Here is a 72,089-nt window from a genome sequence, read left to right as displayed (position 1 = left end):
AGATTTGTGGCTGCCCCCTCATACATGCCTGTCTAGACCCGGCCCTGGGGCCGCTGGAGGTAGTATCTGGGTGAGGCTGGGCCGCATCAGGTATTCCACAAAAAAAACTTTGCTAAAAAAATCCAAACTTCTCAAATGTCATTACTAACACTTATTTAACTTCAATGGGTTCTTCTGAACATGAATAGAATATTGAAGAACATGAACGGTTCTTCTGAACATGGCTTCTCTTGCCTACTTCTTGCTGCCAGAGACCTGGCAGCGCTTCCTCTCACATAGCTGAGCCACATTTGGCTTGAGGGAGGAAGCAGTTGAGACCCTCAGTATGGCTTGAAGATGAACATCAGTAAGTCTGGACCTGTACTTGGACTTATTGAAGTTCAAGGTGGAGAAGAGCTTTTCACACAAATATGTGCTCCCAAAAAGGCACATGTTCCGCTTGAACATTCTGGAAAGCTCAGGGAAGCTGGGGTTCAACTCTCGCAAAAATTGCCCAAGCTTGTCTTCTTTTCCACTCACCTCCCTGAACTTGGATTTGAGGTCAGAGTTGCACTGCAGGTCAATGAGCTCCATTTGAAGCACAGGAGGGGCATCTTGCACATCAAAGGAGAAGGGATCCGCAAGAATTTGAAAAGTGGCTTGAAGTCTGCAAATCTGTGATCAAATTCCTCCTGTAGCCTCAAAATGGCATCAACATACTTCTCACCACTGAATGGTGTGCCTGCATTCAGGAGTGCCTTGCATGCTGGGAAATGGCAAAGGTATGTCTGAGAGAGCTGGGCTTTCCATAACACAAGTTTTGTGGTGAATGCTCTCACATTGTCATAGGCAGCACTGACAAGCTGCCCCTGACCTTGTAACTTCTTATTCAGTACATTCAGCTCATGCGTGATGTCAACAAGAAAAGCTAAGTCCATGAGCCATTTGGGATCACTTAGCACAGGAACAGCCACCCCATCCTCCTCCATGAAGGCTTTCACTTCTGCTCTCAACTCAAAAAATCTCTTCAAGACGTTTCCCCTGCTGAGCCAACGTACCGCGGTGAAGTAGAGCACATCCTCATATTCTGACTCCATTTCCTCTAAAAAAGTACGGAACATCCGGTGATTTAAGCTCCTGGATCTGATTTGGTTGATGCATTTCACAACAACAGACATCACATTGTCAAACTTCAGGCATTTGCTGCAAAGGGCCTGCTGATGGATGATGCAGTGCAGAGCAATGGCCTCCTCCACACCCTCCTCTTCTAGTTTTCTTTGAACAAGTGCCACCAGTCCATTTTTCCCCTGTCATTGATGGCGCTCCGTCGGTTGTTATTCTAACAAACTTCTTCCATGGCAAACCGGCATTCACAATGGCATCACACAGCTGGCAAAATATCTCCTGAGCGGTGGTGTGGCATTGCATTGGAATTAGTGTGAGCAACTCCTCCATCACTTCAAAATTGTCATCAACACCACGGACATATATTGCGAGCTGGGCAGTGTCAGTGATGTCTGTACTCTCGTCAAGAGCGACTGAGTATGCATTGAAAAATGTGGCTTTCTTGCGCAGTTGATCATAAATGTCACTTGACAGGTCAGAAATGCGCTCTGCCACGGTGTTAGCAGAAAGGCTGATGTTGCTAAACTGACCTTTCTTTTCCGGACAGACTATACTTGCAGCCTGTAAGATGCACTTTTTGATAAACTCGCCTTCTGTGAATAGCATTCCTGCCTTAGCAATCATCTCACTAACCACGTAGCTTACTTCAACTGCTGCATTATTCTCTTTGGTTGCTTTCTTGAAGACATTTTGTTGCCTCAGTAGACATGTTTTAAGATTGGCAACCCGGTTGGCTCTCTCATCTCCCTGGTATTTTGCATATTCCTCAGCATGTCTAGTTGAGTAATGACGTTTGAGGTTGTATTCCTTGTGCACCGCAATTTTTTCTGTACAAATAAGACACGTCGGGGTGCTCATGTGCTCAACAAAGATATATTGCATCTCCCACTTTTCCTGAAATTGTCTGTGCTCGTCACCAACCTTTCTCTTCACTGCAGGCTTTGAAAAAGACATGATTGGGGCTGTGTGACAAGTGTATATTCATTCCACTTGCTGTCGCTCAGGCAATAAAGTTTCAGTCAAGTGTTTAGCCAACCAGCCAGGCACGGAGACCTAATTTCCGCAAATGCACGTCATTTCCACTTTTTCCGGTAACAACAGGTGGGGGGGGGGGGTAATGTGTTCCCATCAGATTTCGTCCCCACACCCCAGTCACAGGCAGACACAGCTGTAGCGGCTGCTACTATACACGCTTCTCTGTTCAAAGCACGGGGATCTGAGCCGGGGTGAGCTGTGGATCTGCGCTTTGACGCGCTGCGGTGCACGCACAGTGGAGAGCCGAAAGAGGGAGAGGAGAGGACTATATGAGGCAGCGTCATTGGTGACCAGGGGGTTCAAATGCTGCTGGCCACTGTCGGGGCTTTTGCTGCCTTCAGTCACATCATCACATTTTTCTATACATTTTTGTGCTTACTTTGTGCCGGCGTGTTGGCTTGCCTGCGTTCGGGGACTTATTTGAGCAGATCCGGTACCTCTCGTATCGAAAAAAATATGAATATTAAAATAAGTTTTTTAAGAAATGATTAAAATAAAATATAACAACACAATGTAATCACTACAAAATTACGGAGCTAAAGAAGCTCCCAAACCTCACAGCGCAGCGTGTGCGTAAAGGAGCTGTGGTGTGCGTGTGTGCGGTTGTGTGTGTGTGTTCCGTGCGTTTTCTCCGCTGGACACAGAAGACGCCTTTGCTCAAGATGCCACTTTATTAATCACTGACAGAAAGATTGATAGTCTTGCAGTATAGCCTAAATAAGTCCCACTGCATTGTAAGTGGCATGTGTGTGCTGTTTTAAGCGTCGTTTTATGTGCGTTCCGGGACGTGTGCTCGTCGTATGTACTTAGTACATATCACATTGTGATTTACAAATTAAGCACTGGATACATCATGACCTGCGCGAAAGAGGGCGGAAAACTAGGAATTTCACCCTACTGCTCACCGCACATCCAAAGCCACTCTTTTTTCTCCCGGCTCTCTCTCTCACCCGTACACAATCACACACACACGACCCCGCCCCCCATGTCACTCACATTCATGCCGCATTCACTGGACAGGCACACAGTAGGAAACCGGAGCATCATAACATTGCCGCACACAGCAGCTAACAGCGGGGTTGCTACAACATAAAACTCGCGGGCCGCACTACATTAAACTTTCATATTAAGGTGGGGGCCACAAAATATTGTCTGCCGCGAGTTTGAGACCCCTGCTTTATACCATTTATTTCTTTATTTTGTCTTATAGCTGCTGCCAAGGTTTCAATAGTTCTTACATTATTAGCACCCTGTCTGCTGGGAATGAATCCTGTTTGATCCGGGTTAATCAGCGTTGTAATATGTTTTTGGATTCTCTGTGCTAAAATACTTGTCAATAATTTCTGGTTACATTACATATCAGGCTAATGGGTCTATATCCTTCGCAGTGTGTTGGATCCTTTCCTTCTTTATAAATCACAGATATGATGGCCCGGGACCATGTCTCAGGGGGGTCATTTTTGGAAAGAGCATATCTAAACACCCTGGTTAAAATCGGCGCCAACTCATTTATGAAGCATTTATAGAATTCTCCAGAGAATCCATCGACTCCTGGGGATTTATTATTTTTCAATCTTTTTATTGCATCCCTTATTTCTATTTCTGATATTGGTGTTACCATATTTAATGATACATCTTCTGGCAATTCGGGGAGGTTTAACTTAGCTAGGAAGGTTTTAGAATTATCTGTTGTTGTTTGTGATTTAGGTTCTTTGTACAGATTTTTGTAAAATGATGCAAACGCATCTGCCACCTCTTTGGGAAGAGATACTGTTCTTGCCATTGTTGGATGGACTACCTTAGAGACAGTTTGGTTAGCCTGAGCTTTGCGAAGTTGGAAAGCTAGGAGGCGGCTGGCTCTGTTGCCCATCTCATAATATTTCTGTCTGGAGAATCGTAGAGCTTAATTTCCCTTCGGGGATGAATAAAGTACTCTATCTATCTATATCTTTCCCTCCGCTTAGTATGATAAAAGCTTATCCAGTGATTTGCTTGCCTCCTTGAGTTCTGTGGCATTAATACTTGATCTATTATTCTGGTTGTATTTCTAGGAGTTTTATCTTGTTTTCTAGGGTCAACTGTTCCTCTAGTCGCTTTCTCTTCAGTTGTGATGATATCTGTATGATTTTCCCTCTAATGACTGCTTTTGCTCCCTCCCATAAAATTGACGGGTTAACTTCTCCATTATCATTTGTCTCAAAGTATTCTTTTAATTGTTGTCTCAAATCCTCCACTATTTCTGTGTTGCTCAGAAGAGATACATTCAACCTCCAGTATCTGAAGAAAGAGTACATGCCCAGGTCTATTTTCAGTATAATTGGGGCATGATCACTCAGAGTTATAGGTTCAATGTAACATTCTATTACTTTGTACATGTATTGTTGAGGAAGACAGAAGAAGTCAATTCTTGAATAACTGTTGTGTACATTAGAAAAAAAGCTGAAATCTCTCACTTTAGGGTTTTTAGTTATCCATGGGTCCACAAGTCCCAGTTCAGAAATGAAATTATTCAGTGTAAGTGTTTTTGGACTTTTGGGTCCTTTTTCTATTGGGTTCCTGTCCTTTTTCCCATCTTGCACCGCGTTGAAGTCCCCTCCAATTACTAGCATACCCTTTGAATTGTCTGAAATGGTGTTCGCAATTTCTTTGAAGAAACCTGGGTCGTGTTCGTTTGGAGCATATACATTCAAAATGGAGATCTCATTTCCTCCGACACTTCCAACCACCATGACATATCTTCCTGATTTATCCTGCACCACCTTCTCTACACTGAAGGCCAGAGTTTTACTAATTAGAATCGCCACCCCTCTTTTTTTCCCATTTGAGGCACTATACACTAAATTTACCCAATCCCTCTTTAATTTTTTGTGTTCTTCCTCGGATAAGTGAGTTTCTTGTAGCATTGCAACTGAGCATTGCATTTTCTTTAACTGATTGAATATTTTTTTCCTTTTTATAGGATGGTTTAGTCCATGGACATTGTAACTCACTATGGTCAATTTATCCATGTGGATAACAGTACCTCTTCATTCTGTCTTTGAAAATTATCAAATATTTTCCAGAAACGTACCCGTATTAAAAAAAAAAAAAAAACCTATGTGACTGCACATTTATGAAATTCACATGTAATATCCACCATTGTGGAAAACAACAACACAAAATCAAAACAAGGAAGAAGTAGACTTCCACAAACCCGACTGATCTAACAAACATAAAATCAGTCTCAACACGGACAGAGAGTTGTGACATGTCTCTCCGGGGGTGTGCACACAGTGCAGCTAGGTTACACGCAGGTCCGAGACCTTTGCTATAGCCCGTAGTGCTCGCTAACATGGAGCGTAAAGAAACAAAAAAAAGAAAAAGCTCCTCGATGGAGGAGCTTTTTTTTTTTTATTTATTTTTTTTAAATAATGTTAATGAGCTTTCTGTGATAAAGCTAGCCAGAACATATTATTCCTACTAAGTAAGCTGGGTCTTCGTTACCCTCAAAGTCTACTCACAGCCCTGCGTGTTTCCACTTGTTCGCTCTGTTTGATGTTGAAGTCCGTAGAAGTTCCGCCCGGAGCGTCTCCCGTTCATCCAGGTGGACATGGATACCGATCCCAGCAAGTGTTTGTGCCGCATCTGAAAGTGTCATGAAGGTCTTGGTTCAGGATCTCAGGTGAATTTTCTGCTTGGCAGGGAACGGTGATTGAGCTTTAATGTTCTTTTCTTTGAGCTGCTTTATCACCTCCCTTACTTGTTTACGTTTCTTCTGGATGTCAGACGTGTAGTCTTGGTCAAAAAAGATCTTCAGCCCATTATATTTCACTCCTCCTCAATGTTTCCATGCTTCCTGAATGACCAATTCCTTAGTTCTGTAGTCGAGGAATCTGACGATCACTGACCTCGGGGGGCTCCCCGGGTCTATCGGTTTCATGGTCAGAGATCGGTGTGCTCTCACTATGTATAAATTCAGGTCCTCTGGTAATGTCAGTTTTTGTTCCTCTTTCCTGTTTCTCGTCGAACGCTGGTCATCACAGATTGTTGTTGTGATTAGTTTTAGGTGGAAAACAAAGTTGTAGTTATGTTTTCTGGCTAGTTTTTTTAAAAGTTCTCCGGGAGCTTTCTGTATCAGGCTGTTGCCTCGATCATGACGTCACCGGAAGTCATGTGTGTGACTTTTAACCTGTGGATATATACATTACTGTTGTAGTGAACGTCCCCATTCACGTGAGTTCACGTGACTTTCACGCTCATTTTTTAAAACATCATCGTATCAGGCCATCATGAAGTACCAGGAGCGGGCGAGTGTGTGTGTGTTTGTGTGCTCCCAGTGCGCTCCCGCTCACTAGCTCATAGAGACACACTTCTTAACAGTGGAAACAGTGAAAACACTGAGTTTCTCTGATCACAGCTGCTCAGAGATCAGTGTCGCCTCCAGTCTGACATGCTCTCACTTTTTGTTTTCACATTTCGCCAACTAAAATATATATTTTTAAGCTATTAGGCTGCAGCTATATGTTTTTATTTATTTCAAAATAGGATACTTCTTATTTCATACATTTCCCACAAATATGGGGAGGACTCAAATAGCCCTACATAGTTCTGTGTTTAATTTATTTCAAAGTAGGCCTACACTTGCCTGTGTATTTTCTTCTCCTCTTCATAAGAGTTTGGTGTTTTCCTTTGTTGTAATAGGTAAAAATAGCAATAAAAAATCAACAGTTTTGTTCATTGTTATTCTATAGTTTCATAAATGCAACAAAGTATAGTTTAGTATAGTATAACTTAATATAAACCTTTATTAGCTTTGTTATCAAATATGTGTTGCGGCTCCAGACAAATTTTATTTGGGGGAAGAGGGGGCAAAATGGCCCTTTCGATAGTAAAGGTTGCCTACCCCTGGGTTAGACGCACCCTAGCTCTCGTGAGGCAACGCTTCTGGTGGGCCTGCCAGATTTGTTCCCAGCACAAGAGTGCCCGACACGCTCCTTCCTGTCTGCTCCAGCCACTGCCCCTTCCTCATCGTCAATGGCCTCACATCACTATTCTCACCAATATTGTGCATAGATTCTCAGAACATGACCACTTCATTCCTTTGCCTAAATTATGATCAGCCAAGGAGACGGCTGAACTTCTGCTGCACCACATTTTCCGTCTGCATGGCCTCCCCTGTGACATTGTCCCTAACCGGGGGCCACAATTCACCTCCCGGTTTTGGACAGAGGCACAACCATCACGTGGTCAACAGCTGCGACGCTGAAGCAACTGGTAGCAATACTGCAAAAGCTGTGCGAACAAAGGGGATGTTGGGAAATTTCTCTCTGTTTAAATAGACCACATGATAAGGTGGGTGTGTATTATAGATGGTTGTGAAGAGTGAGGTATGTCACATGATGTATGTCACATGATTGGTGCAGCACAGCACAGCTCGAGTTGGCTGCCTGAACTAGCTCGCCGGCGTCGGTCCGTCAATGGATGAATCCCCACCAGCGCATAGTCTAAAGCTCTTTCAGACACTTGTGGTTAATCAGCTTAGTTGATGCCTGCCGTGTTTTACATCCTAATGTAGTCAACACTGCATAAAACAAGCACCAGAATCGACTTCGTTTTGACCACTAAAATCTATTTTTCCATATAAAGTGCTGTAATATTGGGGATATTATCATATTGGATCATGCCCCAATCTTTTTTCACCTTAGCAATTTTGAAAGATTTATAAAATAAATACTTGATCCCTTTCTTGTAGAGAATAGGATGCCTGGGGTATATCCCAGTTTGTTATGAGACAGTGCAAAGGCTTACACCCGGGATCTTATTACATCATATATAGCTGGGCTTTATAAGAACAGTAAAAATGATTATAAAGGAAACTGGAGTTTGAACTCCACAGATCAGATATAATTCCATCCCCTCCAACAAACTCAGAACCGATTTTCAGTCAATTAAAACTGCCTTAGAGACCTTACTAACAAAAAACCTGAAGAACCTTTGTTCTGTATGAGGCAAAGGATGTATAAAAATGATAATGTACCTAATCACAATCTGGTCAATCTCCTGCGAAACAAGGTTATTACCCAGAAAATTTTGTGTATTAAAGGCCCAAGAGCACTTAAATTATAATTATAAAGAAATCAATGACACTTTTTAAATATGGCACCAGGCCAGATGGTCTTAGTTCAGAATTTCCCCAAAAATGATATACCATTTGAATTAACCCGTTATTTGAAAGGTGTCAATCTTAATTTGAGGCCGTAGCCCTTTCCTCCATTGTTAATGGGAGGCAAACATCTCCCTGGTACTTAAAAAGAATGAACCGCCAAAGGAATGTTCCTCATACAGACAGATTTCAGTTTTGAATCTTGACCTGAAACTCCTATCAAAAATCCTGGAATTACAGTTAGAAAAAAGTCTCCCCTTCTGTCATTTCTGATAATCCGACTGGTATCCTAAGACAAAAAAGCCTGTACAAAGAACTTTAACATTATTTGTTTAGATAATAATAGATCGGTCAGGAAGACATTTGTGATGATACTGTGTTTGGTTGTATTTTGTTTCTCTCTCTCCCCCTCCCCTTTCTGTTCTTCCCCTGCAGGTCGAGTGTGTGGCAGGGGGTGTGGCTGGCTTCTTCGCTGCAGCTGACAAGGCACACCTGCTCTCCCTCATTTCATCAGCCTCTCAATAAAAGCCTGGTCTTGACTCCACTATCGGATAATTCAGTCTTGTTAGGTAGTGCTTTTGTTGAAAGATACAAATCTGTGTTTTTCCCTCTGTGTCACCCAGACCTCCCGTGTGCCTTGCTGCTCGCCGGCGTTTGGTTTTTCCGTGCCATGTCTTTCCCGTTCCTGTTGTTCAGTGTCCGTGTCATCCTGTGAAGAATTCCAGCCAGCCAGCACCCAGCCTACACAGCCTGCTTTTCTCTGCCTCTACTCTGATCTGGTTCTCCAGTCTCTGCGTTAGGGTCCAACTAGAAACAAACCTTAAAAACTATTTTTTGCAAAAACGATGTCGGACACTGTAGTTTTCTCTGGACCTCTTCCTAACACGAAAGGTGATGACATTTAATGGAATTCCCTTAGTCTTTATCAAACCTAGTCCTAAAAACAGATAGTTATTATTGTCTGTGAAATTAATATTCATGTTGACAATAATAATGATAGTCTTAGCGTAACATTTATTTCAGTACAGTATTTCAATTGGTTTCAGTCAGTGTGTACACCAACCTACTCATTGTTGTAACAACACACTTGACCTTGTACTATCATACGGTGTTAAAATTGAACATTTAATATTACTTCACATAATATCATTCTATCAGGCCATAATTTAACAACCTTAGATTTTTTACTATCAGAATACATGCTACTTATAAAAAACTCCTTTTCTACATGTCTACCTGATAGGGCTGTAAATTCTTTGAAAATCCTAGCTCCACTGATATTGACCATCTTGTGGATAGTTCTGTAAAGACATTACGATTAACATTAGACTCATTAGCACCTCTAAAAAACAAACGTTTAAAACATAGTAAATTAGCTCTGTGGTATCATTCCAGGACACATGAATTAAAACAAGCGTCAAGAAAACTAGAAAGGAAGTTTCTTTTCAGTACTGTAGCCAGGCTGACAGTCACACCCCAGTATTCCCCGAACCCCGAATAGCAATGTCTTTATGAATAAAATGATAGAATTCAAACTATTACAATTAAAATAAACCATCTCCTGCCCCCAGTTGGCACTAAAACCCTATCAAGAATACAAATCTCAGAAACAGCTGAGAAACAATTATTTAGAGAGCTTCTCTCTGGTCACCCTTGATCAGCTGACCAAAATAATTGTCACAAATTCACCCTCTTATTAATATTGTTATTTCTCTTATCATAGTTTTCTCTTATCATAGTGGTAAGTCAAGTTTAGTATTTTATTAAGATGTGTTAGTAGTGATTCGCAGGTATTGGTGAGCCTAGCTCCGCTAGCCCACAGGCAAGATCCCAGCAGTAATGGCAATGCACACGGGAGCGTACGATGTATAGGTTAACCTACACACCGACATGCGCCGATCCACCCAGCAGAGAGAATCGTTAGAGTTTGGTTATGAATCTTTTAAACTGAGACAGGAGAGTGTGTGTGTCCAGAGAATTAGCTCCACCACGTAAGATATCTAATGTTATGTAAAGTTGTTTAACTCGCCCACCCATTTGACTTGACAATGTTACACTGATTCTTATTCTGCAGAAACAGATTTACTGTGATCAACTGAAAACTGAGTATTTAAAGTCATATCTGAATTGTAAGAGCAGCTGTTTAAAGTAGCATTACGTCTCCTCTTTATTCAGAGTACTGTTGTTGTGTTGTAACCTGTTACAGGGAAAACTAAATTTGTCTGCTACCTTCAGTTTTTACATTGTTAATCTTAGGCAGACTTCACTGAATTATTGTGTTAATTATAAATAAATTATTGGAAGTGTAACTTTACTAGAATAGACAGTCACATAGAGAACCTGAGGCTGATGTCCACCACCTATTTCCTAAGCTGAAATGACTATGATCTGATGAACTTTTAAGTAATACACTTTTATTTTTACCATGTAAAAGTCTGTTAAGGAGTTAACCTGGCACATGTATGACTTTACATATCTGTGTATTTGTGTTGAATGTTCCTCTAAGATGTCCAACATGAGACACAACTGGAACCCAACCAGACTGAACTCTGAGTCATCACTTCAACACTGACTCAAGGTACAGACCTGTTTTCATTACTTACAAACAATCAAAGCAAAGTATTGCACATAATGCATAGTGTATTAAACAATACATGCAATACTTTTAATGTGAAAGAACTCCATGCTGTACATTCATTGTCTTGGTAGTGCACAGTTTAATCCAAAAGCATATTCAAATATCCACAGAAAATAAGCACACAAACTTTGTTCATAAGTAACACTTCCTCAACATAATGACATACTTTTATGTTTCCTATCATTTTATTAGGGACGGACGAGCCTGAAGGACACAGCTGCGCTGACCGTGTTCTGTCTCTTATGGCAAAGAAGACAGATAAAACACTGGGTTCTTATCTAAAGTTCTAATAAGTGTTCATTTTTTTAATCAACCATAATGAATATAGAAATTGACTCCATTATCCATGACACTTAGGAATGAGCCTACTCTAAACAGTTGCAGGCCATCTTTAGATAAGGGAGGAAAACATGAAGCTGGTGCAGGTCGTCCTCATGCTTGACGGTGCCGATCTCCACCATGTTGCTGCTGAAGACTGATCAGGTGCTGCAGTGCTTCATCTAATGAAAAGAAGAAACTCACTATTAAAGAATGTTTTGTGTTGTGTATGTTCTAGCAAAGACTGGTTCATACAGTTTATTCTGTGTTCAGCAGGTGGAAGCACCACAGATTTCAGACAGAAACAATGTACTGGGCTCTGGGTTTGTACCCTGATGGTTAAATGCACATATTGTAAGTCGCTTTGGATAAAAGTACTGAAAGAAATAAAACATTTTACTAACAGATAAAATGTCTTTCTACCTCATCTGTAATATTCAAGGTGATAATCTCCCACAGAGCTGTTGAAAACAGTCCACATCAAGTCTCTTGACACTTCCCTCAGTGTGAAAACATTTACAACACTGGTGTGTGGAGATTATAATCATATCTAAACTGTCTAATTCACTCTAAAATTCCATAACAGGCTAAATAAACGAGGTGGCAATAGTAATGGTGGATATTCCAGCCTGTATCAGAATATTTGTGGAACATAGTTACTATCACATGCAATTTACACATGTATTGTGTTGATATTAACTTAAATAAAATCAAGTCACAACCAAACACACGACTGAAGTTAACTTGCTTCAATCTGTTCATTAGACGTGTTAAATAAATGGTAACTTTTATAAAAAATAACATATTAAAAACACTTGAGGCATGTAAGCATATAATTATGATGATATATAAAGAAATAGGTTTTGTTGTTGTACAGTTTCAAGGTTACTTAACTCCAGTTCATGGTAAAGTTTGCTACCATCCGGTATCAGCTCCAGCACAGCACTAGCCGTTAGCACCGCCAGTGAGCATGTCGCGGGTAAATGGTAAATGGATTTGTATTTATATAGCGCTTTTCTAGTCTGATGAAGACCACTCAAAGCGCTTTACAGTACAGTTTCACATTCACCCATTCACTCACACATTCATACAGTGCATCTACTTGCAGCACTTTGTTATTCTATGGGGGGCTATTGAGGGTTCAGCATCTTGCCCAAGGCAAGGCAAGACACAATGCAAGGCAAGACACTTCGGCATGCAGATGGTTCAGACTGGGGATCGAACCGCCGACCTTGAGGTTGGAGGACGACCACTCTACCCCTCAGCCACAGCCGCCCGTAGCCGGTTAGCTGTAGCTAACCAGGCAACTAGAGCTCTGCTGGCTACGCTCAGCTGTGAGTCGGCACTCGCGCTGCTCGTCCTTGCCCATTGATTGGTTAGCCAGGAACGAGGAGGAGTAGGCATCGGCACAATGGCGCCGGGGGAACGCCTCCTACTTGCCTCACGCCGGGTTTACATCGGACGCTGAAGCGACGTGTAAGCGCAGCGCGCTTGACGCGAGCGTTTCGCTCCAGGAAACACAGTGAAAAATTATATTTTAAACGATATTGATGACATATTTTATATGATATAAATGATCAAATATGCATCCCATAGTTTGTATTCCCCTTCTGTTGTCCTGGAGATTTAATTTTTCCAATTTTACCGATCACATTATTAAATGTCCCCCTGTGCCCCCACTACAGCCACACAAGCAGTCATAAAGATAAAAAGAGAGAGGGGGGGGGGGGGTGTCTACGTACTCTCCCCATAGGCTTGAGTGGAGAATACGTAATTTACCCTCGACACTCGACATTGAACGGGGCAAACGGCGGAGAAGTTCTTGAAGATGGATGACATTAAATTATTAATTAAAGTGGAGAAGTAGTACAGTGAGCTCTATGATCCTCGGCACATGTTATATAAAGACAACATAAAAAAGGACAAATGCTACAGTATACATCTGGCCAATTGTTGAATTTCCTCAAAGAAAGGGCCGCCTCTGTGTTGCACCCTGTGTCTTGATAAATACTGTGGACTTTGGATGAGTGTGCACGCTTCTTCTGGATATGATCCAGAGAACCTGGTGACGTGTCGGTCAGAACCCCAGAGACTCTCTGTAAGTATTGTTCTTATACAATTAACGTATTACTGTGAAACTTTTGAACATGGAACTTGTCTAAATTATTAACCTTTCCCACTTGAACCTCTAATCTACGAACACGCTGTCTGGTCCGGATGGGACCGGGCTTAACACATGCAATAGCTAATCGTTATGCTGTCTCCCATTCCCTTTAAAACCCAGGTGTGCTTACTGTTGTGATTATTACACCTAAAGTTTGACACCATAAAATGGTGTGCCTTTGGGCATTCAATAAATGTGGTTGTCTTAAATATTGAATATTAAAACATATTAATATAAAATCAAAAAACTTTAATTGATTTAAGTTACCACATATGTAGTTAGCAAAGTTGAAGGATATGGAGTTCTTGACAGTGTATCAGTTGGCAAAATTCATACTTATGCAACATTAATAAGGAAAACGTGTGTGTTAAAGAAAATCATTTATTATATAAAAATAAAATAAACACAAACTTACTTAAAGTGTACTTACATGGGGAGATGTGTCTAAGGTGTTTGTTCCAAGTTAGAGAAAGTAGTTAGTTGCATGCAAAGAAGGAAATCAAACTTATAAACATTACATGAATATTATTGAACAGTCTTTGCTTAGCCTAGTGTAACTATTAAACCGCTTTGTGTTACCAGTCCATGAAAAGGGGAAAAGGGTTGTGCTATCATGCTGAAGTTTTTATGCAGGCTCTCAGGTCGGTGCCTTTTGGAAGGTTTTAGCAGTCTGCTCCAGTCAGGCCTGCTTGGAGGTTGGAAGAGTTTGGATAGGGAGTTTCCTCCCTGGCTGGGTGAGCAGGAGAGCTACTTTTCTTAGAGACAGGGTACGGCATTATATTTTCCCTCAAAATTCTACACACAATGACAAGTGAAAATAGTTGTTTACATTTTTTGCATATCTATAGAAAATAAAGAACGCAAAAATATGTACATAAGTATTCACAGCCTTTGCTCAATACTATATGCGTGCAGGTGTGGGAGGATCTCTTTGCGAGACCTCTCCCCAGCGATGGCTGGCCCCCGCCGGGCGCATTTCCTCCTTGGCGGTGTGCCGCGACCGGCTTGGAAAGGCTTGGGGCGGGAGGAACGAAGACCACACCGAGAAAGGTTTCACAAAAGCGTCTGCATTTTGGGGGGACGAAGGCGGGCCGAAGCCTGCCTGCGACAGCCCCAGCTGCGAAGACATGGGGGTCTCCGAGTTATGGAAAAGCGACTCTCTGTCTTCAATTGGCTCAGGCACAGAAGTCAGAGTCACGAGTCAGATAGGGGTGGGCAAACTTTTTGACTCGCGGGCCATAATGGGTTCCAAAATTTAACAGAGGGGCAGGGCAAGGAACAGATGGATGGAGTGTTTTTGTGAACTAATATAAATGACATGGAAAAATCATTACATGAAAGGATTTGGCCTTTACCAAGTAGCAAAGCACTTATTTGCAAGGCTATTTAACAAAAACCCGCCTTCTGAAAAAGGCTTGCTAGCCTTTGCTATTTCAAATGCCCCCCAAAAAATATGCCTTGGTAGATGACTCTTTAATGGCAGTTTGTCTATGAAAAAAATGTTGCTGAGTCTGTAAATTAGTCGCCAACCAGGGGTTAATTTGTGCCGGATCATGCCGGAAAAGGATCCGGCACCTCTTGGTTTTGGCCTGCCCGTGTTCCGGGACTTATTTGGGCTGATCCGGTACCTCTCGTATAGAAAAAAATATTAATAACAGAGCTGCCAACTCTCACGCTTTCGGCGTGTGACACACATCCAATTTGTGACGCCAAAAAAAAATGTGATTTCTTACAAGTGGCCAATATGTCAATCGCGAAGGCAGTGTGGGGGTTCGCTACGTCGTCCAGGGCGGGGGTGCGGCGGCGGCTAAAGACACACCGCCGCTGATGCGACGTTTTGTAATAAAAACAAGACAATTTGTAGGGAAATCAGGGTACTTGAGGCCATGTCGGATCGGCCAGGGCGCTACACTGAACTGAGCCAGAGGGGAATTGAGGAAAACTCTCTCCATGGTGTCACATTGAATGGAGGAATATCAAGTGACAAAAAACACGACCCGAAGCAGTTTTTTCTAACTGTGGCTAAGAACTTAGAGGAACGTATGTATCTCAAGGAGGCCGGCTGCCTGATAAAACTGGATATAACAAGTTAATTGAGGAGCTGAAGGTGCTTAACGCACAGTACTGGCCCGAGGACGCAGGTGCGCTGTATGGAGAGACTGAGGTTGAGTCGCTGTGCCAGCGCTTTAACATTACCAACCCGCGTGCAGTCATACGGGCCTACAGAAAACACAGAGACTCGGATGGAAAAGACATCCCCGATGAACTGATGGAGTGACTTGTCGCTGTCAACAGCATTCCTATTGCGAGTGCTGAATGTGAGCGCGGATTTTCGCAAATGAACTTAATTTGGACTCACAACCGTACCTCTCTGCTCACATCCACCATATCATCTTTACTCTTCCTAAATCTTGTTGGACCCCCCCTGGCTAAATTCAATCCAGTCCCGTACGTGAGGTCGTGGGTGGCCAAAGGACACAGAACTGCCACAGACACACGCAGTAAAACCCGAAACAGGGAGGAGGAGGAGAATCCGGACATGGTCGTGATGTGGGGTGTTTTGGACTAAATATGATGAGCATACTGTCTATTAATAGGCCGCCGTGCCAATCTTTAAATAATAATAATGGAAGATTTATGTGATTTATTGTAAGCTTTGAACTTTTATTTTTTATGTTTTACAAGTTAGATCTATGTTGAGAAATTAATTTCTTAATATAAGTCCCACCTGTGTTGATGTGGGCATTTGCCTGTGCTGTGCAGTATAGCCTAAAATAATTGTTAATTATTGTCATAAAATTTATACCATGGATATTATTTGAAATTAAGGCTTGTAAGTCCCACAGCATTGTCAGTGGGCATTTGCATGTTTTTTTCAGCACCGTTTTCTGTATGCGTTCCGGGACCTGTGCCCGTCTCGTCATCCCTGCGCTGTAATATGTACTTTGCGTTCCGGCACCTTGTGATTTACAAATTAAGCACTGTCGCCAACCTCTGAGCTGCAGCCACCCGTTCTTGCGTTGACTGCTTACTAGCGTAGTTAGCATGCTTCGTAGCAAAGTGACGGCTGATGTTGTACTCCATGAAAACTGTGACAGTTTCTTGGCATATCAGGCATACGGCCTTCGATTGGACATCAGTGAAAAAGTATTTTGTTGTCGACTCCGTGTTAAACACTCGGCACTCATTGTCCACTTTTCTTTTCCTTGATCCTCTCATTTTACAGAAGGGCTCACAGGGCAAAGGGAAAAAGTGAAGGGAGATCATGTGCCCTTTCGAGCCCTATACACCAACCTCCCGGGCAAATTTAATTTAGCTGACGCTTTTATCCAAAGCGACTTACAATAAGTGCATTCAACCCTGAGGGTTCAAACCCAGAACAACAAGAATCATAAAAGTACGATTTCTTCAAAAATAAGGCAAAACTACAAAGTTCTATAAGTACGCGCCATTAAAGTGCTACGAAATTGTTAGTTTCAAAAAAAAAAAAAAAAAAATTTAATTTAATTTTTTTTCATTTTTATTTGGACAAGTTCGGCGGGCCGGATTAAAAAGCCCACTTTGCCCATGTCTGAGTCAGAGCGTGTGTGTTTTGTATTTATTTTTATTTATTTAAGTTTAGTGTAAACTTTTGTTAACAGTTCATATATTATACATAGTTTTAAGTTAAAAAGTGTTTTGTATTTATTTATATTTATAATCTACACAGTTCATACGTTTGGTAATAAAAAAAGCCTTTCTTAAATGTCGTCAAGCGTCGTTTTGTGCACTTTTTTTTTCAAGCACCCTTTGGGCACCGGTATCGTTTTAAAAGTATCCGTTAAGCACCGGTATCGAAAAAAAAAAAAGATACCCATACCTAGCATTACAGCCTCAAGTATGATGCTACAAGGTTGGCACACCTATCAATCTCCATTAGGTTAGATGGGGAGCATCGGTGCACAGCCATTTTCAGATCTCTCCAGAGATGTTTAATCGGGTTCAAGTCTGGGCTCTGGCTGGGCCACTCAAGGACATTCACAGAGTTGTCCCGAAGCCACTCCTTTGTTATCTTGGCTCTGTGCTTAGGGTCATTGTCCTGTTGGAAGATGAACCTTTGCCCCAGCTGAGGTCCAGAGCACTCTGGAGCAGGTTTTCATCAAGGATGTCTCTGTACATTGCTGCATTCATCTTTCCCTCGATCCTGACTAGTCTCCCACTTCCTGTCACTGAAAAACATCCCCACAGCATGATGCTGCCACCACCATGCTTCACTGATATATCCAATTCCATAGAAGCGAAAACTGCAAACCATGTAAGAGAATACGACACATTTATGTACAGTACATCACCATCTAGTGTCCCAAGTATGCTGTACCCAAGTGTTTCATTATTTGCTTTTTGAACATACATTTACGTGTCACGTTTATAATTTCTGTTGGTATTAGGTTCCATGACTTTATGGCTCTGTATCCCACAGTGGGTTTAAGAAAATTGGTATAAGCTCTGGGGAGTGAAAACCTACCTTCTATTGCTTGTCTAGTGGCATAGTCTGAGGCTACATTTTTATTTAGTTGCCTATACTGATCTGCTGGTGTTTTAGACTGCAAGAGGCGCTATGTTGATAAAAGAAGTGCAGCAGCCATCCTGTCTTCAACTTTTAGCCAGTGGAGACTGGCATGCATACTCTGTATGCTGGTTCTGTAAGGACACTGTAGAGAAAAGCATGCAGCCTTGTTCCGTACTAGCTGTAATCTATTCAGGTTTTTCTTGGTGGCATTTGCCCATACTATCTGGCAATACTCCAGCTGTGACAGAACAAGAGAGCTAACTACCAGTATTCTTAGATCAGGTGTAAGATGATTTCTGCATCGTCTGACTACAGCTAGTGCTTTGGCCATTTTATTGACAATAGTGTCAATATGCTTTGACCAGGACAGTTTATCATCTTGGGTGACTCCCAATGGCTTGTTTACCTTTACTTGTTTGATGGATGTTCCATCTATGCACAACCTAAGCTCTGGCTCTGCTCTAAGAGAATGATTAGACCCAAAGATGATGCTTTTTGTTTTAGCTAAGTTGAGAACCATCTTGTTTTCAAGGACCCACTTTCCAATGGAACTTAGCTCCCTGTTTAGGATGACTGTAAGTTCTTCTGCTGTTTTTGCTGATGCATATACAGTATACGGTATTGGCCAGGTGATGAGCGGTGCCTGGTTTCCTCCAGACATGACGCTTTGCATTCAGGCCAAAGAGTTCACTCTTTCTTTCATCAGACCAGAGAATTTTGTTTCTCATGGTCTGAGAGTCCTTCAGGTTCCTTTTGGCAAACTCCAGGCGAGCTGTCATGTGCCTTTTACTGAGGAGTGGCTTCAGTCTGGCCACTCTACCATACAGGCCTGATTGGTGGAGTGCTGCAGAGATTGTTGTCATTCTGGAAGGTTCTCCTCTCTTCAGAATGACCATCAGGTTCTTGGCCACCTCCCTGACAAAGGCCCTTCTCCCTCGATCGCTCAGTTTGGCCGTGCGACCTAGTGGTTCCAAACTTCTTCCATTTATGGATGATGAAGGCCACTGCGCTCATTGGAACCTTTGATGCTGCAGAAATTGTTCTGTACCCTTCCCCAGATCTGTACCTCCATACAATCCTTTTTCATTTTTAATAAATTTGCACAAAAAATGTATCATGGGATATTGTGTGTAGAATTTTAAGAAAAAAAATTAATTTAATTCATTTTGGAATAAGGCTGTAACATAATAAAATGTTGAAAAAGTGCTGTATATACTTTCTGGATGCACTGTAGGTCTACACTGCTAGGGGAGCTACCATCATGCACTGAGCACTTTTACCCTTATGTCAGTCTCTCTGTCCCAAAATTCATTTATTTGACTAAATGTCACTAACAATGTACAAATTTTCAATACGGGTCTTCCTATTAATTTAGTTTCGCCTCGAGTAATGAAAATTGGCACACATTCTGCCTTACAAAAAGATCATCTTGACACAAGAGACTTGACAAGAGAGCTTAAAGGAGTTCCTGATGCCATAGATTTAAAATTGTGGGTTTTCATAAGGGGGCGTATTATTGGCCGCATTGTAAGATGCTTGCAAGTCTATTTATTATGATTATTATTATCATTATCATTATTATGTACTTAATATCATGAATTGTTGCTGCTATCATAAATAACATCTTTACACTCTTATTGTTCACATTAACTAGTCAGAGCTGAAACCTGATGGTGCACAAGTGTTCCTGGTCTGTCTCTTCTCACTTCCCCCTCTCCTGTTGTGACATGTAAGCCTTTACATCGAACCGCAACAGCGTGCATTTCAATGGAACGCCAACAAACAGGAAGTGGCTGTAACGTCACTAGTCATGCTCCAACTCAACTGACTGCTAAACAGCGCTGGTTGTCTGTTAATTCATAATTGTATAAATATTGAACCTATTGCATGTTCAAATTACACCAAAGTCGCAACTGCAGCCCCCTGGGATATTAACAATATGTATGTCCAGTATGAAGTTGAATAGATAAATGGTTCGCACAATAACTGGTCTTTATTTATATAGTGCTTTTCTAGTCTTGATTTCAAATCCAATCACTTAACAGTACAGTTTTTTAGGCATTTGCCCATTCACACACACATTCATATACAGTGCATCTTTGTGCAGCACTTTTTTTCATGAGAACATGGACAATTTGGGGTTTAGTATCTTGCCCAAGCACACAAGTAATAGTGGGGAGGACTGGGATCAAACCGCCAACCTTCTGGTCAGAGGTTCTACCCCCTGAGCCGCAGCAGCCCAGATATCTGATCCAGACAGACGTTTGTGGATTTAGTAGGGAGATTAAGCAACAATTATGAAGTTCATATTCTAAAGCTCGGGGAAAATAGAAAATGTTATTCAGCACTTATCTGTGTGGCAGGTTATAAATTACATTTCACAGCCACGAAAGAGCTGAGCAGAAAAATGAAGAATCAGATCTCCCATCCTTAAAATCTGATGAGGATGAGTTTAGCCAGTTATGGTTGAGTTTAGATCCCCATTATCAAAACCAATCCATTTTAACAGTCAAACTAAGTAGTGGTGAGGACTACACTGCAATTTTTTATATAATAAAGGGGGAAAAGGTTCTCAAACTCAGACACACACAACCTCCGACACATTGCAAGGCCCATACCTAGCCACTAACACTCAAAAACATACACTAAATTATCTGCAAATATTAAACAGCTGTTACGCAGTTCAACAAACAGCAGCCAGAAGGATGGCTTATTTCAACAATTGGCAAGTGAATATTTGAGTTAGCTTGAGTTAGCTCATCAATTAAATTGGCAAGGGTTGTCCTCTCAGTGCAAGAGGTTTCCTAAATTAACTTCTTTCATTAGATTCAACCACCTAACAGATCCCAATCATGGCCTTTCATTCAGCACCAATCTTTGCAATGTCTTTCTGTCCGAGCAGCAATAGCAAACTCTTTTCATTGACTGGCATAATAGTTATTCTGAAATCTATTAATTACTGTGATGATAAGATATGGATAGGACACTATTGTTATTGAAGAGATGTGTGTAACCATCCCTGCCATTATTAATCCACATAAATTCCTTTCATTTAAAATTGATTGGAATAAAATGCTTGCTACATTAACCACATAATGAAAGGCAATGATCTCCAAAAAAAGGACAAGACCAAGACCTTCATTGCAGGTTTTAATTAATTAAATCCAATTTAGCCATATTTCATTAAAATGATCTCAGGCAGTATCAGGCCCTTCGTCATTCAAGAGGCACTGATGAGAAAATAAAGGTGAACTGTTGAGGGAACCCAACAATCAGCAAATTTAGTTCCAAATTAATTATTTCAGCCTCGTAACCCTTTTGATCTTTTTTGACTCACTTTATGGAAAGAGCCAATTAATTATGTCAAACATGCGCTCTCCTATTGCTCCCCAGAGTGGGCAGGCAGGCTGATGGGGATGTTTACTATAAGAGATGATGTTGGGGTGGTGGATGATGGGTGAATGTGTGTGTGTGGGTGACGGGATGTTAGGGAAGAGCCCAACCCTAATCTTGACACACCTGTCAGGCATACAGCTCGTTATCTAGGCACTGAGGGCCCTGGCAGGGCCATAGCAACGATGCAGAGGAACGTACTGAAGCAGCATAGCATGCGCACACAAACATCTCTCTCTAAAACACATACACAAACTGTCCACTGTTAGACAATTCACTCAATTAGACCATTGCACTCAGTCACAGCCGTAATGAGCTAGGTAGTGGAGAAGAAGTCCAGGGTCAAAGGTTATTGTGTCATCAGTGTTTTATTGATGTCCATGCAACGTGAATGTCAAGTTTTGGTAAATTTCAAGGTGGGTACAGGAGAAATCCATTCCTGCAAAACAACCTGGCAATAAGCTGATGTAGCATTACTCATTGAGGGAGCATACAGAGTGAAATGCCTTTTAATGAATACCTCTGACCAAGAACCAGAAATCATCTTAAATCTAGTGTTGTCCAAACATGCCTACAAATAAGACACAATATTTCTCATTGTAGTTCTGACTTGACCCACTTTGCCAACACAGAGGAGAGTCAAATGAAAGTTGAAAAGGATTATATGAAGAAAAGACTGATTGTACAATATCAAAATCCACAAAGAAGGTGAGGCTCCAACTGATCCTTTCTTTTGTCCTCCACTGTCACAGGGGCTGATGTAAAAGCAAAAATAGATACTTGAATTAGTAACAAAAATGGGTGAGCAGTATGAAGACACTAGTGATTTAGGCGTGTGTGAGGGACCGAGCAGGCAGAAAAGAGGATTCACAGGTATTTTCAAAAAATAAAAGGGTTTATTTACCCAAAAATGAAAAAGTTCTGGGCCCATAAAAGAGGTCTACTGAACTTAACATGCTTACGCTAAAATTTAACCAAATACCCGCTGAGAAGCAAACTCTGGTGATTGGCGACTCGGTTCTGAGAAACGTGAGGTTAGCGACACCAGCGACCATAGTCAATTGCATCCCAGGGGCCACAGCCATCGAATCCAAACTGAAGCTGCTGGCTAAAACTAAACGTAAATACAGTAAAATCGTAATTCACGTCGGCAGCAACGACTCCCGGCTACGTATGTCAAAGGTCACTAAAGTTAATGTTGAGTTAGTGTGTGCTTTTGCCAAAAACGGTGTCGGACACAGTACTTTTCTCTGGCCCTCTCCCTAACACAACAGGTGATGACATGTTTAGTAGCATGTTGTCTTTTAATGGCCGGCCGTTCGAGGTGGTGTCCTGTAAATGGTGTGGGCTTTGTAGATAATTGGCTTTTTTGAGGAAACCTGGTCTTGTTAGGCGCTCATCCCACTTGGGATGGGGCAGCTTTCTTATCTAGGAATATTACTAAGTCTATTACATGACAAGCCAGAGTTGGGACCAGGAAGCAGAGCTGCAGTGCTAAACACTTCTCTGCGCTCCCTCTGGATCAGTCACACAACCCCATAGAGATTGTGTCTGTCCACCGTCCTAGATTATTTAAATTAAACAATAACAGAGTGAGAACTCCACACAATAAGACAAATTAACACAACCTCTGAAGCAACGCAGGAAACTTAGACTTTTAAATGTGGTCTTTTAAACATAACATCAGAGGTCTTCAACAGGGGGTCCGCGACCCCTAGGGGGTCCGTGGAGGTACTGCAGGGGGGGTCGCAAAATTTTGTTGAGACAATTTTTAATTTTTTTAAATAATTTTTTTACTTATTTTCCAACCAATTTTTTCCCCACAAATTTAAATGTCTTAAAATACACATTAACATGCATCCAACATATTGTGAGGCTGATATGGCCCTCTGCCTGACAACTACCATCCGTCCAAGGTTAGATAAGTTGTATGCTACCCATCAAGGTCCAACATCTCACTAATGTGGGAGTATTTGTGCCATCCAGATGGCTTGAAGATTCACTGTCTCTTCTACATATATGTTTAATAAAAAACATGAATCTGTGAATTATTCTAGTAGCTTAGTGTTGTATGCAAGATGTATGTTTATAAAAGGCAGTGGCATGGCCACTAGTGATGTGTCGGTCGTGAACGATTCGTTCACTATGAACGAATCCTTACAAGGACTCGGGAGTAATGAGTCCTCTCAATGAGAGATTCGTTCATTTTCTTGTGGCCGCGCATCGGGACTGTTCCATAGGCTCAGTCAAGGAAGCAGAAAGATTTGTTCACTTCCCTACTGGGTCTTCGGGTACGAGTCTTTGGATCATTTATCACGTGACCTGCATTGGCTCAGTAGAGGAGCGCTGGAGCTGGAGCGAGGGGCGTTCACTGTCTTCCGGAGAAATGAACACTCTGTGTTTTTAGTATAGAAAAACGTGAATTATATTCGTTCACAAGTCATACAGACTGGTTTTGTTATTTTCACTTTATATTAACACTTACAGTTTAGTGCAGTGTAATTGTTTGCCGTGATAATTAAATGCCAGTATGATAATAAATGACAATTTCAAACCATACAAACTGTAATGTTGTACTGTATTTAATAGGTTTACTTTGAAAAATATGATCTGCAGTAAACTGTAAGTGTGAATAACAAAACCAGTCATTATGACTTGTGAACGAATATAATTCACGTTTTTCTATACTAAAAACACAGAGTGTTCATTTCTCCGGAAGACAGTGAATGCCCCTCGCTCCAGCGCTCCTCTACTGAGCCAATGCAGGTCACGTGATAAATGATCCAAAGACTCGTACCCGAAGACCCAGTAGGGAAGTGAACGAATCATTTCTGCTTCCTTGACTGAGCCTATGGAACAGTCCCGTTGCGCAGCCCCCCCCCCCCGTTGAAATGAACGAGTGACTCGAAAAAAGATTTGTTCCTTTTACTGAACGAGATTCAAAGAACCGGGTCGGTAAAAAGATCCGAACTTCCCATCACTAATGGCCACCCTGTACCTTGCACATGTTTAAATTAAAAACATGGATCCTGACAATGGCCGCTGAGTGAACGCTGGCGCGATTAGCTGCCGCTGCTCGCCGGTTGTTTTTGATGATTTTATGATTATCTGCACAGTTTGCAGCAGACCATCTACTCTCTGCGAACGTGGTTTTATTTGATTTTATCCTGATCCTACTGTCAATACGATCGGGTTGACAGTATCCTGTTCTAGTCTGTTCAAACGTACCTGTAGCATGCTGGCTTCTTCTAACCTGGCCACTGCTCCTGCTGTTCGGTGAACGTAACATCTGCCCATTCATCGTGTGGATCTTCAGACTCGCTGTGAGCTTTGTGCTCTTCTGGACTGTCCTGTCCTTCCTAATGAAACCAGCGTCAACCATGATCCAATACATGAAAGCGGAGCTCCTCCAATTTCGGTTCCTCCGGTCCGCTCCCCCACCGGTGCTACACCACTTCCCGGACATCGCTCGCCTTCCCTGTCGGAGGTACTCCCACCGTGGATCCGGGCGAAGCTACCACATCGATGATTCCACTGCTATTGCCTCCTTCTGGTCCTCATCCCGCTGCCGACCTCCGAGAAATTCCCACAGGAAGGTGGTCCACAGCGCGTTAGGTAGCCTAGCCAGGTCGGCTAACGCTAGCTTCTCCAACGAACACAGTGACATCAATCTTGGATTATTTAACATCCGCTCCCTCACTGGCAAGGGACAACTACTTCAGGACTACCTCCTCGACCGCAAGTATGACTTTCTTTGTCTAACGGAGACATGGCAACAACCCAATGACTTTTCTCAACTGAATGAGTCTACTCCATCTGGGTTTGTTTACACTTCTCAACCCCGTCTCACCGGCAGAGGAGGTGGTCTCGCAATAATTCACCGCGAGACCTGGAAGGTTTCACCCGTCACTGTGCCAGTGTTGCAATCATTTGAATCTGTCGCTCTACAATTGAATGGACCCACTCCTACTGTCTTAGTCAACATTTACCGTCCACCTAAAGCTAATAAGGATTTTATTGATGAACTCACCACATTTCTCACCCACATCTGCTCACTCTCATCCAATATAATTGTTCTGGGTGATCTCAAATTCACATGGACAACATTAATATGGCTCTCACTAAGGAGTTCACTTCTTGCCTGGACAGTTTTGGCCTCCAACAATATATTGATTTCCCTACCCACTCTAAAGGTCATATTTTGGACTTGGTCTGTTGCTCAGGTATCACTCCTTTTAACTGTTCTGCTGTCGATCTCCCCATCTCTGATCACATGCTTGTCTCGTTTAAACTATCTTTAACTCTATCCAAAACCAAACAGTAACATGTTATGTCTTTTCGTAACATAAAACACATTAATTTAGCTGTTTTCAGAGCAGGCATTGACAATTTCGCCACCATCACTTACCCATGCACCCCGGATCACTTGGTTTCTCTCTATAATAATGGTCTCCAAACTCTGCTGAACTCACTTGCTCCCCTCAAAACTCGGACTGTCTCATTCACCCACCCTGCCCCTTGGTTCTCCTCTCACCTACGTCAGCTGAAAGCCAAAGGACGTCAGCTGGAGCGGCTTTCAAGAAGATCTGGACTCACTATCCACAAACAAATGTATCATGCCCACATCATCAAATACAAGGACGCCCTCTCCTTAGCCAAAACCCAACACTTTACAGACAAAATCACTGCTGGTGCTGGGAACACTAGGGCCCTGTTCTCAGTGGTCAACAACACACTCCGCCCCCCAGATTCCCTTCCCCTACACTTCTACTCCACTGACCACTGTAACGCCCTGATGTCATTTTTTAACACAAAAATAGCTACCATCCACCAGCAACTAACCCCTCACATGTCTAGTTGTCCACCCCCCCTAGTTCTCCACTCCCCCCTTTCTGTACCACTCTCATGCTTCCAACTCCCCTCTACCGCCGAGCTATCATATGCCATCCGGAAATCCAAATCATCCACCTGCCAACTTGACCCCCTGCCATCCTCCTTGGTTATAGCCTCCCTCCCCTCTCTACTGCCCCTGATAACTGCCATTATCCATTCTTCCATGACCTCTGGTTCTGTCCCATCTTCTCTCAAATCTGCTGCAGTGACACCGACGCTGAAAAAACCTGGTTCAGACCCCAACAACTTCAATAACCTTCGTCCTATCTCCAAGCTGCCATTTCTCTCAAAAATCCTGGAAAAGGAAGTGGCATCACAGGTCCATGCTCATCTCTCCAACAATAACCTCTACGAACAGTTCCAATCCGGTTTTCGCCCCCGCCACAGCACAGAAACAGCCCTCCTCAACATAGCAAATGACCTCCTGATGGCAGCTGACTCCGGACTACTATCCATCCTCATCGACCTGAGCGCGGCTTTCGACACCATATCCCACTCCATCCTCCTTGACAGACTAGCCTCCATTGGTATAACTGACACACCCATAGACTGGTTCCGCTCATATCTCCATGGCCGTACTCAGTTCATCCAGTTAAAATCATTCACATCCGACCCATCCCCCCTCTCCTCTGGTGTTCCCCAGGGCTCTGTCCTTGGCCCTATCCTATTCATCATCTACCTCCTCCCACTTGCTCTGATCCTCCGTAAATTCAACATCAACTTCCACTGTTATGCAGACGACACCCAGCTCTACGTTTCCTCCAAACCCTCTTCCACCTTCCCACCCTCCTCCCTCTGTGCCTGTTTACAGGAAATCAAATCCTGGTTCTCCTCCAATTTCCTCAAACTGAACAGTAAAAAAACTGAGGCAGTCATCATTGGCTCTAAGCACACTCTCACCAAACAGCCCAGTTTCACCCTCACCATAGACAACTCCTCGGTTTCCCCCTCCCCTCAGGTTAAGAGTCTGGGTGTCGTCCTCGACAGCACCCTATCATTTCATACCCACATCAACAACACCATCCGGTCCGCCTACTTCCACATCCGCAATATCAACCGCCTCCGGCCCTCACTCACTCCCAACACCGCCGCAATCCTGGTTCACTCCCTTGTCACTTCCCGCCTGGATTACTGCAATTCCCTTCTTTTTGGTCTCCCACACAAACTCCTCCATAAACTTCAACTGGTACAGAATGCTGCTGCCCGGATCGTCACGAGAACACCATCCATCAGTCACATCACCCCCATTCTACATCAATTCCACTGGCTTCCTATTAAACACCGCATTAACTATAAAATCCTCCTCAATACATTTAAGGCCATCCACAACCTCGCTCCTCCATACCTCTCTGACCTCCTCCACATCAATGTCCCTACCCGGTCTCTCAGGTCTGCCTCCTCCATCAGCCTGACCGTCCCCCGAGCCCATCTGTCCACCATGGGATTTAGAGCCTTCTGCCACTCTGCCCCTCAACTCTGGAACTCCCTCCCTCTGGACATCAGGAACATTGAGCCAACTTCAATCAATCTTTTTAAATCTACCATCAAAACCCACCTATTTAAGCAGGCATATAACTTTTAATGTTACTGTGTGCTGACGTTGATGTTCTGCTGCTGCTCTGCTTTGTGCATTTTAAAACTTTTTATCTAACTGTATTGCTGACTGTTGTACGGCGACCTTGAGTGCCCTGAAAGGCGCCTTATAAATAAAAAAAATGTGTATTATTATGAATATATGAAACTGTGTAATATTTTAATAGTTTAGTATTGAATGCACAATAACAGGGTAGCTATGTTTATACATGGCACAAGGCCCAATTCAATATAAAACACAATTTTATACACTATATATACTATATAGCAGGGACCCCATACTATATATTATATATGTCGGTCTAAATGAATCTACTCCCCCCAGTCATATAAATTCACACGTTCCCACAGAATTCGGGCGAGGAGGTGGAGTTGCTGCAATTTTTAACTCCAGTCTATCAATTAATCCTAAACCTAAACTCAGCTACAACTCATCTGAAGTTCTTGTTCCTTGTCTTCCACGTCAATCCAGCAAACACCAACAGCCAATCATATTTGCTGTAGTTTACCTTGCTCCAGGGGCTTACACTGAATTTTTAACGGAATTCCCTGAGTTCTTATCAAATCTAGTCCTAAAGACCGATCAAATTATTATTGTTGGTGACTTTAATATTCATGTTGACAATAATACAGATAGCCTTAGCGTAGCATTTATTTCGATACTAGACTCAATTGGTTTCAGTCAGTGTGTACACCAACCTACTCATTGTGGTAACCACAGACTTGACCTTGTATTATCGAACGGTGTCGGAATTGAACATTTAACAGTACTTCCGCGCAATCCAATTCTATCAGACCATAATTTAATAACCTTCAGTTTTTCATTATCTGAATATATGCCACTAACAAAAAACAAATTTTCTAGATGTCTACCTGATAGTGCTGTAGCTACATTTAAATAAATAATTCCGATTACATTTAAACCCGTATTAACTGTCGATGTAAACAACAAATTCTTTAAAAACCCGAGCTCCATTGAGATCGACTACTTCGTCAATAGCTCTGCAGACTCATTATGATTAACATTAGACTCAATAGCGCCTCTTAAAAAGAAACATGTCAAACGTAGTAAATTAGCTCTGTGGTATAATTCCAACACACATGAATTAAAACAAGTATCAAGAAAACTAGACAGGAAGTGGCGCTCCAGCAACGGTGTTGAAAATCTCAGAGACTGGAAGAGTAGTGTTAAAGAATATAAAAAGGCTCTTCACAAAGCAAGAGCTGCCTACTATTCAAAAATAATAGAAGAGAATAAAAACAACCCCAGGTTTCTCTTCAGCACTGTAGCCAGGCTGACAGAGTCACACCTCCACCGAACCCAGTATTCCTCGATCCCTAAATAGCTCATATTGAGTCATATGTGGGCACCAAAGTTAACCATGGTGTTCCACAAGGCTCTGCGCTCGGCCCAATTTTATTCTCATTATATATGCTTCCACTAGAAAACATTATCAGGACACACTCGGTAAATTTCCACTGCTATGCGGATGACACCCAGTTATACTTGTCAATAAAACCTGAACAAGGTAATCAATTAACTAAACTTCGAGTATGTCTCAAGGACATTAAAACCTGGATGACCCGAAATTTTCTCGTATTAAACTCAGATAAAACAGGTTATAATACTTGGCCCTAAACACCTTAGAGATACATTATCTAATGATATAGCTGCGCTAGACCACATTGCCCTTGCTTCCTTTTTCCACTTGCGTAATATCTCAAAAATCAGACATCTCCTTTCGCAAAAAGATGCAGAAAAACTAGTCCACGCCTTTGTTACATCCAGACTGGACTATTGTAATTCATTATTATCAGGCTCCAGCAGTAAGTTGTTAAAGACTCTGCAGCTTGTCCAAAATGCCGCACCAGAATAGAATTTAAAATTCTCCTCCTCACCTTCAAAGCCCTTAATAATATGGCGCCATTTTACCTTAAAGAGCTGTTAGTACCCTATCCAGCGCCGCCGCTCCCATAACGCGCACTACACGCTGTGCGTAGGGCACCAGGTCCTGAGGGGGCCCCAAAAAATAGGCAACTGAAAAATCATCATAGTTATAATAATTATGTAGCCGAGCGTTTGGTTGTATCATAGGTCCGGCCTCAGCCCACAAAGGACACGAGAGCAGGTCATGCGCTCGGGACAGCACACCCGTTGATTCTCTGCTCACTTTGCATCTTCACTCATCACAGAACCCACTTCCTTTAAAACCCCCTTTCAAAATAAGAGTCACTACCAACAACCCGCTTAGAACAGGAAATACAAATCAACCCTCAACAATAACGTCATTAAATAAAATAGCTTACAATTATAATGCCGATATTTTTTCAGTATAGAAATATTAGGCACCTTTTAGGCATGTATATCACAAAACAGGCAGAACAAGAGATATATTTAATGGCTCAAAAAAAAAGTTAAGATGGTGCTCTGAAAGCACAAGTCCTGTCATTGAGAGTCCATCAGCAGGTGACAATGTAGAGACCTGTGTGCCCCCTCCAACTGATCCTGCTCTTTGGCCACCACAAGTTTTAAACACGGATCGTGTTGAAATAGTACGAAGAGGTCCATTTAAGATCCCATCAGATTTTAATTTTCAAGGGGACTAGATGGCAGGGCGTTTCATAGTAGCCTACAATTCAAAACACTCTCAAATGGAGAGAAAATCACGAGAAGTTGGCTTGTTTACTCGCAACAAAGCAAAGCTGTGAAGATTTTCTCAATACTTGAATGTGTGTGTTTTAGCTGTTCTACATAGTGTGTTTACAAAGTAAAGTAAAATTGTGTGAATTATCTGTTTCTAAATCTTTGCTTTATTGAAGAAGATTGCTAACTTGTATACTTTGTATTTATGGATGACTATTTAATTTCCACGAAGATTTTGCACATTCCAATACTTGTGTGTATGTATGTTTTGGCTGTTCTGTATACTGTGTTTACGAAGTAGATTTTCTTTTTTCATTTTAATAAAATGTTAAACTGGCAGAAACAAACGTTTTTTTTCTTGGGGGGGGGCATCATAAAGGAGTTATGCTTAGGGCACCAACATGGCTAGCAGTGGCACTGACCCTATCAACCAACTAGAGCACTCCGCTCCCAAAATTCAGGCTTACTTGTCATCCCTAAAGTCTCTAAAAGTAGAGTAGGAGCCAGAGCTTTCAGCCATCAAACCCCTCTCCTGTGGAATAATCTCTCGCTTTCAGTTCGGGAAGCAGACACCATTTGTACGTTTAAAAGTAGGCTTGGTGTGGTGGATTCTATGTCGTGCCGGCTGATCTTTGTGGGAATGGCGGATCCTTTGTGGCATTGGCGTCAGATATACAGGCACGTGGGGGCCATACACACTACTGAGTCACATTATGAGTTGCTGTTATGAAATTAATGCAAGTTGGATCAACCTGTGATTTAAATTTTTTATTTAGATTTTGGGTGTTTCAGTTTTAAATCAAGCACTCAATGGGTTGATTGTGTTTGTGAATGTACATCAGTTAAGATTTTCAACTTGAATAATTTGTTCATCAAGATCTGATATGCGATGTCAGTATTCCCTTAATTTCTTTGAGCAGGGTGCATCTCAATAAATTAGAATGTCATGGAAAAGTTTCAGTAGACTCATTACACACAGAGTGAAATATTTCAAGCGTTATTTCTTTTAATTTTGATGATTATGGCTTACAGCTAATGAAAACCCAAAATTTTTTATCTCAGAAAAGTAGAATATTACATAAGACCAATAAAACAAAGGATTTTTTAATACAGAAATGTCAGCCTACTGAAAAGTATGTTCATATATACACTACCGTTCAAAAGTTTTGGGTCACCCAGACAATTTTGGGTCTTTCATGAAAACTCACACTTTTATTTATCAAATGAGTTGCAAAATGATTAGAAAATATAGTCAAGACATTGACAATGTTAGAAACAAAGATTTTTATTTGAAATATTAATTATTTTTTTAACAAACTTTGCTTTCGTCAAAGAATGCTCCATTTTCAGCAATTACAGCATTGCATACCTTTGGCATTCTAGCTGTTAATTTGTTGAGGTAATCTGTAGAAATTTCACCCCACGCTTCCCAAAGCACCTCCCACAAGTTGGATTGGCTTGATGGGCACTTCTTGGGTACCATACCGTCAAGCTGCTCCCACAACAGCTCAATGGGGTTGAAATCTGGTGACTGCGCTGGCCGCTCCATTACAGACAGCATACCAGCTGCCTGCTTCTTCCCTAAATAGTTCTTGCATAATTTGGAGGTGTGCTTTGGGTCATTGTCCTGTTGTAGGAGGAAATTGACTCCAATCAAGCGCTGTCCACAGGGTATGGCATGGCCAGTGTTGGGGAGTAACGGAATACATGTAACGGCGTTACGTATTTAGAATACAAATTATGAGTAACTGTATTCCGTTACAGTTACAAATTAAATAGATGGTATTCAGAATACAGTTACATTGTTGAAATCAGTGGATTACATGACGGTACTTCTCTGTTTCACGAGTTTAATCACTCTCTCGTAAATCCACTGGCGGCAAAGCCCCCAGGAAGCAGCCGGAGACCAGGGCTGCCGTAAGAGCACCCCGGCCCCCGGCGGCGTGAAGAAGCCTCACCGCTACCGGCCCGGGACCGTTACAGGCCCGGGACCGTGGGTCTGAGAGAGTTCCGTCACTACCAGAAATCTACGGAGCTGCTGATCCGCAAGCTGCCCTTCCAGCGCCTGGTGTGCCGGGCAGCCCTAATAATATCACCCGTTGACCCAGTAGTATAAAAGCATATGGTCACTTGTTGCTCCAACATTAACTGCAACAGCGTCCCAATTTAATGTCATCCATCTTCAAGAACTTCTCCGCTGTTTGCTCCGTTCAATGTCGGGTGTCGAGGGTAAATTAAAACTCCAGGACAACAGAAGGGGAATACAAACTATGGGATGCATACTTTATCATTTATATCATATAAAATATGTCATCAATACTGCTCTGTGTGTCCTTCACCAGATGGGATAAAAGCAGAGGACACATTTCCCTCAATTGCATGAGTGTGTCTGTGCATGTTTGTGCATGTGTGTGGGATAAATTAAAAAAAAAGTATCTTAAAATCATTTTTCAGTGTGTTTCCTGGCGTGATACGCTCGCGTCAAGCGCAAACAAAAAGGTGGGAGTGGATGGGAGCCGGACATCCAGCTGGCCCGCCGCATCTTGCGGAGAGAGAGTTTAAACTGCTGCTGCTCCACTGACTATAACAACGCCACAATCATACACTTAAAAATGCAATACAAACCGGAAGTATTCCAAGTTCTCAGAATACGTTACTCAGATTAGTTAATGTAATGGAATACGTTACAGATTACATTTTTAGGCATGTATTCTGTATTCTGTAACGGAATACGTTTTGAAAGTATCCTTCCCAACACTGGGCATGGCGTTGCAAAATGGAGTGATAGCCTTCCTTATTTAAAATCCCTTTTACCTTGTAGAAATCTCCCACTTTACCAGCACCAAACCAGCCCCAGAGCATCACATTACCTCCACCATGCTTGACAGATGGCGTCAGGACTCTTCCAGCATCTTTTCATGTTCTGTGTCTCACAAATGTTCTTCTGTTTGATCCAAACACCTCAAACTTTGATTCGTCTGTCCATAACACTTTTTTCCAATCTTCCTCTGTCCAATGTCTGTGTTCTTTTACCCATATCAATCTTTTCTTTTTATTGGCCAGTCTCAGATATGGCTTTTTCTTTGCCACTCTGCCTAGAGGACCAGCATACCGGTTCCTGACTGATACTTTTAAAACGATACTGGTGCCTAAACGGTGCCTGAACCGATATTTTTTTTTTTAAAAGTGCACAAAACGACGCTTGAGGACATTTAAGAAAGGCTTTTTTTATTGCCAAATATATGAACTGTTTAAAGTAGATTATAAACTTAAATAAATACAAAACACTTTTTAACTTAAAACTATGAATAATATATGAACTGTTAACAAAAGTTTACACTATACTTAAATAAATAAAAATAAATACAAAAAACACACTCGGCTCGTGACTCTGACTTTGGTGCCTGAGCCAATTGAAGACTGGAGAAACTCACACAGCTGATTGTCTGCAACTTTTTCTAAGATTTTAGACAGGAAGGGGAGATTAGATATTGGTCTGTAGTTAGGTAAAACCTCTGGGTCTAGGATGGGGTTTGCGTACCGCTATTTTAAATGACTGTGGTACATATCCTGATGATAATGACATTTTGATTGTGTTCAGTAACGAACTATCGATTAGGGGCAGAGTTTCAAAAAGTAATTTTGTAGGAATGGTATCTTAGATACAAGTTGTTGGTTTAGAACCTGAGATTATTTTGGTAAACTGATCACAGGTGATCAGAAAGAAGCTGTCTAAAAAATGGGTTGGATTCTCAGCCGTTTCTGAAATTTCTGTTCTTGGAAGGGTATTAGTGCCAATTGAGGACAGGAGATGGTTGATTTTATTGCTAATAGTTTGAATTTTATCATTAAAAAAGGTCATAAAGATATTGCTATTTAGGGATCGAGGAATACTGGGTTCGGTGGAGGTGTGACTCTCTGTCAGCCTGGCTACTGTGCTGAAGAGAAACCTGGGGCTCTTCTATTAGTTTTGAATAGTAGGCAGATCTTGCTTTGGGGAGTGCCTTTTTATATGCTTTAACGCTACTCTTCCAGTCTATGAGATTTTCAACACTGTTGCTGTAGCGCCACTTCCTTTCTAGTTTTCTGGATACTTGTTTTAACTCATGTTTCTTGGAATCATACCACGGAGCTAATTTACTATGTTTGACTTTTTTAGAGGCGCTATTGAGTCTATCATAATGAGTCTGCAGACCTATTGACGAGATGGTCAATCTCAGTGGAGCTAGGGTTTTTAATGAATTTGTTTATATCGACGGATGATACGGGTTTATATGTAATCGGAATTATTTCCTTAAATTTAGCTACAGCCCTATCGGGTAGACATCTAGAAAATTAGTTTTTTATTAGTGGCATATATTCAGATAATGAAAATTCGAAGGTTATTAAATTATGGTCTGATAGAATTGGATTGTGCGGAAGTACAGTTAAATGTTCAATTTTGAAACATATAATAATACAAGGTCAAGTGTGTGGTTACAACAATGAGTAGGGTGGTGTACACACTGACTGAAACAAATTGAGTCTAGTATCGAAATAAATGCTACCATAAGGCTATCTTTATTATTGTCAACATGAATATTAAAGTCACCTACAATAATAATTTTTTGGTCTTTAGGACTAGATTTGATAAAAACTCAGGGAATTCCATTAAAAATTCAGTTTAAGCCCCTGGAGCACGGTAAACTACAGCAAGTATGATTGGCTGTTGGTGTTTCTTTGATTGGTGTGGAAGACTAATAACGAGACATTCAAATGAGCTGTAGCTGAGTAAAAATAGCAACAACTCCACCTCCTCGGCCGAATTCTCTGGGAACGTGTGAGCTTATATGACTGGGGGGAGTAGATTCATTTAGGCTGACATATTCATCAGGATGCAGCCACGTCTCAGTGAGGGACAATAAATCAATGTTGTAATCTGAGACTAGTTCATGAACTAAAATAGCCTTTGATGACAGTAATCTTATGTTTAAAAGTCTTTGTTTCCTGAGTTGTTGCAGAGGTTGTGTTAATTAGGGCCCGAGCACTGACAGGTGAGGCCCTATTGAAATTGTAAGGATTATTATTATTATTCAGGCAAATGAATTGGCTTTTTGAGGGCTTTAACATGCTAAAATTGTTACCAAAATTTGCAGAAAATTAGAAAGTGGTGAAAATGTACGTATTCTGGAGGAATTCTCAATGGGCGTTGCAAAATGGCTCAATGGTGCCCCCCAGAGACCCCCGGAACGTGTTCACATTAACCGATCTTCACAAAAATCGATAAGGTGTATCAATACCAGACAAACAAAAAAAGTTTGTAGGTGCAATTGGAAAAACGCAACAGGAAGCCTGCTATTTTGCATTTAGTGGCCATTTTGGCCATATTCCACATTTTTACTTTGAAGTACTTGTACCAGGGCTTTCATCAGATCAACTTCAAATTGAGATGAGTGTCATCACAACAAGATGGAGATACAAAGTTATCCAAAGATCGATTTTTCGTCACACGGTGTGACCGTGGAGTGGCATCAAAGTTTAATTAAACGCCATTAAAACACGATGTTCTGTATTGCGGACATAAATGGACCATGAATCCTTTGATGCTGAGCCGTAAACAAACAACTCCACTCCTGCAATGACAGTGGTAAAGGATCAAAAGAATCTTTATGTCTTGCAAAGGTGATGTCTCTCTCTCAGAATTGGGACATTCCCTCAAACCGTGTAAACATTGAGGTATGGCGAAGGTTCATCCTTCGCCAAAGGAGACGATGTTGTCATAACTCCACTGTGCATTGTCCTATCACCACCAAACTTCTGTCTCCTGATCAGAGTCCAAGCCTGAACAGCTCTATGTGTCAATATTTCCTCAGTCATTATTTATTTTTTTCAGGCAAAACACATGCAACGCTTCAAAATGCATGTGATCGGGCCCGCCCAGTGCTGCTTTGCAGCTCTAGAAATTTTAGAAATTGTATTTTATAGTTGGTACTTTCCAGGGTTGAGCAATTCTGGTTATGTATGTATTTGTTTAATTATCTTTTGTATTATATTTTTGTGTTGAATTCTCTCTCTGCTATTGTTTAATTTAAATAATTGAATCGGACGGTTGACAGACTCTATGGGTTTGTGGTTGTGTGACTGATCCAGAGCGAGCGCAGAGAAGTGCTTAGCACTGCAGCTCTGCTTCCTGGTCACAACTCTGGGTTGCCATGTAATAAGCTGGGTAATATTCCTAGATAAGAGATGCCCCATCCCATGTTGAGGAACGCCGTCTATCTACAAAGCCCGCACCACTTACAGGACACCTCCTTGACAGCCATCGGTTAAAAGACAACATGCAGCTAAACATGTCATCACCTCTTGTGTTAGGGAGAGGGCCAGAGAAAATTACACCGATTCTACATTAACTTTGGTGACCTCCAACATGCGAAGCCGGGAGTCGTTGCTGCTGACATGAATTACAATTTTACTGTATTTACGTTTAGTTTTAGCCAGCAGCCGGCCCCTGGGATGTAATTGACTATGGTCGCTGGTGTCGCTAACCTCACGTTCTCAGAACCGAGTCGCCAATTACCAGAGTTTGCGTCTCAACGGGTGTGTCGCTGAGTGCAGAGAATCTATTTGAAACGTGAGCTGGTGGGTCTTTAATCGTGGGCTTTTTAAGGGTAGCACTATGCCCCCTGCGGACCGTCACTCAGCCGCCCTGGGCTCCCGGCTGCACAGGTCGAGGGACTGCTAGCTGTCCGGTAAGACGCTTCTGACTTTGTCTCTGGTTCAGGAGTGGCTTGACACGAGTAATGCGACTGTTGTAGCCCATTTCCTGGATATGTCTGTGCGTGTTGGCTCTTGATTCACTGACTCCAGCTTCAGTCCACTCCTTGTGAATCTCCTCCAAATTCTTGAATGGCTGCGGTTATCTCTGTTGCTTGTGCACCTTTTGTCTACCACACCTTCCACTCAACTTTCAATATATATGCTTGGATACAGCACTCTGTGAACAGCCAGCCTCTTTAGCAATGGCCTTTTGTGGCTTACCCTCCTCGTGGAGGGTGTCAATGACACCTGTCAATGACACCAGGACAACTGTCAAGTCAGCAGTCTTCCCCATGATTGTGTATCCTACTGAACCAGCCTTAGAGACCATTTAAAGGCTCAAGAAACCTTTGCAGGTGTTTTGAGTTAATAAGATGATATTCAATATTCAAATTTTCTGGGATACTGAATTTGGGGTTTTCATTAGCTGTAATCCATAATCATCAAAACTAAAATAAATAAACGCTTGAAATATTTCACTCAGTGTGTAATGAATCTATATGATATGAGTTTCATTTTTAATTGAATTATCGAAATGAACAAACTTTTATTATGATATTCTAATTTATTGAGATGCAACTGTATACCCTGTATATATGACTCCAAATGCTTATCTTGCTCCGTGTTATATCAACATTTAATTTGGGTTGAGTCTACCTGTCCATCATATAAAGCAGTCAACATTATATAAAACAGTTAGCTGGTGGGACATGGATTGTGAAGATAGTGGGAGGTGTGTGTGTTGGATTGTGGGTGAAAAGCATTAATAACTGAATGATTTAATATTTGTTTGATCAAATTATTTACTCTTCCAACCTAGTCAGGCAAATAAACATCACATTGGCTTATTTACATGCGTTCATTGACTGATATAGGTTTCAAATGTGGTAAGACCTGCTGAAGTCTGCAGGGTGAAACTCTAGACAGAGAAGATGTGGTAAGACAAGTCCCTTCTCCAAAAGTTATTCACCCAGTGTTTTTTATAGTCAGTTATATTATCAATGGAATAATTAGATTTCAAATTTCTCTCACATGCAAACTCTAATTTAGAAGCTGGGTTCCCGTGTCAAACATGTAAAGGGAAATTATTCTTCCTCCTCCTGCTCCCCCTCTGGTGCTTGAAGGCAGGCCAAACGGCTACTTGGAATCACAATGGCTGCCTTCTGTGGCATTTTTTCATAGGGGATCTTGGAGATGAAGCAACACTGGATATCAGGCTACACACTATTTCTCCTAAGGTTCTCATGTTAACAGCCTCTACTGCAGGCCCCATAACAAGAGCTCACTTTCCACCTCACAGCACCACAAGTTCCTCCTGTTAGAGATGCATTCGCTTCATACAGGTTTCCCTTCTAATCGGGGGTGTCAAAGACGAAAGAGGGAGAGAGAGAGGAGGGAAAAAGCAGGAGCATTTCACAGAGGTAGCCTGCATTCACGGCTCTAAACTCTACATACGAGAAGCCTTGTGTCACAGAGACAAGTTAACTGTCAATCAAGAGGCAACCGTCTGTGCCGAGCTCACAATGTAGGCTGATGCAGGAAATAACAATGTGCTCCTAGATCATTTACACACCCGAGTGGGAGAAGCATACATCTGCAGCTTGAACAAATTGTTATGTGTTTTGAAAGGTGGGAACTATTCACTATATGAATACATATCTGTTAGATGGCTGTGCTGCTTTTGTTGTGGAGCAGCAAAGCTTAACACTATGAAGGTATTGAATCTTTCTGGAGAATTGGAGCACTGCAGCTGTGCTTGATAATGATAATGACACTTCAAAAGTGGGTACAGTTGTGTTGCAAGAAAAACCAGAAGTGAGCGTTGCCATCAACTACTTGCTTTTATACATGAAACTTAGTGATGATAGTAATATTTATGCAAAGTTTTAATAATGGAGCAAGTCAATAGTTTAGGGATGAAGAGATCTTGCTGTTGAACACTTTTTTATTAAACAGTCCAGATCTCTGGGATTGTGTCAATATTGGATGGTTTCACACTTCATATAAGGCAAATGCAGTGTCAGTGGCAATGTGTTCTGACCAAATTGAATAAAAAGGTTTTTACAGGAGACCAAAGTTTCTGTTCATTATTACTCATAACCACAGTGTTTCCTTATCTTTAAAGTAGCTATAATCAATATATATGTGATAACATTGGATCAGATGTGTAATATGAAATGTTGATAATTGAATGAATTGATTGTTGGATACAACTCATCAGCCGCGCCAGTTCTGTCAGATCTGGGTGACATGTAATAAAGATGCATCATATCATAATCATTAACTAGGCTCTAATACAATGTATAGATAACCAATCCTTACTGACAGTTTGTTGTAATGTCAATCAATACAATTTATTTGTATAGCCCATATTCACAAATCTCAATTTGTCTCATAGGGCTCATGTAATACGGCTCACTTTAAAAAACCCTGACTACTGAGAGCCCTGACTGCATTACAGATCATGCTCCTCTAGATCAGCCCAGGCATCCATATCCACACAAAGATTGACAGGTTTGGGGTTTATTTCCCTTGATACCTCCTACTAACCCCCCCTTTCTCCTCTCATTGGATGTTCTCCCTCCTCGCTCACATTATACCCCTTATCTCTGTGCCCTCCTAATAAGGTTTATCTTTTTAATTATGTCACTGGTAACCTGTCAAAGAGGCTTCATGAGTGCCTAAATAGGTCTCCTGAGATCCAGACCTTTCTGCTCTTTGGACATATGCAAACATACATACACACCGCTCTTGGTCCCATATGGGCCAAACCTCCCTTTGTTTCCTCATATACAAAGGTGAACATTTGTGGAAAATTAACTAGGTCATGTTCTTTTTTTGTTTTTTTTAACTAATTCCATATTATCAAAAATGAACTACTTTGCGTTCATTTGTTCCATTTTTTTATTGGGATGATTAAGGTGACACATTTACGATTATGTGTTTAGTCAATAATCCTTATGCGTGTCGCTCCGTTCATTTTAACAGTCCTTACTGTGCGTCACGTCTTGTGTTGTACTGAGTACAAAACTGATCAGGTCCTGATAACTAGCGATGAGTGTTTGTTAGTTAAAGTGAGAGCAAGTCAAAGTGGAGGAGGAGACAGAAACTCCAGATCAGAACAAACCAACTGCACTTTCTGCTCTGATCATGACCCAGCGGTGCTGATCACTGAGCACCTGTGACCAAAGAAACTCTGTGTTTTTACTGTTTGCACTGTTTTTAAACAAAGTCACGTACTGGCTGCTTCATGTGGAGCCCTGCCCTATTGCTTATCCCAGCTGTTCACCCTCTTGGTCAACAAGCTATCATGAGACATTTCAACAGTTTTACAGCCAATCTAATGGTGACTTCTTGGTGCATTGGGGATCTAGACATGTCTCTGTAAGGGATTAAAGGTCTGACTTGGATATAATTAGTGTAAGACCTCTGAACACCTCAAACATGTATGTTCAAAAACATTCTCCAGGGAGAGTGAATAGGTGGCTATTTTGGCCCTGTGCATCATTTTCTTATTAATTATGATGTATGAGTATAGAATGTGTACAGGTGGGGTAAACCCAGGCTATTGGTGCTTCCCCAAAAAAAAGTTTAAATCCTCTTGCCACTTAAAATGTGGATGACATCAACCAAGAATAAGACTTTCAACGGTGCAGCTTGGGTCAAGTGCTGTGGTAGCAGGGGAGCATTTAACCATCAAGCATCCAGCAGATCTGGCCTAAATCACCCCTCTTTAGGCCAGATCTGCTGGAGATCCATATAGGAACACATCTTCTCCCATGGTTTGACTTCCAGACAGTGGGCACATAGCAGCCGCAGGGGGGTTCCTGGATAACATAAATCACTGACTCATAACCAATGGGGTTTACTAAAAGGTCAGAGGTGAAATCACTTCCAATTCAGGAAGTATCTTCTTTATTCATATGCAGTCATGCAAAATGTGAAAAGAAATAACAGCAACAATAATACAACAATTTGAAAAAGACGGGTTAATCTTTGTGTATTTCATAAAAGTTTATATTTAAACGTTTACATTTTAAATTAACAATCACATTTTTGAACATTTCACATTTCTTCCTCTTCACAGTTGCGAATGTGGAAGTACTTTGGTAGGAATAAACCAGTCGCAGCAAAACAAGGAGGATTTTTTTTTATCCTGAATGAAAAAATGAGCCACCTTGTGAAATTCACACTTCGCAAATCACAATCAAATCCTCTTTATAAATATTCCTGGCCTTTACCATCAAAGCTTGTTGACAATGATACGTGCCGCCTGCCTGAAATGATATCAGAGGTGAATGAGAGGAGGTAGAGTGTGGAAGGGGGATAATTGATTTGACTTTGGCATTAGCAAATCCCTGCGAGGTTTGAGGTGGAACAAAGGAGGAGCAGCCACAGAGTGTGTAATCACTGGGTATCCACGACACCAAAGACAATAAACCCTCTTAATAAGCCTAATCTCCATCTTTGGGATACAGGATAAAGCGCGAAAACTTGCGAAGAAGCGACCATTTTATGGCAGCAAATTTTTTTTTTCTGGGGACCACACAGATTCTTAAACCGTTGAAGTGACCCTGAATACCTTGATATTCAGGAAAGTTGATCACATAGCACTGAGGTCGGGAGTATGCAAACAAAATATCACATTATATGTTTGCAATGTTTTGTTTTATCTTGTGTTTTACTGGGGGGAAAACTATAGAGAAAAATTAATTTGGATGTTGTTGCTAAATTGTATATTTTATGGTTTATTGTTGTTTGTTGCCTTCCACAGTTTTATCTTGTAAAATATAAGTATTACTTTATTTCTAGTGTATGTTGAAGTATGTTTTTGTGCTACAGAAGTATCTTTGTATACTTGGTATGTCATGAAATGGTTTTATATATGTTATATTATAATTTATATATATATATATATATAAATTCTTCTGGTTTAGCCATTCCTTGCTTTCTAAGGCTTCCAAATATTTAGTCATTTTTTGGCAGTTTAACCATGGGGTGAATCTGATCAGATGAAAAAGGTGGGTTAGGGTTAGGGCAAGGGCCATTCTAGTATATGTTCCCTGCTAGCTTGACTCCCCTTGCTCCTTCATGACCTGCAGGCCACGTACACCTTAAAAGGCTTTATGTTACAGTTAACTATTTCAGACCACACACATACACCATCTTTGTCTCTAACTTTGTGTTTCTCACACACACACACACACACACAAACACACACACACACACCAACACACACACACAACTAAGTGGATTACACGCTGACAATTTGTGTTGGACCAAAAGCATTTAATGATGGAACACACAGCAATTCCAACCAAGGATTAGGACACTAACTCTCCAGTCGCTGATGTGGTGAATTTTGGGTCAAATCATAGCAAGAATTCTAGGCTAAAACTGCTTGTGTTAAATAAATGATTTTAGATAGACCAAAGATCACCTTCTATCCCCCCAACAATGTGACAAGAAACCAAATTCCTAAAAATCATATTGATTGTCTTTTATTTAAAAAAACTGTTTCTGTATTTTATACCAACATGCTCAAAATAGTGGTTCGCAGCCACAATGAAGGAAGCTAAATGCTGGTTTAAGCAATTCAAAATTCAGGAACTCTCAGTGAAATGGGGGCTTATAATATACTTCTGGAAATGCTACCAAGAGAACATCAAAAAGAAAAGACAGTGAAGAAAGTTGAGAAGTAAATGTCTCAGGCAGAGATCAAAAGTAAACCACACAATCTCCAAAAATGTTGACCCTTTGACCTGCAAACCACTTCTCAAACTGCTGTCGCAGACATACCCTAACAGTGACGACCTTAATATTAATTTGAAATTTAGCTCAAACGTTCCAATCGGGGTGGGTCGTTTTGGTGGATAGGATGGTGGTGGGGACTCCACAGACCGTGACAGTGGTTTTGAATTTTTGTACCCTCTCTGGAAAAATGTAGCTTGACCTCCATGACCAAGTGGCTGTGGAGTTTGTGTCAGGGCAGGAAATCACTGCATGACGACGATGCCATATGTGATTATATATACAAAAGTCTTTTGTGCTCTTGAGGCCAACAGGAAGGAGGGTTTTCATTTCTTCTAGGATGAGCATCCTAATGAAAGACCTTCACTGGTTCCCTTACGTGTTGAGATTCAGGTGGTAATTGTTGTCTTTAGTAGATGTTGCAGTTTTATTAATATCCAAAAACACAACACTGATCTTTTTAATCCCCTAAACTTTACTGCCAAGACATTATATTTTTGTGTGAAGCTGATTTTTCCGTTTTATTAATATCAAAAAATACAACACTGATCTGTTAATCCCCTAAACATTACTGCCAAGGCATTATATTCTGTGTGAAGCTTTATCTCACTCTGTTGACATTGGTCCTGACCTATCTGTGCAGCGGTGCTCCTCTGTTTGATTTGCCCTCTCTGGAAATCGAACATGACCAATGAAAGAATACAAATGACATGGTGCGTAAAAAGAAAAGTGTTTTGTTTCTATACCCCATCAATAGGTTAATAATCATAATAATATAGTAATAGTCAACTTTTTTTGTATAGCAAAATACACAAAATGTTGGCTATACAGCTAATATATATATATATGTGTGTGTGTATATATACAATTTGGGGTTTGGTGTCTTCAGCACATCACTTCACTAGGCATGTGAAAGAGGAAGACTGGGATTGTCTGAGGAGACATGTAGTGTTGTGCCCCCTACTGGACACTCACACTCTGTACTAGTGTATTCATGCATTCCATGGAATACAGCATTTCCCCACAAACTACAGCTAAAACATTATTATTATAATAATAACACATTCAGTTAAACCACACTGTTCCTATTATTAACTTTTGATATTGAGAGAATACATGTAAGCCTTATAATGTCATCAAAGCTGATATGGCAATGAGAATAAAACAACTTTACTGTTGTAGAGTGTATCTTAAACCTCAATTTCTCTGTGCCTCCCATGAGAAGAAGCTTGGAATAGAGGGTAGGAAATAAACATATAAACATGTTTTTGGGTTGTTTCTTTTTTCAATTACCCACTTCCCCTAACTTCCACTTACATTTCTCCGAATAATACTGAGTTGACTTTTTCAAAAATCAATCTGCATAGTAGCAGCTCTTTCACAACATATGCAGAAGGTGCTAAAAATATATGATGTGAAATGGAAAGAACTTATGCGATTTGCAGGTTTGATTTGGGGCAATGTATGTTTTTTTCTATGCTACTTTCAATTTGTAATCTTGAAAAAAAAATTTGTTAGGAGACACACAGAAGAAAAATGTAATTAGCCATTGTATTAAAAAAGCTGTAATGCATTTAAAGGTGCTGGATAATTGGCCAATCAGCTGTTAGTGTTGTATTCTCAATTTAAAAACATGTTGGACAAGAGATAGTCACCTACGGATAAGACAAATGTCACACAGTGACAAACCTGTCTTTTTCTGGCCTGCATGATGTACAGTTAAAATTCTACAGCCAATATTCGATGTCCTTGGTCCTGCTTGTGCTGTTATTCTGTGATGCAACCTAAAGCTGTACACTGATAGGATACACTGTAAATTACCAAAAATGATCAGTACGTCTTTGCATATGTATGCCCTTGTAGACAACTACACACCTTCCCGATAATTTAACCATATTTGTCCTGTATAGGCAGTCTCTGCTCTATCGGTATAACAATGGACTTAGCAGAGTGTAATGAAAAACCAATTAGCAGATTTTGGCACAAAACAACCAACACAATTGTACCACCTGAGACCAGCTTCGCATTCATTCTCCTCTCCCCTAGTGGCCCAAGGCCTCATACAGGATTTAACTGCTTCTCATGGCCATTTTGTGGCCCCTCAAAAGACATGCTGACACGCCAAAGTATCTATTGCTCTGGCTGGAAAAATTATTCTGGGACACGCTGCTGCTTCCGCTGCAGCAGCTTTGCCACAGTACTCCATTATTACCTCTATTCCAGCTCCCTCTACAGAGCTGCAGAGAGTGGAGACACTGGTGGAATAGGAGGCTGATTGAGATTGATGGCTTCCCATTAGCAAGTCTGTTATCGCTCCGGCTGGCGGGAACAACCACTGAGTTGTAACACAACACATTACCTGATTTTTTTTCCAGCCCAAGCTGAGAGCTGCTTAAATAAAATATAGACCCTCTCACCAAGATCCTGATTCCCTGCTCAAGGCACTGTTATTCCATCAGCTGTGATATGCTGAGCATTCCCACTCAATAAACACATCATTAGTATTCATATTAACTGGAGCCATTGTTGGAGATAACTGCTCTCTCCCCCTCTCTCTTGCTCTGTCTGCTTTGCAGCCTGTAAAGCCTGATTGTGGATGTATCCGTTGTAGCTTCACCATGTTTGATTTTCTTTGCTTCTTCATCTTCTTTTTGGTGCACCCTGTCAAAATGATTGATTGGGACCAGGGCACAGAGGATCCTGCCTTACCCCAACAAATGATCTGGCCCTTGCTTGCAGACCTTGGCCAGAAAGAAATCAATATTTCACCATTAAATTCTATCAGAGGAGAGTTAGGGCAATGGCTGTCAGAGGCGACACTATCAAGCCACTGCAACATTAAACCTGACACCCGCAGCACATGAGTAATCAATATCTAGTGGTTCACAGATCATTTGTGGTCACCTTTTAAGCAGTGATGGATGTCTGAAGGGACAGTGATTCATGTTGCGACACCATTTAATAGGATTTTATTTTAGTTTACATTGTCATTTCTCAGACATGAGCTGGAAATGGGGTACTGTAGTTCTTCGCGAAAACCTATTTCAATATATTGGGTCTGTTCTCAGCTTTTACTGTGAGCATTTTACAGTCATTGTGGCCTGCTTTGTGTGCAAATCACACAGGTGCAAGGTCAAATACCTGTGTGAAAAGATATTAAATATTAAAGAAGTGCGTAGGTCTTCTCAATATATAGTAGAACCCTGTCGTTATCTGACAGAATTGGCACAAGTTAAAGATGACATCTGATGGTGTTAACAACAAAGGTGCCAAAGTGGCAACACTGCCTGGAAACACTGGCCTTATTGTGTAATAGAAACTTTTGCCCATCAATTTTTAAAGAGCAACCGCCAAATGGGAAAGTCCAGCACTCAGACAGCCAACCAATTGTATAACTTCATCACTCTGTCAGTCAACACCAGACATTTAAAAGGATAGGACTGGAGCTACTGTTCTGGTCCAGCTAAATATTACCCTGTTCAAATATAAATCTGTGTGACATGATAAATCTGGTTTGATTAGTTTCACATGAAGCTTCATGCAGGTATAGAAATTTAGCACATTTGAAAACACATTTGTAGGATCAGGTTTTTTTGGAGGTACATAATTAATGAGCATTGTAAACTAAAGGTGTTGTGGAGCAGGTTGCTGTATTGTTCACCTTAACACAACTGAATTGTGTTTTGTGCTCGATTAAAACTCGGTCTGCACCACTGAAAATGTAATGATTAGAACCATTAGGATTTTTATCTTGTAGGGACTGACCTCACCCACATATAAAGAGGTTTAGAAGTGACAACTTTCATCTCTACACATGCAACTCGGTATACAAACCTCTGTTAATGTCCCAGTATTCCCATTGTTGAGCCAGATCCAGTTTCCATATTTTTATTTATAATATTACTGTGAGTTACAGCAGCACAGCCTGTAAACCATATTTTCTTATGTCTTAGTAATAATGTCATTCAGTAGGTTAAGCACAGCGGTCTAGGAAGTGGAGTTAAAGGGGTACATGGTTTCCTTCTTTCTCTCACCAGCCTTTTCAGGTCCCCTCTTGATAACAGTTGATCTTAGACTTTGTTAGATGAATGCTTATACAAGCCATAAACATTATTGTAACCATCTGTTTGTGTGTTGTGCAGTTATTAAGAATCTAACAAAGAAAAAGTTAGTTAATCCTATGAATTCAGTTATAATAAATGTTATTTGTATCACGCCAAATCACAGCATTAATTATCTCAAGGCACTTTGCATCATAAGATCCAATGTGGGGGCTTACCAGATGCTTTGTCCAGCCCAAAATCATTAAAGATGTGTATCAAAGTGTTAATAGAAAACTAAAAATAGCGTAAGTAGTACCAGGTCTATGAGGGCAGCAGTGATTGGATCCTGTTTTATGTCTTGACTTCTGCAAATATGCGCGAGCTCTCAACCTTGCTGCCTGACCGTCACTCTTTGAAAAAAGATAATTGCTTGTCAGGGATAAATAGAGAGATTAATGAATTCATTAGTAGTGGGGAATTTAGCTCTGGGAGCAGCACTTACTGCTATGACACATTATGCATATTGTTTTACCAGCTAGTTAGCCTTGAACAATAACATTCACATAGCAAATTGCCTCATACACTCATGTAAAGTGCAGAGAAACTGTATCCTTATCCTGGAATTTAGCAACAATGCAAATAAAGGCTCTTTGAATTCCTGTTACTTTTGTCTATAAGAGCCTGTGGGAGCTGAAACAAGACAGGGCACATTGATCCATATTAGCCATGAACACTGTACAAGTTGATGTGTGTTATTTTGCAGTTGCAGAACACTTGTGTTTTCCATGTTTAATGCAACACAGAAAACTCAGATTATAACATAAAATTTCTCACAATGGTATGGTACAATGTATCTACATTATATAGATATATAAAATGCAGGGTTTTACAATGTTTACAGGTTTGTGAACCCAGTTTTTACATCTAACATATTCTAATAGCAGAAATCAAACTTATTTTTTTTCGTGAATTTGAACGTGGTATACATTTGTACCTTACCCTTTTTTTAAGGACATAGGGGAGAATACATTTGATTCCGCAAACATGTTGTCCACAAACATTTGCCTTTTTATTTTTTAACACCTATCTGTCTTTTGGCATTAAACCTGGCACTAACATCTAGAAACTCTTAAGGTAAAAACATATACATGACCAATACAAAAAAACAAAACTGTATTCTAGTGATGAAGCTCAGCTTAAATTCAGTCAGGAAAACATGCTTATTGTACAGCTGATTGTGGGCGTTCCTAAATGGCCAATCAGATCTGCCACGGTCTCTTTCAGCCAATCATTCACCACCTTTCAAACTTTAAAATCCCCTCTCCTCTTTTCTGCAGTCAGCCATCATTTATTGACGTGCATAACCCACCTCCACCCCAATCTCCTCCATTGTACAGCAGAATCATCATCACCTCATCTGGATCCCCCACCTCAACTGATTGTGTTCATATATTAATCCTGTATCGTGTTGGTAGCTGGTCATGGATCATGAAGATGGTTTGTAGATTATGGCGGCATCTGATCATGGTGGCGGCTGATCGTTGACTAAATTCAACAGGACCGCCTGACACAATATACCTATTTTACGCTGGAACTATTGCACTTCTGTCGGTCATGGAAGAGAGATCCCTCACATGTGGCTCTTCTAAGGTTTCTATGTTTTTCCCCTGTTAATATGTTTTTTGTAGTTTTTCCTTACTCTTGTTGAGGGGTTAAGGGCAGAGGATCTTGCGTTACTAATTGAACCACCACCAGTGCCTAGACCCCATTGGGCTATTCCTGTTCTGCTCTCTGCTTCACCCCCTTTCTAAACCTGATGACATTACAGAGGGGTCTAAAATGCCAAAGACTAAAACATTCACATTAATGTGTGCACTCTCTGATTTTTTTCTCTGACATTGCTAGGAAAATGCAAGCAACAAACATCCAAGTTTTAAATGATTCTGTCAGAACATCATCAAAAATAAGATGACAATGATCCTCATTATACCAAACACGTGGCCTTTTTTAAATCCTCTCTAGTTACACCTTTATGAATTCTGATCAAAGCTTACTCTGCTGGGTACTGATGTTGTGGGACAGTTTTGAGTCTTGATGCGTTAGTATCATTCTTTGTATTTTTCATGAGGTTGTATCTTCTATCCAAGAACCCGATGGTCACTCTGAAGAGAGGAGAACCTTCCAGAAGGACGACCATCTCTGTAGCACTCCACCAATCACGCCTGTATGGTAGAGTGGCCAGACGGAAGCCACTCCTGAGTAAAAGGCACATGACAGCCTGCCTGGAGTTTGCCAAAATGCCCCTGAAGGACTCTCAAACAATGAGAAACAAAATTCTCTGGTCTGATGAAACAAAGATTGAACTCTTTGGCCTGAATGCCAAGCGTTATGTCTGGAGGAAACCAGGCACCGCTCATCACCTGGCCAATACCATCCCTACAGTGAAGCATGGTGGTGGCAGAATAATGCTGTTGGGATGTTTTTCAGCAGCAGGAACTGGGAGACTAGTCAGGGTCGAGGGAAAGATGAATGCAGCAATCTACAGAGACATCCTTGATGAAAACCTGCTCCAAAGCCCTCCGGACCTCAGCTTGGGCGAAGGTTCATCTTCCAACAGGTCAACAACCCTATGCACAGAGCCAAGATAACAAAGGAGTGGCTTCGGGACAACTCTGTGAATGCTATAGAGGAACCCTGTATATCCGGTTTGATAAATGGTCTGTATTTATATGGATTTTTTTTTGTCCTGATGACATCTTAAGGCTCTTTACAGTAGAGGTTATTGCCATTCACCCATTCAAGCACACATTCATACAGTGCATCTTTGTGCAGCACTTTTTCTATGGGGTGCTATTCGGAGCTCAGTATCTTGCCCTTGTCTTCTTCGGGAAAGACTGGGATCAAACTGCCGACCTTCTGGTTAATGGACAACCCATCTACCCCCTCACCCACAAAAGCTGTTGGTTAAGTTTCAGCATGTTGTAATAATGAAATGTGATGGGGCGGCTGTGGCTGAGGGGTAGAGCGGTCGTCCTCCAACCTGAAGGTCGGCAGTTCGATCCCGTCTTTCCCATCTGCATGCCGAAGTGTCCTTGGGAAAGATGCTGAACCCCGAATTGCCCCTCAACAACAATGTGCTGCTATTAGATGCAGTGTATGAATGTGTGTGTGAATGTAAAAACTGTACTGTAAAGCGCTTTGAGTGGTCATCAAGACTAGAAAAGCGCTATATAAATACAAAACCATTTACCATTTAATGGAGTGTCCCACAATCTTAGAACAGATTCTTACTTTGGTGGAAAAGCTTTGACTTTTATTAAGTGAGATTTCCAGGATAACACACAATCTGATACTACACAAAAATACTTGTGTGAATTTTCAGTGTGTATATTAACAGGAACCTTAGGAAAGTCAATGGTTTAAGTAAACCACCAAAACCTCTTCTGTTGGTATTAATTCAAGGGCATTTTTATCACTCCAATACCATTTTGTTCATGAACTGTTGGGGCGCCTAAGTTACTTGACAGAGATGAAAGCGAATGTAAAGTCTATAAAGAGAGCTATTGCATACGTTTTAGGTTTATCTAAATGTTTACATATAATATGGCAACAGCATCTTCTGTGCCACAATCTTATATTAGGGAAAATTGGTACGCTTTGTATCAAATCTTTTGTTATATATTTTAAGAGCCTAACATCTAAAATCCTTCTGTTCTCTTGAACATGGAATTTTGGGATATGGTTTTATAAGCACTTCTCAGCTTTTTCAAGAGAGAGTGCTGTGTTCATCAGGTCTCCGTTTTCTTTTCATTTGTTCTGTGTATGTGGTTTCAGACAGCTGCTGGAGTAACTCTCTGAAATACAGACCATGGTTTACAATGCCATTTCGTTTTATGAATCAGATACCAATACAAAATATGCACTGGTTTCCTGATGGTTCCTAAATGATAGGGAAGGAGAAATATATGCTTAGATGAATATTATCTGTAGAAATTATTAGTTACCTTCACGTACATTAGTGAAATCATGGGAAAAAAACATTCATTCAGTAATTAAAGAGTGAAAAGGGGAGAAAAAACACAACAATTTATTAAAGCCCACACACAATTCTAATGATTTAATGTCAACTATCTTGCAGATGCAGATCATGATTTAAAACATTACTATTGCGGTGTGTATTTACGAAAATACAATATATATGACACCCACAGTTAAGGGATTTAGTACGATCATATTTATGTTTTTTTACTTCATTATTTTATTTGAAATAATAGATAAAACTAGAAATGTCTATACATTTGAATCTTCTCTCCTTGCCGTCATGTTCATCCACCTCTGTAGCAGCTCCAAAGAAAGTGGAAAACAAATGCACCATCCTCATATGCACAGCTTTGAATGTTTTCTATTGTCTTTAAAGGTGGGTTAACTGAGGTAAGAGGATTTGGCTTAATAAACAGTTTAAACAGACAGTTTATTTCTACAACTTCCTCAACATTACTCAGGTGTATCTTATCTTATTTCCACTATATGTATATTTAAACAACAGGAGCCACTACCTTTGTTTATGTAAATTTGTCTTACTCATATCAGATTTATATGATGAAAATAAATTTAGTCAGAAACCAAAGCAGTTACCAAATTTCAGTTTTTATTACATCCAAGAAATTGATTTCAAAATTTAGTTCAAGTTTCAGAAGATGTTTAAATGATTGCAACAATTAAAAAAAAAAAAACATTATACAATAAGTTTATAAAGGGATAGTTCACCAAAATATTTAATTCACCCATTATCTTCTCACCACTATGCAGATGGAGGGGTGAGTGAATCGTTGAGTCCACAAAATACTTCTGGGGTTTCAAGGGTAAACAGCGTTGCAGCAGTATCCAACACAATTGAAGTTACTGGTGACTGAGACTTTTGATGTAAAAAACATAACAGGCCTCCATACTGCTCGTGTGGTGTCATTCAAGTGTTTGCAAGCCCTGACATTAATATTCGAATTGAAACAAGGTCGTTTACCCAAAGTTTTTAGCCCGCAAATATCTTCCTAGGAGGTGCATTTACGGATCCTTGGACACACCATCTTGTAGCTACGTCCACTAACTTAGCCACTTCCGGTAGACTTTTAGGCTTAAAAAATTGTGTAAATTACTTTGTTTCGAGTCTAATATGAATGTCGGGGCTTGCGGACACTGGGATGCCACCACATGAGCAGTATGGAGCAGTGTTGTGTTTTTTCTGTTGTTATATTACGTCTGAAGTCTATGTCACCATTGACTTCAATTATATTGAACTCTGCTGCAACAAAGTTTACCCCTGAGATTCCAGAGGTGTTTTATGGACTCTTAACCCACCCCTCTATCGGCATAGTAGTGAGTAGATGATGAGTGCATTTTCATATTTGGGTGAACTATCCCTTTAAGGAATTCAAACAATTTCTCATATTCGACAAAAGTTAAACAATGCTGATTTAAAATATGCTGCTCTAAAAATGTTCTCCAGACCATCAAACATATTTTGGAACAAGACAAAAACACAGATTTGATTGGTTCTGATTTAATTTGCGGTAATGCAAATTGTATTCATTTTTTATCCCTAAGAAATTGTGATAAAATGTCCATTTAAATCACACAATCATACATAATAAATAAATGCTTAAGACTGTGGGCAAGATCAACAAAGTATTCCTCCATTAAAGTCAGTTCTTCTATAGTGAATTATTCAACTCAACTCAAAGCAAAGAAATCCAATGTGCATGTCCAGTAAACGTTTGTCTATACAATCTTACAACACATATTTTATTTAATGTATATTTGACAACATCATTAAGAATTAGAATTGATACTGTCTGATGGTTTAAAAAGGAATCCAACAAGTTTCAATCAAGTGGTGAAAGAAGACAATAAGCTGCGAAATTTGGCATTCAAATTTTTTGGGGCAAAGTGAACATTGCTTTTTAACCATTTTAACCATTTTAACAGGCAACTAACTGAGATGGCTATAATGTTGTTCCCTGAATTTAGGAACGTATTTAAAAACATTAATGTGATTTCCTGAGAAAATTTCTTAATGTGATTTAAAGTGTTGTCATGTCTGGATGAAACAAATTCACTTCCAACCTCAGAGATTTGCAGTCAATAAAAAAGCTGTCTTTATTAATTTTAACTTTCATTTGAATCCAATGATACTGTACGTATCAGTGTGGTTAGGACGAAAAATCCTCTGAAGGTGAACACTGCATATACAGTACACAGCATCCTTCCCTTATCAAGAAAGTTTAAGTATAGATATAAGCTAATTACATACAATATAAGGTCTGGTGTAAATGCATATCTTTCTCGATATAAATTCAATAAGTTGCATGTTCTCCACTGATTCAGGAAGGATTTGACAGACGTAGGTGATAAGAGTTTGTTTGGCATAATGTAGCCAAAGATTTTTAGCATCTGAGCTGATCTGAAGAACAACATACGCTTGGCTGCTAATCTCTTTCCAGATGAGTAAAGATGAACTGCACCAAAGAAAAAACACAACAAATTCTCTCACTGTTCACCTCAGCTCACGTTACACTGTAGCCACTAACCGCTCCAAGCTCTGAATGGCCTGATGAAAACCATTCAAAAATACTGTCTGGTCCAACGAAAAGCAATGGGCAGCCAATCAGGAGTGGGGCTCATTTGACATGGCTGGGTCCTGGTCTGGTGTAAGCCTTAGATTTTCTCTGATAACCTGTAACTTGCTTCAGGTTGGTACAGAGACAATGCCATTGTGAGTAGAGGCCAAATGGAACCAAGTGATTCCTCAGTCCTGATGGGTCTTTTCTTGAATGAACTTATATTCATACTGACATAAAAATCACAAGAAAAGAAGAACTGTTAGAGACAATCAGCTGAATCCCCTTTCATGGCCAGTTTCTGTTAAATGGTAAATGGTTTGTATCTATATAGGGCTTTTCTAGTCTTCATGACTACTCAAATCCATTTACAGTTCAGTTTTGTCATTCACCCATACATTCACAGTGCATCTTTTTGCGACACTTTCCCCATCACACATCAATTAAAAACGGCCAGAACAGCTGTCAACACTGGGTTTGAACCGCCCTCTGGTTCATGGACTTGGAAGGACACACAAATGCAATCTTGACATTTTTCCATAACAATATATATTATATTATTCATCTTAGTAAATCATAAATTTCTTACCAAGGCTAGCTGCCGTCCTATGTTCCCCATTGTTATCACCCCTGCAAAGAAGATACAAGGTAACCAGGATCGAATGTAAAGGAAATCTGGAGAAGTGTACCTGTGCAGAAAAGAAGCACATAAAAGCAACTTGTAATTCTCTAAATAATAAATACCAACACTTAACTTTCAACAATGTTTGCTGTACCAATCTTAATTTGGCTAACTGTTTAGTACAAAATAATTCCCAAAATATCTAGACAAAGGAAATCTTTACGTGCAAATTAAAAGTATTTTACAATGGTGTCATAATGTGTAACAAAGTTGATTTGTCAGAAATATACCAATCATAGTGTGGACTGATCACAAGAATCTGGCTTATCTTCAGTCAGCTAAAAGATTAAACCCATGACAAGCTAGGTGGGTCTTTTTCTTGGGGAGGTTTAATTTATTTCAAACCTACAGACCTGGTTGGTGCAACCAGAAACCTGATGCCCACGCTCGACAGACGGCCACTGAGAACTCCTGCAAACCGCCAGAGTCCATCCTTCCTACTTGGTGCATTGTGGCAGCTGCTTTCTGGGAGGTGGATACCCTGGGTAAGGAGGCCCGGCAGACAAATCCTGGTCCAGATAATGGCCCTCCTAACCGCCTCTATGTTCCTTCCCCCATCAGATCCCAAGTGCTCCTTTGGGGGCATGCTTCCAAGCTAACCTGCCATCCCGGTGTCCGACGAACCCTGGAAATCACCAGACGACACTGCTGTTGGCCTACTACTGCCCAGGACACTCAGTCCTTCATTTTCCGCCTGCTTAGTCTGTGCCTGCGGAAAGGCCTCCCACCAACCTCCGTCTGGACTGTTCGACCAGTACCCATCCCGAGCCATTCATGGTGCCACATCGCTGTGGAATATGTCACTGGTCTTGCACTTTGCTCCTCTCCCTTCAGCCCTCGAGACCACTGACCTCCTGAGCCAGCATGTTTTCCGGCTACACAGTCTACCCCTGGATATGACCGAGGGCCTTAGTTCACCTCCCAGGTGTGGAGGGCTTTCTGCCGGTCGCTGGGGGCGTCAGTCAGCTTGTCCTCCGGCTATCACCCTCAAACCAACAGGCAGGCCGAGCGTGCCAACCAGGATTTGGAAGCAGCCCTATGCTGTGTCTCTGCAGGACAACCCTCAACCTGGAGTTCCCACCTGGCTTGGGTTGAATTTGGTCATGACTCCCTCACAAGCTCTGCCACAGGTATGACCTTTTAATCAGACGATCCTCCTGCCTTCCATCCTTGCTGACGACCTCCCGAATATATTCTGCCTCTACTACTACATCTCTACGGAAGCGTATTGCATTCACTTGAAAAAAAAAAAAAGTTAGAAAAACAGGATATTTCCTGTTTTTCAAACTTTTTTTTCTCCTGTTTTTCCGAGATTAAGATCCTGTTTTTCGCTCAAATTTTGTTCCATGCTTTTATTTTGAAAGTGACGTAAAGCGTCCATAGACGTAGCGTCAAATAAACCTGAAAACATCAGTTAGAGGATATGTAGAGGATAGTTTTCATTTTTGTCCTGTTAGTGGCTTTATTATAGAAGATTGATGTGTAGTTCCTGTTATAAGCAGGTTGGTGGTTGGGACTCTTGTTTTGAAAGGGGTTCTAACGGAAAGGAGTTCTATCGATAGAGAAAAGTGTGAAGGAAAATAAACGAGTGTGATGTCCCGATCAATAACCATCTCTCGTGTCCTCTTTCGGCTGAGGCCTTCTGACAGTATAATAGAACAAACCGTTCAGCTATTAGTCTGTTGCAGGGTCAGGCTGATGCAGCAGCAACCATACTCCATGCGTGTGAGAGCTTCAGGCAGGATTAAGGGAACGCCTTTTCCGGATTAAACTTAACTCAGAAAAACAGGATTTTTATCTCATAAAATCATAAAATAAAAAAGTTTGAAAAACGGGGAAAATAAAGTTAAAAAAACAGGAATAATCCTGTTTTTCTAACTTTTTTTTTTACGCTTCCGTACATCTCAGTGTTTAAATTTTTTTTTTTTAAATCACCCTTGAACTCTCCATTTTGACTCATGCTCACTGTTCTTCCTCTGCGCTGGGGTTCTGAAGCTCATCCCGATCGAATCATTTTCAAAATACCTCAGTACAAAAGTTATATTATTTGTTTTCTCTGCCTCAATGGAAAATATCATAACGTCAGATAAAGATGTGAAGGAGAATTCATAAGGTCTAAAAGACAGCCATGCTGAAGAGTGAATATGACTGCGACTACACTTGGCTTTATTTATAATACATGAAAGATAATTATGAAGGTACAACTGAGCACCTCTGAAAGTGGCATTTGTACATTTGTAAAGAAAAATACTTTAGGAGTTGCACAACAGTTACAACTCAAATTCATCATTACAGGTGCTAAAATCCTGTGTTAGAAATCATTAATTAAAAACCATCTTCATAGTGTCACTTTTGCATCATATATCTCAGTGAAATGTTTTGTTAATATGTCAAAACGGGGGCGGACTTCATTCAGAGATCAGACAACCTTATGGTTCTATTAAAAGATCTTATTTGAGAAGGTGTAACTTTTGTGTTGTATTTGTGTAAAATATTTATTTCTATAACTTCAAATTTATGGATACAAATGAGGGACTACTTTCTAGAACAGGTAAAAGTTCCATTGTCACAGGTGTTCAGTTGTTTTGCACCAATAATACCTTAGTCGATAAACACAGTGACAAACTCAATGCTGTAAACTGACAATTTAAACTGCCCAAAACAGTCACAGCCTTACGTTGCCCTCATTGTATCAATATGCAAACTTACTGAAAGACTCCATTGTAAACCAGGAGTTGAGTGGCCAGTGTTGCCAGCAGGGCTATGCTGATCCCCAAGCCGAAACCGCTTCGTGAGCGGTCAAATGTCCACCACAGACCAATGGAGAGCGCTGCCAAAGTCAGAGACAGCTGGATGTTGTTGGCAAAGTCCACTTTCTGACAGAGTAAGGTCAAGGAACCTTCTGTATTTACAAAGCTTTACTGTTGCTGAGCATGGTGAGCCAAAAGCAGTCATAAGTATCAATCACATAATATCAATATCAATTAATATTATTCAGCTGACACAAGACATCTTTTGGGGGGCGCAATGATGATGTTTCTAACGCACAACAGATGCATTACTAAAAATGTATAAAGTTAACAATAGGAAGAAGCGGTGCAACACAAGTAGAAGACACTGACAAAGACGTCAAGAAATGTTGTGGTGATAAGAGCCGACGCCGTTGTTGATGTAATGTAAACAGCATCAATTGATCTCAGCAACAGAAATACCGTTACATCCTGCCTCCGCCTGCCTCACCACCCCTCACCTGAATCCTTTGGAAGATTTATTGCTGTTGTGAACACGTCCTGCTGTGACCAAATTCTGCGTTCCTCCGTAGGACATGTCTGAAAACAGCTTGTATACAGAACCAGGTTTCTCTTATTGTGGTATATGCACTAGTGTACATTATACTGCGCATGCAATGGAAATACAGTCTACAAAGAGCAACCAATCAAATCTTAGAAAGATTGGTTGTTTTTTATAAGAAAGAACAGAAACAGATCCATAAAGCTTAAAAATCTTGAAGGATACAGCACTCGCGTGGTTGATTCCCACAAACACAGCCACACAGCGCATCACACTTGACCATTCTCGCTTGAACTTGTGTGGCTCACCCAGATGTCTGTCGATGCAGGGGTACAGCAGTCCAATCATTGCTAGAGGGCAGAAAAGGGCGAAATAAGCATAGGCAGAAAAACAAGAGGCAACACAAACAGCTTTGACTGCTACAGTAGTAGTGTCAACATTACTTGTATTGTGTTGTTGAGAATAGGCTTTCAGCTAACATCTACACTATTCTAATGGCACACTGACAGCCATGGAAGGGTTCCTGGATGAGCTATATGGGGACAGGCCCACGGTGAGCTTCCTGGGCCACATATTCTATTTAAGTAACTTAACATCATGGAATGTTGATCAAACAACTATAAAGTATAGTGGCCCTGATAATTTAAAGAGCTGCAACTTAAGATAACACTTACGAATAGACACAACACATGCAAATGGATTAAAAATCGTCATCAATGTGAAAACACATACGAGGCAAATAGGAAAAAACACCAAATACACACAACCCAACCAAATACTCACAATACTACCAAATACTCACAGCATTACTAATTATTCACAACACAACAAAGCAGTGGCAGCTCGTTAATACAGGGTGGAAGAAAAGCCTATCTAAACATGTTATACTTAATTTAATTAGATTATAATAGTTAATTCATGCAATGCACCTGGTAGACTGTATGTGCCTGTGAGCATTAATTGGGCAACTTTTAGTTTGCAGAATTATTATGCAACTAAATGAAAAAACAAAAACTTTCCCATCTCACTTATTTATTTTCATCTGTTAAAGGGACTCTCACCTTTGTTGCATTTGAGAATTACAGCACATTCAAATCATCCCGCCTTCCTCCAATGCCCCACCCCCTCGTTCCCATCCGCGGTGTTTTATTTAAGAAACTTTATTTACACAAGCAGACTTACAACCATCCCGGTGTTTTTATTTTTTTGAAGAAACTTTATTTACAAGCAGACTTACAACCTACTGCCTCCGCGCACGCACGTGAGTTTTTGTTTACCAAAGCAATGGATTCGGATTCAGAAGCACCGGTAAGCTACGGTCGCTACTCGCTACTGTTTGCCGTGGAATCAAAACAAACCTTCTAGTTGAGGACGCGCCTTGATGACGCGGGCCCGAATGCGCCACAAAAAGCAGACGGAAAACCTGCATGTCCATGCAGCAAACAGACAGGTCTGTCGGCCAATAAGGTCCTTCGGTCCGAAGAATTTTATTGGTTGAAGTTTTCACTAAATATTATGAGAGTGAAATAATTGTTTGTTTTTACTCCTGGTGGGTCTGTCTTGCATTTTAGAGTGTCATTACCTTATTAATACCAATTTAACCTTATCCAAAAAAAGTGTAAAAATGCAACAAAGGTGAGAGTCCCTTTAAAGTGAGAATAATAAACAAACATCTCTAAATTTACAAATAAACATTTCTGACATTTAAAAAAAATAAAATAAGTGAGCAATATAGCCACCCTTCTTTTCAATAACAGTAAAAAGCCTTCCATTCATGTATTCTGTCAGTTTCTTGATCTGTTGACTATCAAGCAACCACAGCCTCCCAGACACTGTTCAGAGAGGTGTACTGTTTTCCTTCATCGTAAATCTCCAGTTTAAGAAGGGCCCAAAAGTTCTCAATAGGGTTTGTTAAGATGAGGAAGTAGGCCATGTCATTATTCTTTCATCTTTAAGGCTTTTACTGGCTAGTCACGCAGACTTTTTCCTGTACCACTGCTTGAAGAAATTTTCCTTAAAATTTTTTTTTAAGTAGGTTTGGGAATTGATTTTGAGTCCATCTTCAAACCGAAAAGGTCCAACTAGCTCATCTCTAATAATACCAGCCCATACCAGTAGCCCACCTCCACCTTGCTGGCGTCTGAGTCGAAGTTGACCTCTGTGCCCGTTACTGATTCAGCCACGGGCCAATCCATCTGGTCTGTCAACAGTCACTCTAATCTTATCAGTCCATACAACTTTTGAAAAATCTGTCCTCAGATATCTCTTGGCCCAGTATGGACGTTTCAACTTATGTGTCTTGTTCAGTGGTGGTCGGGTTTCAGCCTTCCTTACCTTGGCCATTTCTCTGAGCACTGAACACCTTGTACTTCTTGGCACTCCAGGTAGGTTGGAATATATCTGGAATATGACAGCACTGGAGGATAATGGGTTCCTGGTAGTTTGACGTTTGATTCTTCTCAAATCTTTGGCAGTTAATTTGCGTCTTTTTTTCTCAACACGTTTCTTGCGACCCTGTTGACTATTTGCAACAAAACGTTTGATGGTTCTGTGAAAACGCCCTAATGTCTTAGCAATCTCAAGAGTGCTGCATCCCTCTGAAAGACTTTATCAGTTAAATCTCTTTTTTGTTCCATTCTGCCTGAGGAAAAGAAGCTGCCTAATAATCATGCACACGTTGATATAGGGTGTAGATCTCCTTAGGCCACACCCTCCCTCATTTCACAAATACACAGCACCTGATATGCTTAAATCCAATAGGCATTCAAGTTTATACAGCTTGGAGTTGGAAAATATGCATAAAAATGATGATATGGTCGAAATACTCACTTGCCTAATAATTATGCACAAAGTGTAGTTGTGCTGTGAGTAGTTGGTTGTGTTGTGTCTATTTTCAAGTGTAATTCTAAGTGTAGTGTGTTGATTTTTCAGAGCAAAGGTAATAAAGAGACTTGACATGACAACAAACTAAATAAACAATTCACATTAAAGTTAGATGATTAAATGATAATTATCATGATTTGGTAAATGTTGTCTGTTTATATAGCACTTTTCTAGGCTTGATGGCCACTAAAAGGACTTTACACTCCAGTTATGACACCAACTCACACAAGTTCATGTATATACAGGTGCATCTCAATAAATTAGAATATCATGGAAAAGTTGCTTTATTTCAATAATTAAATTCAAAAAGTGAAACTCATATTATATAGATTCATTACACACAGAGTTAAATATTTCAAGTGTTTAAAATTTGATAATTATGGATTACAGCTAATGAAAACCCCAAATTCAGTATCTCGAGCAAATGAGAATATTGTGAAAAAGTTCAATATTGTAGACTCACAAAACAATGTCCCCCTCTAATCAGCTAATTAACTCAAAACACCTGCAAAGGTTTCCTGAGCCTTTAAATGGTCTCTAAGGCTGGTTCAGTAGGATACACAATCATGGGGAAGACTGTTGACATGACAGTTGTCCAGAACATAGTCATTGACACCCTCCACTGTAACAATCTGTTCAGTCTGTTTCTGTTTGTATTCACTTCCTGTTTTATTTTGTTGTCTGGGTTCTTGTGTCTTGTGTCTAGCTCTACTTCCTGTTGGTTTCCCACGCACCTGTACCTTGTTTGTCATTAAGCATTCCCTATTTATACCCTGTGTTTCCCCTCACCCTCTGCCAGATTGTCATTGTCTCCTTCGTGTGTGCATGCTCTCCAGCCATTACTTCCGTGTGTTTGCCTACCTGGTTTTGGACCCTGGATTAACGACATTGGATTTTGTGCCTTTCCCTGAATGGACTTGTTAAAGTAAAGTTTCATTTTATACTTTATTTCCTATCTTCTGTGCTTCCTTTTACAACTGAGTCCCAGCCTAGTACAGGACTGTCACATCCACAAGGAGGGTAAGCCACAAAATGTCTTTGCTAAAGAAGCTGGCTTCTTTGCTAAAGAAGAGTGGAAGGAAAAAGTGTGGTAGAAAAAGGTGCACAAGCAACAGCCTTAAGGCGGCCATTTAAGAATTTTGGGGAGATTCACAAGGAGTGGACTGAAGCTGGAGTCAGTGCATCAAGAGCCAACACGCACAGACGTATCCAGGAAATGGGCTACAACAGTTGCATTCCTCGTGTCAAGTCACTCCTGAGACTCCTGAGAACCCGAGACAACAACAGAAGCGTCTTACCTGGGCTAAGGAGAAAAAGAACTGGACTGTTGCTCAGTGGTCCAAAGTCCTCTTTCAGATGAAAGTAAATTTGGCATTTCATGTGGAAATCAAGGTCCCAGAGTCTGGAGGAAGAGTTGAGAGGCACAGAATCCAAGTTGCTTGAAGTCCATTGTGACATTTTCACATTCAGTGATGATTTGGGGAGCCATGTCATCTGCTGGTGTTGGCCCACTGGTTTTTATCAAGTCCAAAGTCAACGCAGCCGTCAACCAGGAAATTTTAGAGCACATCATGCTTCCTTCAGCTGTCAAGGTTTATGGAGATGCCGATTTCATTTTCCAGCAGGACCTTGGCACCTGCCCACGCTGCCAAAAGTACCAATACCTGGTTTAATGACCATGGTATCACTGTGCTTGATTGGCCAGCCAACAGCCAAGTATATTCAAGAGGAAGATGAGAGTAGGGTTGTCACGATACCAAAATTATGACTTTGATACTATACTTGCCAAAATATCACGATACCCGATACTTACGATACGATACCACAAATACGTAACAATACCACAAATACGATACTGGTATATTTATCTATGATAGTAATAAATAAAACATCTGCAAGGTTCCCCTTTTATACCAGCTTGTTCCTGCCCAGCTTTTTAAACACTAACAAATGGCATTCATATGAGTATTAGCCTACAGCAAGTTATTAATGAAAACTACATGGTGACATCATAGCATTGATTATACACGGCTATGTAGGCCTATTGTCGGTATCTGACTATATGACTACATAGTTATTTCCATAAGTATGAGTTACATTATTTTACAGATGTGTGTTTGAGGTGAAAAAACCTAAAGCTATGTGGGTTGGGTACATTAAAGATGGACACATAATTAAATCTGTAAAATTATGTAACTCATACTTGTGGAAATAACTGTAGTCATATAGTCAGATACGGACAATAGGCCTACATAGCCGTGTATAATCAATGCTATGATGTCACCGTGTAGTTTTCATTAAGATCTTGCTGTAGGCTAATACTCATATGAATACCATTTGTTAAGTGTTCACAAAGCTGGGCAGGAACAAGCTGGTAAAAAAGGGAACCTTGCAGATTTTTTATTTATTACTGTCATATTTAAATATACCAGTATCGTATTGTATTTGAGGTATCGTACCGTATTTGTGGTATTGTATCGTATTTGTGGTATCGTATCGAAAGTATCGAGTATCGTGATTTTTTGGCAGGTATAGTATCTGCCATAATTTTGGTATCGTGACAACACTAATTGCAAATGGGATAAATGGTGGTAAAGAGCTAGCCTGACGTTGTCAGACTCATTATTCTAGTCAGAATATGAGTCTGAGACCGCTCCATTGGGCTGTGATTATGGGGCGTGTTTCAACCGAACCAGGAAACCAACTGCCTCTTCGCTCAATTGGATAGACCTACAACCAATCAGAGCAACGTAGTATGTGACGTATGTCAAGCGACGCATAGTTGTTGTCAGTTGTCTGTTTCAGGAGTTTATTAACTCTCTAAATAAATCCATGGAAATGCTGCTAATGCCGCTCGTATATCCACCGGAGGCAAAGCCCCCAGGAAGCAGCTGGAGACCAGGGCTGCTCGTGAGAGCCCCGGCCGGCGGCGGCGTGAAGAAGCCCTCTACGGATCTCTCTCAGAGCCTCGCGACCGGCCCGGTAGGTTACCGGCCCGGGACCGAGGCTCTGAGAGAGATCCGTCGCTACCAGAAATCTACGGAGCTGCTGATCCGCACGCTGCGCAGCAGAGCTCCGCTGTCATGGCTCTGCATCAGCGAGGAGGAGAAACGGCAGCTAATCGTTTTTTTCAAGCATTCACTTCCTTGTTGCTCCAACATCAACAGCGTCCCAACATGTGTGTTTTTTGTCTCATATGTGCTGAGGAGCGTAGCGCCCCCCCCCCCCGACTCTCTTTTTATTTATATGACTGCTTGTGTGGCTGCAGCATCGGGGCCAGCTGATAAATTAAACTTTTTATGAATCCCGTAGGAGGACGGCAAAAACATCTTTTCGATCTACAAATGCCTTGATCACGTTCCTCTGTCCCTCTTTCAAAATGAATGCGCTGTCGATGTCTGCTGAAACAGACTCGATGGCAGCATCGACACATCTCAGCTCATAGATATAAACACTATATATGTCTAAATATGTCTCAGCTCTCCAGCGGCAGGCAGCGCTCTTTGGTGACGTGGTTGATTACGTCACTGTAGATCATCTGTCAATCATCGTATAAAGCCCGCCCTGACGATTTGATTGGATCGAACAGCTTCTGTTTGGAGCATAGTTTCTCCCCAACGGAGCGACTCCAGACCGAACTTCCCGAACAACAAATGTTGTGGGCGGGGCTAAGTTCGTCTGGCACCCAGGCTAGTAAAGAGCCTTATTGTAGATGAAATGCAATTGACTGTAACCTTTGCCATTGTAGCTACAGGCTGTTTTCATATCGCTGAAGAACTGTGGGAGAGTATTGCCTAAACACGTTTTCTATCGTCATTGTCATTAGTAATCCATTCCATAAACGACTATGGGCAGCATCATTTGGCATGCTGTGTGTGCCACGATGCCGTATGTGGTTGCACACGACGAACAAGGTCATCAAATCTCCCAGCCGACATTCGAAAATACTGGAAGTGCATTTCTTCGTCCATATCCCTCAGCGGTCGAACAAGCGTTGCATATTCGCCCGTCCTCCCCCTCGATTGATTCAGTGGACGCACATGTCACCTCCGTCTCCTATTTTGTGGTTGTTCTTCTCGTCTCCTCCTTCCCAATATTATCAGTTGCTTTTCAATGTTAATCAGCTCCAGCTCCTCCAACTCACTTTGACTCAAAAATTCCATCGTTCACGGTGTGTGTGGAGAACACGACTGGGAGAAGGTAAATAAACACTCAACGACGACTGCCACACCTACAAAGAAGGCGTCTCGAGGCCGTCTTCGACAAAAAACATTACTCCGCCTAGTGTTCTGGCGGTGAATTGCGTTGCAACACGCGCAACACGTTAAAGAAGCATAAACCAAAACGAGTCCGTCGATGCAACCGCAGTACTATAATTCGTCTTTAAGGGTACCGCGGTACCTTTCTAGTACCGGTACAGACCCAACAATGCAGATGAGCTGAAGGCCGCTATCAAAGCAACCTGGGCTTCCATAATACCTCAGCAGTGCCACAGGCTAATCTCCTCCATGCCACGCGGCATGGAGGCGATACAGTTTGCAATAAGGCTTGTGTGGAGGAAACTCTGATTATAACCTTAACAGTAGAGATGAGCCGGATACTCGGCTGAAACGAGTATCCGGTACGGATAAAGCACTTTTGCCGAGTACGATTATTATACGAGTAATCGGAGTCATTATCTGTGCTCGGACTGAATGAAAATCCTCACACAGCATCACAGCGCTCCTCCCATTCACACACGGCTCTGCTCACTCACTCACAGAACAGCTCTCTGTCACTCAGGTTCACTGCGCATCGGGACTGTTCCATAGGCTCAGTCAAGGAAGCAGAAATGATTCGTTCATTTCCCGACTAGGTCTTCGGGTACAAGTCTTTTTTCACGAGACCTGCATTGGCTCAGTAGAGGAGCGCTGGAGATGTAGCGAGGGACGTTCAGTGTCTCCCGGAGAAATGAACACTCCGTGTTTCCAGCACAGAAAGACGCGAACCACATCCGTCCACAAGTCACAATGACTGGCCCCGTTATTTTCACTTTACATTCACACCTACTTTACAGTAAAGTAAACCTCTATTAAATACAGTACAACATGACAGTTTGTATGGTTTGAAATTGTCATTTATTATCACACTGGCATTTAATTATCACGGCAAACAATTACACTGCACTAAACTTTAAGTGTTAATGTAAAGTGAAAATAACAAAACCAGTCTGTATGACTTGCGAACGAATACAATTCACGTCTTTCCACACCAAAAACACAGAGTGCTCATCTCTCCGGGAGACAGCGAACGTCCCTCGCATCTCTCACACGCACGCAACAATGAAGTTAAAATGCAGCATCTCACCACCAATATCCTTCTCATGAAGAACTTATGGCAAAAAAGCTTTTTATCCCTCATCAAAGATAGCAGAATGGGCGCATCCTTGTTCTGTGGAGGGGACTTTGACTGGCTTGACCACAGTACTCAACACAGGTGGGTGCTTCAGGAAAACAGCTTTTTCTTTTCTTTTTTTTTTCATTAAATTTAATCTTGGAATTTCCACAATGATTTTCTCATAAATTCAGAAGACCAGTACCAATTTTTTTTGGTATGAAAACTTATCTCGGAACGTTGTTATTTCTCAAGTGAATGCAATACGCTTCAGTAGGATTAGACATACATTTAATAAGTGGTATTTTTATATGTGCGTTGTGAACATTCTATTTTCTGTTTGCATTTGTTGTAACAAGATCTTTATTTATCCTCCTAATGTGATCAATCTGTAGCCACATGCTGTATAACAATGTATGTGAGGACATAGGCAAATCTGGCAGTTAATGTGTATGTGAAATTTTGAGATGGTCTTCTGGCTACAGTGGAGACTAGCATAGCTGTGTGCTGTTCTCAGAGCTATTAAATACTTCTGCTGTATGAAAACATTTGCTACAAGAACTGTAAACGAGACCTCAAAACCACCTCCGGGAACATTTCTGCTTGGAGGGGAATAGCAACAGGACTTTTCTTCCCATTGTACTTACTCTGTTTTCCTCTTATCTTTCAAGAAATGTCAATGGTAAATGGTCTGTATTTATAGGCACTTTCCCTTTAGAGTGCAGTTTTACATTCACCCATTCACAAACACATTCATACAGTGCATCTATGTGCAGCACTTTTCTCTTTGTAAAAATAATAATCAAAATAATCCAGACAGGATTTTTTTAACCCATTATGGGGCATGTGTTCACCTACCTGAGGCCATGCCACAGCAGGGTGGCACCCACCAGGCGGAAGAGAAGATACTGCTGATGACATCAGGGGGAAAGAGAGTGACGTTCCTCTGTACTTGAAGTAAGTTCAGCACCAGTGCCAGGAAGACACCCACAGAGAACAGCAAGGCTCCTCTTATCACAAGGTTGGTGGTTCTACAATAGAAAAAAAGTTTTTTACTACAACCTTATACAACCTTACAAAACATATTGAGAGGAAAGCAGGAACTCAAAATACACTGCTCCAATGATACGTTGACATGGTTTTTGTGTGTGTGGATGTCAGTATGGTAGGAAGAGAGCGAGAGGGACGGGCTGATGAATACTCGCGCTTCTCTAAAGAAAAATTTTACTAATTTGAGGAAAGTATCAATCAGTATGTGATGATAATTGTTGATATTGTGGCATCATTTCAAACAAATCAATGTTTAAGCAATAGAAAGTCAGAGACATCAGCTGAGTCTGAGAGAAACAGAGATAGAGACAGAAATGTGAGTAGCTGAGTCAGTGTGTGCGCTATTGACGGAGGCGGCTTGCAATTTTCTATGCAGGAAAAATATTCTGTCAATGATCTGAATATCACATTGATCATTTAGGGAAGTAGGGCTCCGTCTTATTGGCCAAATTCATTGAAATGCAGAGCATGACTGCATGGCACATGGAATACCATTCATCGCAGTTCAAGTGTTCTCTTGCGAAACACATATCAAGCATTTTGATATCGTGATGACGTAACATTTGCCATCATATTGCACACCATTTTAAAAAAGTTTGCAACTGGTTTGTCCCCGCAAGAGGCTTATGCTATACGGGATTCCTTTGCATGGACAAGTTTGGTAACCCTTGCACTAGAGGATGTCGGGCCCTCATGCCACCCTCATGGAGACCGTTTCTGACAGTTTGGTCAGAAACATGCATACCAGTAGCCTGCTGAAGATCATTTTGTAGGAATCTGGCCGTGCTCCACCTTGCAAAAAGGAACCGATAAGGTCCTGCTGCTGGGTTAATACCCTTCTCTGGCCCTGTCCAGCTCTCCTTTTGTAACGGCTAATCTATCTCCTCCATGCTCTTGAGACTGTGCTGTACGAACCAACCTCATTGGGCTGCAGGCATCGCCTCACACTACTAGTAGTGACAAAGACACTAGCAGAACACAGAACTAGAGAGGAATCAGTCAGGAAGGATAAGGAGAGAGCAATTATCTGTGGACTCCACATGCAAAGCCATTTCCTGTTGGGGGGTTGTCTTGCTTGTATTGTTGTATTTCACTTGTCACTTTCATTTGCACCAATGCAGGTGAAATTGATTTATAATCAATTATGCTTCCTAAATGGATGGATTGATATCCCTGAAGTATAACTGACTTGCTGTTGCACTATGACCATTAATTGTTCCCTCAGTAGTTTTTAGCAGTGTTTATTGAGAATATCTACCAAGTCTACCAGAGGTACGCTCTGATGCTTGCTATAGAGTAAACAAAGAGCTACGGAGATGAGAGACAAATATCTTTGACTGCCTGAGTCAGTCACCTGATCTCAGTTTGACTGAGCAGCCTTCTATTTGATGAAGACAGGACTAAAGGCAGAGAGGCCACTACAACAGAAGCTGAAGGAGGCTGCCGTGAAACTGTGGCTACAACAGGTGGGATTAATAAGACACAATCATGAAGCAAATGTGAGTTACTGCCCATTCAGACTAAAACCCTCTACCAACTAAAACAGACTCAACTGCATTTCTAAAAGTGACTCTTTTACGAGTTAAAAACTAAAATTTAGCAACCAGGAGACAATGAAGTAGAAAAGATGAGTTTTTAACTAAAACGTTAGTTAAAGTTATTTTACTCGAAATTATTGTACTGTAGCTCAGAGACCGGATAACAAAATATTACCAACTGTAAATAGACTGGAAGTAAATACTTCCAGTCTTGACCCTGTTTGCTTTGTGGTCTTGTTAAAATTAACTTATGTGAAGCAGACCCGGGCTAACCTGTTGGTGATGACTGAGATATAGGGGCCACGGGGAGGGGGCTGCGTTTGCCCAACCCCTGACCACTGTTGGTGCCTGCTGGTTATGGCGCTGTCACTCATAGCTGTCAGTGTCAAAGACATTCGAAAGCCTAAGACAGAGAATATGGAAATGTATGAGACGTCTTTATCCACCGGCAAGTTTAATGTCCTCCCTTGACATCCTAAACAAAGCTGAAAAACAAGGACAGACAGGGTATTAGCAAAGACTGAAAATACACTCTGAAACAGAACTTGCATTATGTAATTATTTTAAACAGTAAGTATCTTCAAATATACTTATTGAGATGTATTCCTAGCTTGGAATCAGCAAATCATTCTTACAGTTACCATGCACTGTTTCCATCTTATTTAGATGTACATAGCTGCAGTTAACCCTTTGGGCACCTTATGGAAATCTTTGGCTTTTTCAGTTTTCTTTTTTGATACTTTTGGCTTTGTTAATGCATATGGCTTGACATTTTCCAAAGGTGTGTATTTTGGGGGAATTATGTTCATATATATTTCCATACATGATTTACAGCGTGCTGAGCTTCATAGTAGCCTACAATTCAAAACACTCTCAAATGGAGAGAAAATCACAAGACGTTTGCTTGTTTACTCGCAACAAACCAAAGCTGTGAAAATTTTCTCAATACTTGAATGTGTGTGTTTTAGCTGTTCTACATAGTGTGTTTACAAAGTAAAGTAAAATTGTGTGAATTATCTACTTCTAAATCTTTGCTTTATTGAAGAAGATTGCTAACTTGTATACTTCTGCTTTCATATCAAAACTGTTTTTAAGGAGTTTTGGGCAAGGGTTATATTTTTCCTATTGTAACAGGATTTTTTCTATTAAATGTGTCTATGGTTACCTATCAATGACATATGCCAGGCTGTGTTAACCCTCCAAAAGGAATGTCATTATCATAGTATCACAGTATATTAAAAATATTTCATATCGTCTTTTTTTTTGCTAAAAACTGGGGGTGTCATGCAAACACACTGGAATTTAAATTGGATGGGAAGTGTTTTACCTTGCGCAATGTGAATATGTATGTGAGAGAGAGAGAGAGAGAGAGAGAGAGAGAGAGAGAGAGAGAGAGAGAGAGAGAGAGAGAGAGAGAGAGAGAGAGAGAGAGAGAGAGAGAGAGAGAGAGAGAGAGAGAGAGAGAGAGAGAGAGAGAGAGAGAGAGAGAGAGAGAGAGAGAGACCTTCACCTTGAGTTATTTATGTTAACTTGTAATACCATATAACTACAGCTTTTGTGAAGTTTCTGGTGTGACTAATGTATTTATAAAACTAGGTCTATATATTCAAATAAATACCAGCCCTTCAGCTCCCGCAAATATTTCTGAATAAAAGCTTCTTTTTTTTAAATGAAGCATGTTAGGAAGTTGTTGACGTACAATTCAATAGTGTGGTTGAGAAACGTTTTTATATATCTATATTGTCCATCTCTATTGAACCACAATGTCCACAAGTCACAAGTAAATGTATATTTATATGTTTAGCAGTTATCAAACTCATTTGGGGTTGCTGAAGAGTGCTTATGTAACTCATGTTGGGTTGTTCTAGCTTATATTTTTGTTTACAAGTTCTATATTCTTTCATAGAGCCCAACATTTCTAGCGGCGACCCTGAGAGCACCTATCGTATTGATAGTCATCTGATGCATATTAATCATATATTCCAATGGTATCTCTATGCTGGACTAACGTTTTACCATGCGCACTTCATCTCGGTGAATTTGCTCTTACATTGTATTGCATTGATTTTGTGGTGGCTACCAACTGCACCTCTATTGACAGACAGTTTGTATTGTCAGTGAACAAACGAAGAGGTGGCGTTGAAAAACAATTAGCTTTCGACTGGCTCATGTTGGACTTCACTCACTATTAGCTCCAGCCTGTGGTCTCCTGCGGTTTAACGTAAACGTGTTGCATAATTAGCCTCAGTGTTGTCTTTGGCAGCTACCATTTGGAGCATACTAGCTGAGGTCAAAGAAAGGCTCTTACCTCATGTCGACGAAGACCATCCACGAATACAATAACACATTTCATATGACACTCGAATAGCTCACAGACTAATAGTAGGCTGCATTAAACGAAAATATCAGTTTGCCTTCTCCCCTTCTGACACTACATCCGGTTCTCCGGTTGAATGAACACCCAAACAGCGTCTCAGGTTATGACGTCATCGCGCTGCTCAAAGTTGACACTGTTGGCACCACAGATATATATATAAAGGCTAGATGTCTCGACCGCGTTGCCGGCCAACGGAGTCGAATGTCCGCACATGGCGGCCATCTTGCCACAGGCGGCCCGCTCACCCATAACATTGTGTTGGTTGGTAGTGGTACATGTACTTTTTAAATAAAACAAAATAATTCTTGATGTATATTTGTAAATGGAAATGTACCTATTTTAGAACATTACAGCAGAGGTCTTCAACAGGGGATCTGCGGAGGTACTGCAGGGGGGTCTCGAAATCTTTGGTTGCTAAGATATTTTTTAAAATTTTTTATAATTTTTTATTCATTTTCGAACCAATTTTTTTCCCACAAATTTAAATGTCTTTAAATACACATTAACATGCATCCAACATATTGTGAGGCTGATTTGACCCTCTGCCTGACAACCTCCATCCGTCCAATATTAGATAAGTTGTGTGCTACCCATCAGGGTCCGACATCTCACTAATGTGGGAGTATGCGTGCCATCCACAGATGGCTTGAGGATTTACTGTCTCTTCTACATGTATGTTGAAAATAAAAACATGAATCTGTGAATTACTTTAATAGCTCAGTTTTGTATGCAAGATATATGTTTATAAATGGCAGTGGCATGGCCACCCTGAACCTAGCACATTAAAAACATGAATATATGAACCAGTGTAATATTTGAATAGCTTAGTATTGAATGCACAAAACCAGGGTAGCTATGTTTATACATGGTACTAGGCCCAGTTTAATATAAAACACAATTTTATAAAATATATATAGTAGGGGGTCCCTGCTCCATCTCTCCACCAGTTTGGGGGTCCTTGGCCTGAAAAACGTTGAAGACCCCTGCCTTGGAGAACCATAAATTAAAAGGAGTCCGTCGAGTTGCAGAAGCACATATCTGCAGAAACCTTTGTTTCTCTGGAGTTTGGGTGAGAGAATATGGAAAATAGCACGTTTAAAGTCCTTATGAAAACTAAATGCTGCGGCTGTTTGAATAAACATGTGTGCTATGGCCTATATTCCCCCCTCTTGTGTTATGTTTGTCTGTTTGCTCTAGAATTTATGAGACACAAATTTAA

At 40.9% G+C, this 72,089-nt stretch overlaps 1 protein-coding gene across 2 annotated transcripts; it reads right to left on the bottom strand.

Annotated features, from left to right (window-relative positions):
• Positions 1–51,689: 51,689 nt before the first annotated feature.
• On the bottom strand, positions 51,690–70,942 carry insig2 (insulin induced gene 2). Of its 2 annotated transcripts, none has more exons than XM_061088774.1 (7): positions 70,802–70,942; positions 68,767–68,978; positions 66,764–66,936; positions 57,875–57,999; positions 57,068–57,234; positions 54,266–54,365; positions 51,690–53,906 (listed from the first exon to the last, which is right to left on the bottom strand). In XM_061088774.1, exons 1-7 carry the CDS (start codon positions 70,844–70,846, stop codon positions 53,865–53,867), a joined length of 864 nt encoding a protein of 287 aa, XP_060944757.1. In that variant the 5' UTR covers positions 70,847–70,942; the 3' UTR covers positions 51,690–53,864. The 2 variants fall into 2 exon arrangements, with proteins under 2 accessions (XP_060944757.1, XP_060944758.1); XM_061088775.1 differs by having other exon boundaries at positions 68,767–68,896.
• Between the last annotated feature and the right edge of the window lie 1,147 nt (positions 70,943–72,089).

Source organism: Limanda limanda, chromosome 16 (assembly GCF_963576545.1).
Source record: "Limanda limanda chromosome 16, fLimLim1.1, whole genome shotgun sequence".
NCBI lineage: Eukaryota > Metazoa > Chordata > Actinopteri > Pleuronectiformes > Pleuronectidae > Limanda > Limanda limanda.
This window is presented reverse-complemented; position numbering and strand designations above follow the sequence as displayed.

Excerpts from the sequence above, each read along its gene's own strand:
- insig2 (XM_061088774.1), bottom strand. The coding sequence starts at position 70,846 with ATGAAATGTGTTATTGTATTCGTGGATGGTCTTCGTCGACATGAG. Across the intron at positions 57,235-57,874 it reads GAATCAACCACGCGAGTGCT|AAAGTGGACTTTGCCAACAA; the intron begins GTATCCTTCAAG and ends TTACTCTGTCAG. Across the intron at positions 54,366-57,067 it reads GTTTACAATGGAGTCTTTCA|GTACACTTCTCCAGATTTCC; the intron begins GTAAGTTTGCAT and ends TTTTCTGCACAG.